We start from the raw sequence: 72,089 nt of genomic DNA, 5'->3' as shown, positions 1-72,089 counted from the left end.
TTACAATGTGGTAAAAACATTAACAACAAAATAAATCAGCTTTACGTCCAAGTATAGTGCAGAAATATCATGGTCCAAAACATCTTCTTACAATGATAAGTTCCTTTTTTTAATTGCGATTTACATTATTATAATTTAAATAAAGGTTTTTAAAACAAAAAAACAATTTTTAGAACGACAAACTTTCGCATTCCACCTAGATTTGAAGGGCATGAGGTTTGGCAATTGTTTTATGTAATAGTAAACATGCTCTGAATTACCAAAATAACATACTCTTTACTTGCCCTTCAACATGTGTTTATCGGAGTGTGGCCAAAATATTGGCCTGCCCATAAAAGTGGCAGATGGTGAACTGCTCTGGAGCTGCAACCCTTTTCAGAGTAGGGTGCTGGCCGGTGACACCTGTTCACTAAAATCACAAGGCTCCTGAAAAATCTTAGTGTTGATACCAGTGATTAAGCAAATTTGAAAAACCCCTTCTACAACAGATTATGGGGTTAGGCCTCATATCCATTTTTGTATTAAAACAAGGCCCAGTGGTGCATTGCTGCTGATCAGTTTTATATGTAGCATGAACACTGCCCAAGGGCATTGGAACACTTTACCTGAGCACCAGATTACATTACATAATGTCAGATTTTTTGTATTATAAATACAGAAGATCAAGTGATTTGCTGAGAGCCCACACTAGGACTCAAACCTGGTTCCCCAGATCCACAGTCGGTAGCTCTTCTCATTATGCCACCTCCATATTTCTCAATTTATGTGTGAAAGTCATATTCAAGTGGGATGATTGTGCATGATCACATATAGTGAAATTGCTTTGTGAAGACAAAAAAGAGCATCAAAAATACCGGAAGGTTCACCTGGAGTCTTGCTTGGGAATACTTGCAAGGGTTTGTTTTAAAACTGGGATTTAGGGACATATTTCAGCACCTTTGCTGGAACAATTTTCAGAGTAGAGGTGGCGACATCAAATTATATCACTGAAGTCATAGGGATTATGAAAAATCCTAGCTTAACACAAAGTGCAATGAATGTATTTAGTAGGAGATTGGTAAAGGTATAATGTGTAGCTGGTGGTACATTTTGGAGCAAACTGTAGCAAATTTATGATTGAATTACTGTGCGTTCTAAATGGCCACTAAATATGCGCAGACATACAGTTTTACTGATAAAACTATATAGCACACAAATGATAATGTGTGGAAATTGGGTTTCAGTGAATATTTATAATTTGCTTTGATCCAATTAAAATCTTTGTTTCCTTTTCACTTCAGAATTACAAAACAATGAGCTTCATTTTTGCTCTCCTAAGTGCTGATGTATTCTGAAAGATGTGTACTGTTCATATACAGGGATTTAAATTGTGTTGTGTGTTACACAAAGTGATATCCTACTGCCTTTCCTTTCACACTCCATAATTGTCACATAGTTTACTTTAAAAATCTCTCAAACTTTGCAGTCAGAGAAAGAAAGAGAACACCAGCCTACATGTTATAGTTAGCAGCAATTTGTCAGAAGACATTGCATGTGTAAGGTTACTGGGGGCCTTGGGTCTCAGTAGGTAGGTGTACCCTTCCGACTCAGTTACCATGCTGTCTGTATTTGCTTCAGGCACCTTCCAATTGTGTGTCCTTGTGCTTTCCCAGTGTGTGACCATATCCTTCCTATGGCCATTGCAGCCTTGAGTCACTGTGTCTGGAGTGCTGCCCGCATTTGGATTCGTTTGTGTCTCTGTTTCCATGATGTCCCTTTTCAGGTAGAACTGGCTGTTTCCTTTAGGGACTACATGTCCCAGGTTTCTTTGCACTTTGAATGCTGATTGGCCATCTTGGATGGGACACCTCCATAAACACAAATCTCATCCAAAGAATGGTGCATGTAATTCTGGAGATTTCGAGAGATCAGGTTTCTTGGCACACACTCCCTTGACTATGAACCTGGATGAGAAACCAAGGACATTCCAGGTTGCACAGTGGGGCCAGTCGTGTCCCTAGCTAAAGGAGCAAAGGTTCGCTCATTCATGTTTGTTTTAGGATACATTGAACTTTGTTCAGGACATTGCAAATTGAAGAACCATTGACTGGTTCTTATATTCTTCCTGGAAATTACAAATGGTCATGTCTAAGTTGTTTTCTGCAAATTCACAAAAAAAGGTAATCCTTAAAGGAACAATGAATATTAATGTTGAAGCAAGAGACTCTATGGGTAATTTCTAAAAGGACATCCTTGGAATGGTTAAAAATTCGAAGATCATGGCAAGGAAACATAAGGCTATTCAAGTAAACCAAGACAATCTAAAAACTAGCCTTACAAAGACTTGAGTTGTGGTATGTTGTCTTTCTAAATCTTGTTTTATGTGAACTGAATAATATTGTCGCTGTAAAGAAAGGGAGGACCTAGGAGATAATTATCAGGTCCAGTACTCATGTTCTGCATGGATTTGGTGTTATGTTGTGTTTCCACATGTGATCACTTGCCTGTTCTTTTGTTTTATTTGTGCACACTTTACCGAGGGCAACTATGTGCCCTCAGCATGTTTTTAACTCAAGTTGAGACATACTATATGTATTAAAGGATGTGTCAACCTATCCTGCCAGTGGTGACACCCTTGATGAGCTGCTTTTTCTCTTCCGGCCGGTTGTCTGATGTCCTGTACCGTAGCAGGTATAGTTGACAATAGATATTGATTGGGCACAGTTATTTAATACACACCTTCATTCCCAATCAGGTGTAGGGTAGGCGTAATATATTTTAGTCCTGATGAATTGCCTAAGATCCAGCTGGTCCTCAATGGCAAGAAACATAATCACCCTACTTCACATATTTTAAGCTGTCAGTGGTCATTAGTCTCTAGGACAGCATTTATTTGCTTTTGTTGGTCAAAGGGGCCCCCTTATTAAACTGTCTTCAGTACCCCTTAAACATTTCTACCCACTCACTAAACTAAAGTCCTTCATTATCCTGTCCGCTGACGCCCACGGCAGTTTCCCTTGAGCGGCTGGACTTCTGCACGCTGTGGGGGTGCCCTGGGGAGGAGTGAGGCAGAGTAAGTGCCTGAAATCGGCTAAAACGGCTCCTTGCCCGTCGACCCCATCAGCCGAAATCACGTGAGGCCGGGGATGAGGCCTACACCAGCCTGAGATCTGTGCGGGTCTCTGAGGCTACGATTGCCTACCCGCTTGCCCCGTGACCCCGAAAGCTGCCGAGGAGACTCCCTCTGTCATCGGGGGCCTCCTGACGTCTATTGACCCGGCCCTCGCTGTTGGGCCTTAAAGAGTATGACAATCCCTGAGGGGGCCTCACGAGGCATCTGGGGTTGGCCTGGAGTGCGTCTGGGGCTGGGCTTGGCATCTAATATTCCGGAGCCTGACACTCGCTGAGGATGCCGCCCGCTGTCGCTGCTGGGCTCCCTATGTGAACTGTGAGCCTGCACCACCCTGGCCGGCCCTGGAGTGAGCTGTAGATCGTGGCCAGGAGGTGTCGGGTGGTCGCGTTCTCCCCCTGACATGCTAGGGAGTGTATGGAGCCGAGAGGTCGTGATCGGCCTTTCTGGACTGGTGTGCATGCATTCCTGAGGTACGGCACAACGGGCTGCCTTACCCCCCTCGGTGGGTTCATCCTGGATCCCCCTGCTGGTACCTAGAGGCCCTCTGGTTATTGGGGTCCCCAGTGGATAAATCATTAATGCCTTACTGTGGCTCTGCTAGGCGGTGGCTTCTTCGACGTTGGATACCTAATCCAGCCCTGTGTGGAGAGACGCCCGTCCTGGTCATTCTCTTTTCTGCCTGGCATGTCCGGAGGTGGGGGGGTGCCCAACCCCCCTTGGAACCCCTCAGAAAGACTGTCTGCCTGGAGACGGCTATGGGGGCGATTCTGGTGTTCGGAAGCACTGTGGGGCCCTCACAGGCAGATGAGAGGTCATGATACACCGCACTGGTGACAATTCTGAGGTGAGCAGCCCTGGGATCTCTGCTGGACCACCTGCTAGGCTCTGCCTGGGGCGGACGGACTTGGGTTCCCCAGATTCGCTGGGTGGGGATGTGGGCCCTCTCGCACTGGATCTGACCCCCCACGTTCCTGGTGACACCTGCGGGAGAGATGTAGGTCTGCTGTTGATAGCACTATAAAGGGAAAGTGGGCTTGGTGGTTGCAACACTTGTGGACACCTGTGTGTTTCACTGAAGCCTGCATCATGGGCAGGGACAGGCTTCCCTGCGCCTCCAACCCCAGCACCATCGCACAGTATACTGTACAACGCCTATCCAAGCAAATAATCACTTGTCAGATGGGCCAGGATGGACAGGGTGATGCCTCCTATGAGCCGTCTCAAGCTGAGCTCCTAGAGGCGCTACACACCGCCCTGGAAAAACAAATTGTGACAGTCTCCATCAATGTAAATTTACTACGGGCAGATCTGCGGGAGGTGACGGATAAGGTCTCCATGGCGGAGGGAGACATCGTCCAGCTCCAGGGAGAAGTGGCCTCCCTGAAGCAACAGGTCTCTCTGCTCCTCAATACCACCGGAGCGCTAGAGCTTCGAGCAGAGGAAGAGAAAGTGCAGGCCCACCAAAACAACATCAGGGTCCTGGGCATTCCGGAGCACTCGGAACAGGGCAATGCAGGGCGATTCCTGGAGAACTGGATACCTACTAAGCTATGCTCCACGGGTCTGTCCGAGGTCTTTGTGGTGGAGAGGACCCACAGGGCGCTGGTCCCTCCGCCTTCTCCGGGGGCTTCTCCCTGGGCCCTCATTGCCAAAATCCTGAACTATTGGGACAGAGACTGTATTCTGAAAGCAGCAAGAGAAGTGACAGGCCTCACTTTCGCAAACGCCAAGGTTTCAATTTACCTGGACTTTACCTGCCAGGTGCAGGAACAAAGGAAATCTTTTCTCAGCATCAAGCAGAAGCTGCTTGAACATCACCTACAGTACATGTTACTGTACCATGCGAAACTCAAGATGCTAACACATGGAAAGGTCCAATTCTTCGATTCTCCAAAAGAGGTATAGGAAAGGCTTGAGATCAGGGGAGAGGCCCTCCCCCAGCACAACCAGAGGGGATCCCGGAGTACCTGGGGGACCACACCTCCTCGGAATCGCAGGAGCAGACGCAGGAGTAAAGTCGTCGGCGACGCCCAAGCGGAGAGACAGCGGATCACAGTGGGGGACTACGGCTCTACGTGTGGAGTCATCGGACTCCGATGACCCTCCCCCACAGACTGTGACAGAGACTCCTGAGGAAAGCCTGGTACTAGAGACTCTCCTGTCAGCCACCCATGTGGTTCCAGAAATGGTCATGGACCCACATACGCCCACTACAGTACCGTCCTGAAGATTATATCCTTTTTTCTCTTTTCCTACTGCTGGAGTGGAGGGGGCCGGACCTTAGAGGCCTAGTGATTATTGCCTCACAGGGACTTGGGAGAATTACTTGTCGAAATAGTGCTGATGTCATAAGGCTTTTGTGGGATTTGGCATTCAGTCCGGCATGTGTGTTTCACGTGTACATATTTGGGCAGTCCGGGACATTGAACTATGCCATGAGGCGGCTGGTCTGAGTCGGGAGTTGGACCTGGGGGAGGGGGGTTTTCTCATTCTTTTGTAGAGTAGTTCTGGCCCCGGTTGGGCTAATGGGACAGCTGTGCACGTCCTGGCACCAGCATGGGAAGGGCATTTCTGCATGTTTTGTTGCCATTAAATTGCTCGTGGGAGGGTGCTCTTAGGGGGTGTTTTTTTTTTCAGGCATTGTATGGACCGCATTTAGGGCACAGGGCCTAGGTAGCTACACGGGACACGGAACACACAAGGATTGGTTACTTTACCATACATGGGGTTTACATTTTTAAGCTGGAATGTGAGGGGGTGGGTACATGTACCAAGAGATACAGGGTCCTGTCCTTTCTCCGCCGACATCAGGTCTCGATAGCATGCCTCCAAGAAACTCACCTTACGGACAAAGGGGCTCAGAAATGGTTGAGACAGGTTTTCCACTCCTCATTCTCTACCTATGCCAGGGGAGTCCTTGTGTGGGTGGCCCGGGGTCCCATTTGCTATCCAATATGTAGAAGCTGACATCCATGGGAGACATCTGCTCCTTAGATCTAAGCTAGATGGTAGAGATGTTGCCATAATGAACACCTATGCCCCAAACACAGATTACCCTGATTTTTTTCAATCCCTGCAGGAGGCCCTGGGATTTTAATTGTGTCCTAGACCCCGTTCTTGACAGGTTTCCACCCCGCACTGTCACAAAACCAAGGATGACGACAAAACTCTGAGCGGTCATGGGGAATATAGGAGCCCGGGATGTATGGTGCCAGAGACACTCAACCCAGAAAGTGTACACCTGTTTTTCATCCACTCATAATACACACAGTCTCTTGGATAGGGTCTTACTTACAAATCCAGATGCAGCTATGTCCTTTAAGTTGACCCATCAAGCGCGATTTCTTTCTGATCACTCCCCTGTGGAGTGTGTGGTTAACTGGGGGGGACCGATATGTCGCCCTCGGACTTGGAGGTTGCCAGCAGAGATTCTCGAGGACCATGTAGGCAAGCATCACCTAGAAACTGCCGTAACTGACTATATTGACCTAAACTGGGGCGGGTCGGACTTATCACAGGCCACGAAGTGGGAAGCCCTGAAATCGGTAGTGAGAGGGGCATGCATAAGCCTTACATGCGGGGTTCGGAAGCAGCTCCAACGAGAGCTGCAGGAGGAGGAAAGCTACCTCTTGGAAGTACAAACCTGTGAAGCCCCTGACACAACGGGGAGGGATGAGGAACATGGCATCCCGGAATGCATCCATGGCGTTTGGGACAGGCTTGACAAATACACCCTCATACAATACAGACAACACCTTCATAGGGAAGGATATAATTCGGGCCGTCTTCCGGCCTGGATTCTCCAGCGGGAACATGCCCCTGATGCGATTGTGGCTTTACCAAAGTCCACGGGAAGCCTGGTACACTCCGAAGTGGGACTGCTGCTGGTCCTCAAATCCCTTTCCAGTTGGTGTATACCGCAGACCCCCAATCTGTGAGGCGGCCTATCTCCCTTACCTTTATGGCCTGACCTTACAGTCTATCCCTAAATCGGCACAAAAGGAACTCAACGAACCCCTAACACTGGGGGAGATACAATCCACCCTGCAGCGCCTACCACAAGCCAAATCCCCGGGTAGTGACGGGTTCCCTCCTGAGTTCTATCAAGCATTCACAGGTACACTTTCCTGCCTCCTGTTGCAGGTTTACTTCAAGGCATTTGAACTCAGAGTTCTCCCACCGAGCATGACACAGGGGGAAACATGCATGATTCTAAAACCGGAAGGGGATGCCCATGAGCCCTCATCGTATCGACCAATCACGATGATCAACACAGATGTTAAAATCTTATGCAAGCTCTTGACCTCTCGATTAGCGCCATACATGACTCACTTGGTCCATGAGGACCAGTATGGGTTCATACCAGGACGAAACACGGCTATGAATCTGTGACGGCTAAATCATATTTTGCATGAGGTGCGTGATCGGGAGGAACAGATGGTATTGGTCTCCATTGACCTCGCCAAGGCATTCGGCACAGTGGACTGGGAATACCTTCTCGAGGTTTTACGCGCTGTGGGATTAGGCCCCAAATTTTGTCGCTGGGTTCGTATTTTGATACGGCTCCTGCACCAGGGTAAAACTTGGGGGTGCGAGGTCAGAAGAGTGGCAACTGGGAAGGGGTACACGACAGGGGTGCCCCCTTTTCACCTACATTGTTCGCCCTGGCCATAGAGCCCTTCGCGGTCCTGGTCAGGACTGACATGGAACAGTGGGGAATTAGAGTGGGTGACACAACTCATATTATTTCCCTATATGCTGACGACTCCCTGTTTTATTTGGCTTCTCTCCAGGACGCACTGCTGCTATTACTGCACCAGGTAGACAGGTTTGGAGAGGTCTCTGGATTGCGACTTAACCGCAGTAAGTCCCTGATCTTTCCATTGGCAGGACTGGCCTCAGTGCCCCTGGGGGATCTACCAGACCTCGGGGTGCGCTGGGAACAGACGGGGTTCAGTTACCTTGGGATACAGGTGGCCCGACAGATGCACAGGCGCTTGCCCGGAACGTAGACCACATAATCATGTCTCTACAGCAGTCTGTGACATTTTGGAACACTCTCCCACTCTCATTTATGGGCAGGCTCGCCATCTCTAAGATGGTGATGCTACCTAGGACACTATGGGCCTGATTCACAGAACTAACTTAAGATAAAATCCTAAACTTACTACCATTTACTCATTTTGGTATCCACAGAAGACACATACTCATCAATGAGTAAGTGCCTTCTGTGAATACCAAAATAAGTAAGTGCCTTCTGTGAATACCAAAATGAGTAAGTGCCTGTAGTGACCGGGTTTTTGGTTCTATTTCTGAGTGATGGTGACTTTAGCTTGCTACCATCCTATATCCCTATTCTTAGCTTGTTTTGGTCCTTTTCAGGCCTCTTTTCAGACCTAGAAGCATAAACTAGAGGATAGCCGCTTTATATGATGATAGATCCCTTATTTCTGACTCTAATCCATCTATTGCCTGTTGGCTTTGACATAATTATGTGTCCTTTCATCATTCTCAGGCCTGAAGACCTATAGTAGAGGGTGGATCTTGTAGTTCTGACTTTATATTACCTATTGGTAGGGTTTGTGAATGTATTTTGATTGAGCTATGTGTCTATTTCATTCTTTTCGGGCCTACAAGGCCCAGAACCAGAGAGACTCCATTTTGCTTTCTGCCTCTGCAGACTGAGATGCATGTAGGTCAAGTGTGATGTTTTAGTTATGAGGTGTTGTTCGCTCTTTGCAAACTAGAGAGAACCAGCTGGAGCTGAACCTTATCAAGAAATGTCCCTGGGCTCAAGTCTCTAGACGAAACAAGCATTTGATCACTGTGAGGGCGTCTGGAGCAGGGAGCCTGGTACATGGATTTGGTGGGAGGAGGCTACTGGCTGGAACTTTCCATTAGGGGAGAGCATTCCATATTAGCGAAGTGCAGAGAGGCAGAGTGGTCAGATGGTTTTTGGAGTTGAAGAGAGCGGTCAGATGGATCTTGGAGCAGTCAGATGAATCTTGGAATGGTAGAAGGCAGGTGGTTTTTGGAGCTGAAGAAAGCAGTCAGAAGCAGTTACTTGTCAGAAGGAGTTGTGATCAGTTGGAGCAGGCAGTTAACAGCTGGAGTTTGGAGTGATACCTTTTGGAAGAGACTGAAGTTATATTGTGGATTAGTCTGTGGGAGCAGCTGGAGTGAGTTGGACATTGGAGCTGGAACAATCAGACAAAGTGAAGAAGCTAGTGAAGCAGACGGTTATCAGAGCGGCAGAAACTATATCATTAGACTGAAGTTTGAAGGTGAAGACAGTTCGTGGGAGAGAGGAATCCAGTGCAGAGTGATCGGCGCAAAAGTGTGTCCAAGAGTGCAGGGGAGAATCTGAGATGAGCCAAGGCACAGACGAGGGAGGGACCCAGATGACAGCTAGAACAAGACTTCATAATAATAAGGTGATATCTGTCCTGTTATATTAGTGCCCATATATATATATATATACATTAATCTTTTCCTTTATTTCCTAGGCTATATTCCCTACTGTATTGTTGCATTGATTAATCCCTTTTCTTTCAGCGGTGTGCAGTCCTGTTAAAATTCAGCTATTTGCAGTTCCTGTTAGCTATATGTGGATGTGTTAGTAATAAAGCTTTATTCCTTAGATGTGTCAATTTCCCTTTACTTTTCAGGCTATGTCCAGAGTGCTAGTTATTGTGATGTTATAATTTGCTATTGTGTAATAAAGGGACCCCAGTTCTTAGTGAACCATAGTGTAACTGTTGTTTTTATGATAAAGTTAACCTTTCTTCTAGTCAGATGCTGTTATGTGGACGGATGCGTTTCCCGTCCGGGTAAGTGGTGACTGAGCAAGGGAGCAGGGAGCACTTATATCAGAGAATAACCTTTGCATATTGTAATTTGGCCATTTCTGTGTGAGAGGATTGAACTGTCCATCTATCACATAACCTATAATATTGTATATGAGATATTCCCAGTGGTATATAGTGAAACTTCCCCAGAGAGAGAGAGAGAGTTAAAGGTATCAATAGGACAGTGATCGCCGTTGTGTAGTGGCGTTAGTGAGAGCACCGGGAGGATACGGTTATTTTATTTATTTATTTATTTTATTTATGCAATTTTATATAGCGCGGACTTTACCCGAAGGCGTCAGAGCGCTTCACAATAGGAACGGAAATGATACAAACTGAGAACATTACACGAACAACAGATTGCAGAAGCATACGTTACGTTACATACGGTAAAGTGATAATTGTGAGCAAACAAGAATACATGAGGTAGTAAAAATTGTGAGAAACCAAAAATACATGAGGTAGACAAGGTAATAGTGACACTTGTGAGCAAACAAAATACATGAGTTAGTAAAAATGTGAGCTACCAAAAATACATGAGGTAGTAAAAAGTGCACAGGAGGAAAAAGTGACAAGTGTGCAGGCTACAAGAGAAAATAGAGTATAATTTGCGGTATAATACTGCAATATATGTTAGACACTCAAGCACAAGAACAAACGATTACGTAGGCAAAAGTGGCTCTTGTGCAAGTATCAAAGGTAAAAAACATGTGAGAGGAAGCAAACTGTGTGTTACAGGGGCAAAGTGGTGAGTGCAAGTTGCAAGAGGGTACCAAACACAAGTACATGGATAATACTGCAATAAAAGGCAAACACTCTAACCACAAGAACACACTGGGAAGGCACTTCCATGGACATGAGAAGTAGAAATTTTCAGTAGTGAGAGGTCTTGTGGCTTGAGAGAGAGAGAGAGGGCACCGGGAGGACACAGTGTATATACCCACAGGATTGTGGCTTGTGTGAGCACTGATTGAGGTCAGTGTGTAATGGTAAATGATCAGAACTGCCCCCCTTCACTATGAGGAGGAGGGTAGCAAAGTCTGGGCCTGAGTTGCGGCAAGATTATAAGGTATGAGTGTGGTGTGGAATATGGAATTCCTTAGTAAATAGTGAGTATTCCTAGTAATCCTATAGATTTAGTGGTGTTTTTGATGATATGAGCTTGTATATTGCTAATTCCCCATCCCCAGGAAGGTACCTAGGTACTGTGGTAAGTAGGCTCTGGGGAGGGAGGTGGTTACTTTTCGGCTGGATTGGTGGTGTCTTGGTGAGCTGGTCATATCTGGTCTGAAAATCCAGTCGTTACAGTGCCTTCTTTGAATACCAAAATGGTAGTAAGCTTAGGATTTTGTCGTAAGTTAGTTCTGTGAATCGGGCCCTACATGTACTCCAGAACACACTATGTCCATTGGCGCCACGAGTTTTCAAAACTCTCAATACGTTGCTCACATCCCTGCTCTGGGCGGGCCGGCGCAATAGGGTAGCTCTCAAGACTATTATTCTCAGCTATGAGGAGACCGGTCTGAAGCTCCACGCTTCGACCTATATTATTATGCAGCCCATCTACAACATGCGACTCGTTGGCTGACAGACACAGACAATTGGGAGAAACGCTTTCTCTCTGACAGGGGAGACACCCAGATGCTGCAGGAAGCTCTGATGCAGGGTAGGGGGTCAGACACATCTCTTCGCTATATGGCAGCGGTTTGTTGAGAAGGTCTTAAGAAGGGCACCCTTTCACAGGGAGCTCCCGATCTGGATACTGGCACCCTTCATAGACGTGGGACAATACATGTCCTTTCAACCTTGGAGGGAGGGTGGATGTGAAGTTCTTGCCGACCTATTTCCCAACGAGACATTCATCACTTATGATCAGGCAGAAGAAAACTTCGGCCATGGACAGGGCCAATTCCTACACTTTCAGGGAATTCAGGATGTGGTGAAAATCACCTGGCCTCAGTACCCGGACATTCCACCACCGACGCACACCCTAGATATCTTACTTTCATGCCGAACAGGTCGCAAATTGATTTCTTCCCTCTACAAAGCTATGAAACAGGGTTCCATACCCCCCCCCCCCCCCCGGTACCGCCATCTCGGGCTGCCTGGGAGAAGGATCTCGCTTCCCAGCTGGAAGAGAAACAAGGGGCACGCATAGGTTCCCTCACACGCACAGTTTCCTGAAACGCTAAGTTTATGTTGACGCATTTTAACTTTTTACATCGCACCTACCTAAACCCGGTGTCCCTAAACGCATCTCTAGTGACTGGGGAGATACATGCCCTAGATGTGCCGCAGAGAAAGAGGGCTTTTTACACTTGGCGTGGGATTGTCCAATAGTCAGGCAGTTTTGGGGTCGGGGGTGGTGGGAAGGATTGTTGCGGCCACAGGCCTTGAGATGACACTTGGACCCTTGAATTGTTTTACTTGCATTAGTCTGGAAGCCCAAGAACAAGAAACTCCCATATAAACTCCTACAATTGATGATAGTTCTCGCTAGGCGCAGGGTAGCCATAACTTGGATAGGACAAAGAGCCCCAGAAGTGCCCATCTGGCTTAAAGATGTCCCTGAATGGTCCCTGGCCGAAGAAGCCCACATGAAACTCACCCGGAGGGACGTGAAGCTGCAAGAAGACCTAATGGCTTGGCGGGAAATTTGTACCTCTGGGTTGGCAGAGGGTGAACCCTCCTCGCAGGATACAACTGAAAGCGAGGAGAGTAGGTTAGATATAGACAGTGGGTCTAATTCTGGTGGGGAGTGAGAGGGCCGACCCCGGTAACGTCCAGATTGGAACTCAGTGCCATGCTCGGGCTCCTTCCTCACTGTAATATGCTTGTAAATGATTTTCTTTCCCCATTGTACATTTCCCCCCTGATGCTGCCTTCTGTGCTACGTGCCATTAATAATGTCAATGATATGCTTACATATGCTGTTCTGCTGTTAATTTGTTTTTTTGTATTAGCAACATGTAAACTGAAAAATAAAGTTTTCACTAAAATTATGATTTGGTAGGGATTTAACACATCCAACCAAAAATTATCGGATGTGTTAAATACATCAACTGTTGTTAAATTTCAGCAGGTCAAACTTAAACTCGTAATCATGGCCTTAGTTATTTATTTAAGTACAATCAACCAGTAGGTCACCGAAACTGCCTGGCCTGAAGAAAAGAGTGCAGCTTTAATTTACCATGGCCTAAAGGGTGGGTTAGCACAGATAGACCCCCACCAAAAATCTTGTAGAGATCTGATCATCTAATATTACGCCTTGGTCAAAGACTGGCAGAGAGGAATGGGGGTAAAAGACGAGGGGACAAATCATTTCCCCATTTTGAGAAAAACTGATCTCTTAGTTCTGGAACTTACCCTTCTATTGAATTTACGAAAATGAGATTGTTAGGTCATCCCTCTTGAAAAGAAGAGAAAGACTTAAGGAGACAAAACAGTCAGTGTCTTTATATTGGGAAGAAAGAACACTTTATTAAAGAGTGCCTAACAAAACCCCAAAATAAGTCCTTTCTTGGGAATATCAAGAAGGTGGCAACTACAGCAGTGAAACCTTTGGAAAACTAATAAGCTCAGGTCTGTACTAAGGGGCAAATTTGTGCAGCTTGCAAGTCCCTTCTTTACTCTTGGAGCAAAAGGTGGAAATTCTTACCCATTGAATATTGACATGATTGTAGATGTAAGCATCATGCAACACCCTTTCATAGCGATGGTATGGTAGAGTGACTTAGAATTCAAAGACTTAAGAAATTCATACCTGAATCCATATCGGCAGTAGATAGTAAACTTTTACCTTCTGGACCTAGCACCGAACACAGCATACATTTGTAACTGGAATGCGCATTAAATCTGGAAAACTTGTAGAAGACATCCAATTTAACATTATAGATGCACTTCAGTATGGTTTCGTATTGGGAATGCCCTGGCTAACCCGCACAACCTGCAAATAGATTGAGGAGGTAAATCCGCTCAGTTCTTATTTCCGGTTTGTCAAGAAACCTGTTTCCAACAGGATCACAGATCTGAGAAAGCCTTAACCATCTTTTTTTACAAAAGGTCATGTCTGCGTTGTTTTCTGCATATTTATTTATTTATTTATTTATTTATACCCGAAAAAAGGTGATCCTTAAAGAAATAATGAACATTGATGTTGAAGTAAGATACTCTATGGGGTAATTTCTAAAAGAACATCCTGTTGCAGGGTTGAAAACACAAAGATCACAGCAAGGAATTGTGAGACTAATCGAGTAAAACAATACAATCTAAACTTTAGCCTTACAAAGACTTGAGTTGTGGTATATTGTCTTTGTAAATACTGTTGTATATGAACTGGTTATCATTGCTCCTGTTCATAAAAGATATTTCATGAATACTTTATCTTGCAGCGGCATAACCCAAGAACTACTCTTGGGCACAATTTAGAAGGAGAAGTAGAGAGTCAGAAGAGATTGATATTCTCTTGCAGGTGATTAGTTAAGACACTATTAGATGTGGCTTAAGATTACAAAAAGGTTTAGGATGCTAACAGTTTGTCTTGTGAAATGGTAGGTCTCCTTCCCTTCGGTTCTCTCCCCAACACCCTTCTCCTCACCTGGTGACATCAAACTTCTGTGCAAAGACGGCAAGCCGAATTGGTGGTGCCTGTAGGTGGATCATTATAGCATTGCGCTTATCCCGTGGAGCAAGGGCCTGACAGCCTGACATTTGACCTATGTCTTTGAATGCAGAGCAAATGTGAACAGATAAATACAAAATGAAAAGACATCTGTAGTGCTCTTTCATGATCCACCAGAAATGGGCTGGCGAATCATCAGTGGCTCACTACCCACTATTTGGGAAATGCTGAAATGTGTACATAACTTAATTAAACGTTATAATTCGTTTAAACATGCATATTAACAATAAATTGTAAATTGCAATATATATTATGCACTTGAAAATAATTCTTAAAATCGGCAATTCTAATTTATATTAATGAATAAAACACCACTTAAACATATAATTATTACTAACTTAAAAAATATACTAAACATCTTAAATGTACTGAATCATTATGAATGATATTCAGAAATGTGCATGAAAATATTTCTCAAATATTGAATAGAAATATAATAAATAATTTAAAATAAACCATTAGATAATTAAGTAGAAAACGAAATGTTTTTCCTAAACATAACTTTTAAAATTAAATATGCTTAAAATATCATACAGAAATTCCAGAATAATGTAATATGCAATAATATAACTCTAGGCCAAAATTATTCAAACCAAAAACCAAACAGATAAAAACCAATTCAAATACACAATTCTAACTGAAATCCTATAATAATTAGGGAGAATACCTATTTTGGGGTTCACAATTAATATTAAAAATTCACTGTAACTACGATTAGGGAAATTACATAAACTGGGAGGGTCCGATTTACTATTCTAACTGCAGTCTGACAAATATTGGGGACAATACATATATATTTAGGGGGCAGGTTTATTATTCTAAATATAGTCTACAAAACACTATTGAATAAAGTAAAAACAAAATAAGTATATTTATCTTCGTTTTTTTGTCCAGATTATTTTTGTAATCATGATATTTTGACCACCATATTCTGGACAAATTATATTTTTGAGTCGATATTTAGAGTGAATGTGGAAGGCAAAGGAGGTCTCACAATTACATCATTTATATCAAGACGTGAAGTAAGTGCCTGGGTGGGAGGTCATCAGCCATTCATGATGGTGTAGCAGCGAGGACCTCAGCATCAGCAAAGAATCTGCATCCTGAGTGACCAAGGCCAAATTGTCCTCTAAATCCTCCACTGCCATTCATTTAAGCCAATTCAGAGGATGCCCTCATATATGGTTTGTGACTTGGAATCTAGTCTGATCTCTACTCCTTTCTAATTATGTTACTCAAAGGTCTGGCACACCAGAGTAAAGCCTGTGATGTAGTTTCTACCAACAAGGCTACAACACTGGTCTAAGCTGGGTAAAGTCTAGGGCCTGACTTCATGTGGAACCCTATCCACTGGTTCCCTCAGCTACTGCATGTCCATTGCGACCCAACTAAGCATGACACAATAGAAGACATTCAATGCCTGTGCCAGATGGAGGGCAGAGAGAGACTGCAGCTTGGTGTGGAAGGTGCCTCAAGAAAAGTAAAGCAAGGAGGGAACAAGCAACGAGAATGGAGAAATAAAACATAGCCCCATGCATTATTTTGAAATAAATGAGAAGAAAAGTAGAACATAGAAATAGTTAAAGCAATAATGTAGCAAAGCTGCTGGTGTCTGTGTCGATACTGCAGTTGGCAGAGGGCAGCCCCACTACATCTATCGCACTACATCCAGATACCCATATGTAATCAACTTCTTACCCCACGTCTGTGAAAATATGGCGTCTGTGCCTATTGTCCTATAGCATTCTGTTCACCTTACAGTGCAACAAGCACAGCGGAAGCAGCTAATGCGCTATACGCCTTCAGTGGTGCTCTTAGAAATCGAGCCCCAGCGACCACCGGTGAGCCGGCCTTTACAATCAAGGTTTGATCAGTCAGGTTCTTCTGAGCAAGAGGAAGTTCTAATAGGCATAATACCAAGAAATTAGCAAGTATTTCTTCAAGTAAGATCAGTGTGCTATTGCAGTAACCAGCCAGAATTACCTAAGAAAGGGAAGTTAACTTCATGGTTGAAAAGAAAATTGTTTGGAATACTACTTTTGTGGAAGTGTTTAACCTTATCGATTTAGAACAGGTCCATGACTAGATGGGAATGGGTCTGTTCGAAGGTGGCTAAGACATTCTCAAAATGGTTTGGGGGATTTGCAGTTTTAACAATGGTTTGTTTGGAGAATGCTCAAAAAGTGGGCCATAGACCTCGGTCATATTTTTTGAAGTTCAGTGGTGCTCAGAGCTGTGCTAACTTAAAAAAAAATGCCAGGGCCAAAATATTTTTCATGTGGCCACTTCAGCTTCCACCACCCACTGCTCCTACCAGCACTGACAAATGTGAGTATAAACACTACCTGCTAATTATCATACTCCTAAAAATGTGACAGTTCGGACTACTCCATGTAGCCCAAAGAGGTATGCATGGTCTAGAACGCCCTGGAATTATTGGGGCATATTACCAAGCAATAGCGATAATTATCGCTATTGCTTGGTTAGAGACAAAAATTTACCGCAGAGCTGCAGCGATTTTTATCGCAAATAAACCTTGGTATTACCAAGGTTTATCGCAAATGCGATAAAAATCGGCCGCAATGCATGAATATCGCTGAAAAGTCAGCGATATTCATGCATTACCGAGCTAATGCTCTTTGCCATGTTATCCACCTCCCATTGGATAACATGGCTAAGAACTGCTCAGGGCAGGTGTTAGCTTTTCCAGTCGCTAACATCTTGGCACGCCCACTTTGCATGTCATTAGTGATAAATATCACTGACATGCAAAGTGGGGCCCAAGATGGTCGCTATCTCCTACTAGCTGTCGCTAGCTGTTGCTAACTGGTGTTAGCGACAGCTAGGTAATAGGGAGATAATTTTATCTCCGCTTTCTTGGATTTTAAAGCCAAAAAAGCGGAGATAAACCCCCTTGATAATATGCCCCATTATTTTTTAAAGGTATATTGCTAAATTAAACAATCTTCTTATTTTCCAGCTCAAAAATAGGCAGTGCCGATGTTAGGGAAACGTCCTTTAGGACAAAGCCGGAATAACGCTGTGGCTTCAATGCGCCGGCAATAGAACGAAGCGCTCATTCGTTCAGCACGAAAGTCGTTACAATGACTTGTTTTAGGGGGCAGCAATGGTGGAATGGTGTTTGATTTAAAGTCAAACATCTTCCCTGCTGGACAGACTGGAGTTGGAATAGTACATGAAACTATTCCAAAATCCAGCTCCCCCCAAAGCAAGTTGTTATAACGACTTGCGTGCTGAACGAAAGCGTGCTAAAGATGCGTTCATTCTAATGATGACATTCGGAAGGCGTGCGTACTAAAAGTATGCAGAATACCGTCATACATTCATTAAGAATTTGGTGTCATGCATCAGCAAACACCTATGCAAATTAAACACTGGCTCAGAAAGATTATGGTGGTGTTGCGGTATTATTATATGACAATGAATTTCACATGGTAAAGGAATACAGGTCAGAAATGCAATTGAATGAAGGAGTGAGACACGCCTCGGCTCAGCTCCCGGCCCGCTGCTTAAATCCGGCGATCATTTATACCCCAAACCGAATAAAAACCTGCAAAACGGCAACCGGAAGCATTGCGGATGCATTGACCGCGGCTTCGCCGGTTATTCTGCCGATCTGAGCCCGAAAACTGCCCAAGAAGGAACGGAGGCTGGAGCGGCGCTGCGGAGGCAAGATGGCGCCTGTGGGGAATCGGCTAGCCCGGCCCTGATCGGAGCTACGCCGCGGCACGTCGGCCCGAGAGCTAGCCGGCGGGCGGAGTCGAGAGACGGGGAGGTCCAGAGAGGCGAGAGACGGGCGCCCGCTCGGCGCTTCCGCACCCGGTGAGTGCCTGCCTGCCTGAGTAGTGTGGAGGAACGGCCCGTCGGAGGCCTCTACCTCGGAGCGGAGGGGCCCGGATCTGGGCCCGGTGGTGACACTGAGAAGACCGCGTGGGAGCGGCGCTTCTCTGGGCCCCTCTTCCCCCCCTCCCAGTGATTGCAGTCGGTGTGGGGTGGCCAGGAGTGCGACAGAGGACCCGTCGTGGAGGGGGTGTGGAAGGCTTGCTCGTGCGGAGGCCCCCACCGGAGTGGAACTGCCTTAGACCCCGGGGCGCCACGGACGACATCTGGATACCGGAGCAGGCTTGATCAGCCGGGGGCCCACCGCGCTATCTCGTGGATGCTAGCAGATAAGCACATATTGAGTGAGGATCCGACCCCTGATTTCCCCTGTGCGCTGCCCGGTGGTGCCCCGATTTTTTCGAACATTGTGTGCGGGACGGACACGCTCGGAGGGAGTCTTGGGGACTGCCCCCCCCACCACCACCTGCTGTGTACTACATCCTTCTGAACATTTGTGTTTGGCACGTGGGGAGCTATGGGGAAAAGGGATCCGCCTGCGCGTGCGGCCCGGCAAGAATCCATTGAGAACTATACAATGGCGAAAGCGCAGAAAGAGCCACCCCAGAATCCCCCGGAAAAGCCCGCTGATAGGGCCGCACTCCTAGAGGCGGTTCAGGCCTCTAGAATTGATATCAAAGACTCCAGAACAGAGCTGGAAACCAAAATAGGCGAAGTGGGATCCGAAGTGCTACTGCTGCGCCAGGACTTTCGCAACCTCACTGAGAGGGTAACTACAGCGGAATGCAGGAATCAGTGAAATGGAGGACTCCGTCGCCACCCTCCGCAAAGAAATGGCGGAGGTGCAGGCGTCACACCGACAGTTGCTGTGGAGGGTGAATGACGCCGAAAATAGGGCACAACGGAATAACCTCCGCTTCGTAGGCTTTAGGGAGGGCATTGAACGGACTGACACGGCAGCCTTCCTCCAAGACTGGCTGCGTACCACCTTCCCGCATGCCCAGTTCTCTAACTGCTTCATTATCGAGAGAGCACACCGGGCACTGTTGGCGAGACCGCCGGAGGGGGCGAGGCCGCGGCCGATCATTGCGCGCTTTCTGAACTACGCAGACAGAGACCTCATTCTCCGTGAAGCCAGGAATGCGGGTGAGCTGAACTTCAAAAACTCCCACATCATGATTTTCCCGGACTATAGTCAGGATGTCCAGAAGCTGAGAAGGTCGTATGATTCGGTCAAGGCGAAACTCCGAGACCTACATATCTCGTATATGCTGCTCTTCCCGGCTAAGCTAAAGGTGATGTTCAAAGGCAAATCGCATTTCTTCAGCCGCCCGGAGGAGGCCTGGCAATGGCTGGAAGAGAGACCCCTGCTTCGAGAAGCTGTGGAAGAGGGCCGCAGGATCCGAACGGAGCTCGCGGCAGCTAACTTTCGGAGAAGCTCACCGAAACCACCGAGATCCCAAATCCTGCGAATGCGGCAAGGCTCACAGCCGTCTCCCTATATGAACCCACGTTTGAATGGCAGAGGAATAATAGACTGCGATGCCTCCTCCGCGGCCACGGGAAATCGAGAGGCCGGAACCAGAGGTCAACCTCCTCTGTGCTCAACGGACGAGGGAGAACTGGACAATGGGACATTATCAGAGGTGGATGAGGCGACGGACCGCTCACAACATCCGCTGGAGGTGCTGATCCGGGAGATGGAGCAGGGGGCGACTGGTGGAACAGAGGAGCAAGACGTTGATACACAAGACTCGCACTCGTGAAGAGGTTTGGGACCTACATGCTTGTCGGCAGCGGGCCGCTGCTGATACCATGCAAGTTGTACATACTTTTTCTTCTTTTCTTTCCATAAACTCAGTTAGGTACTTGAGGGGTGCTGCTGTGGGACATGTGGTCTGGTTTGCTCCAGATACGATAGGACTCGGAGCACAATGCACTCACGGAGTTGGCAGCCCTTGCGGGACTCACGTTTGAACCCTGGGGCTAGTTTGATATACGATCTAGCGTGTGGGCGACAGACCTTTACTGCCTGACAGTCCTAGTTGTACATGGTTTCATGGATGGGCTGGATGGGGGGAAAAGGTGGGGAGGGGGATGGAAGGGGGGGAACAGTTGATACAGTTTTTTGCAGGGAGGGGTCTTGGTTGGGGGGTAGGGGGGTTGAGTTGGTTATCTGCAGTCAAGCGGCCTGGTATTATGTGCAGTACTTTCACACCGGAGGTCCCCTGACCTCAACGCCCGGATGGCAAATACACTGTTAGCACCAGATAGGGAGACTGGAAAAATACAGGTCCTGACATGGAACGTAAATGGTCTGGGTAACAAAATAAAACGGGGTCTGGTGAGGAACTATCTAAAGAGAATAGGCCCAGACATCGTTTTCTTACAAGAGACCCACCTTAAGGGCATGGCCTGTGCATTCATAGCGAGGGGTAGATATAAAGTGCTGGGACACGCGGGATACACAACTGGCTCCAGGGGGGTAGCGATCATTGTTAAGAATACCTTCCCATTTCGTATCACCCGTACATGGGGTGACCCACTAGGAACATGTATAGGAGTACAGGGGACTTGGCGTAGACGCACCTACACTCTTGTCTCAGTGTATGCGCCTCCGAAGTTACAGGCAGCAACGTTGAAGAAACTAGCGACCATACTCCTAGACACCTCAGACTCTATTCAGTTGGTGGGTGGAGATTTTAACAATGTAATGGATAAGGATTTGGATAGTACAGGGGACTTGGCGTAGACGCACCTACACTCTTGTCTCAGTGTATGCGCCTCCGAAGTTACAGGCAGCGACGTTGAAGAAACTAGCGACCATACTCCTAGACACCTCAGACTCTATTCAGTTGGTGGGTGGAGATTTTAACAATGTAATGGATAAGGCTTTGGATAGATCAGGGACGCCCAACGCTCGTGGCCTGCGGACCCCCCTCGCTCAAACAATGTCTGAAATAGGCTTGACAGATGTCTGGCGACTGCTACACCCAGACGCTATTGCATACTCCTTCTACTCACCTGCACACAAGGTATTCTCTAGGCTGGATTATGTATTCATACACAGACAGGAACTAACCATGGATGACACAGCGGAATACCTGGCAAGGGGTCTCTCTGACCACTCGCCACTCCTAGTGTCGATGGGCCGCTCTGGGTATAGAGGAGAGACCTCATGGCGCCTTGCCGCCTGGGACCTCACGAATAAGACGGTACTTAAAGGCATTAGAGCTGACGCCCGGGTTTACTTGGCTGACAATGACGGATCGGTGGATTCAGCCGTGACCTTATGGGAAGCGCTGAAGCCAGTAATGAGGGACAGAATAAACGGAAGATTAGGGGAGGAGAAGAGGAAACAGCAGGAGGAGGTGGGGAATGTTGAGCGAGATATAGTGGAGCTGGAGAGAGAACACCTTCGTACTAAAAGCACCACAGCACTGCGTAAACTTCTAGACACCCAGAGGCGATATCGGGAATTAGTCTCAGAGGAGGCAAGAATGCAAACCCTGGCAACACTCCACCGACTGTACGACGTAGGGGATAAGTCGGGCAAACTCCTGGCGTGGCTTAGCCGTAAAGAGAGAGCGGCGAGATGGGTGGATGGAGTCATGGACGGCAGGGGAAGGATGGTGTGCTCAGACCCTCATATTGCAGACACGTACGCAACTTATTATGAACGCTTTTATGAAGCCAGACCATTGGGCACGTGCGAAGACGCCCTTCTCTACCTAACACAGGTTGATCTACCTGTGGTGGATGCTGAGGCCCTTCCGGCACTGGAGGCCGACATCTCCCTGGAGGAGGTGAAAGCCGCCATCTCGGGGCTGAAGTAAGGTTCCGGGGCCGAATGGTTTTCCCCCGGAATTCTTTAAGGGCACGGCTGATATACTAGCCCCACACCTGAAGAATCTCTTTACTGAGGCCTGCCGGGAAGGAGGCCTACGGACTGACCTTGCCATGGCGATCATCATCCCTATACATAAGGAGGGCAAACCACGCGAGGATTGCGCCTCGTACCGACCCATTTCCCTGCTATATACAGAAGTGAAGATCCTCGCCACGGTTTTGGCGCGACGGCTAAGGACGGTAATACCTGACCTGATACACCTAGACCAAACTGGCTTCTTGCCGGACCGGGCCACGAAATTCAACCTCAGACGCATGCATAACTGGCTGCAGGAGGTGAGAGATAGGGAACCGCCACACTGGTTCCTTTCCTTAGATGCCGAGAAGGCCTTTGACTCGGTGCATTGGCCGTTCCTAGAGGCCGTGCTGCAAAAAATTCGGCCTCGGTCCAAAATTCCGTACGTGGATACGACTTCTATACACCAACCCACGTGCCAGGGTAAGGGTCAATGGTAGGCTCTCTCGCGAAATTAATATCCAAAGAGGCACCCGACAGGGTTGCCCTCTACCGCCTCTTCTATTCACATTAACAATTGAAGTGCTGGCGGCCAGGATTAGGCAAAACCACAATATCTCAGGCTTCCGGGTCGCTGACATGGACGACGCGCAGGAAAAACTATCCCTGTAAGCAGACGATGTCCTTTTGTAGATCACTGACCCGAAGACCACAGTGTCCGAATTATTCAGAGAGCTAGAGCGCTATGGCAGCTACTCCGGTTATGCCATCAACTGGCACAAATCTGTCCTCTTGGACCCCAGAGGAGTTGCACGCGGGGAGGCGCTTCCGGATAGACTGGTAGTCTCTGAGGAAGGCTTTCAATACATCACACTTGACAGGCAACTGTCGCGCCGCAAAAATGTAGAGAGAATACTCGTGAACTCCGCATCGGATATGGACCGCTGGCGACAGCTCCCCTTGACACTTCTGGGCAGAGCAGCGATGTATAAAATGATAGTACTACCCAAATACCTTTACGCCCTTCAGAATGAATATTATCTGCTCCCAGACAGTGTACTACGTAAAGTCCATGCAGACCTTCGAGCTTTTATATGGTTGGACAGACAGCCGAGAGTAGCTTTGACTACCCTCCAGCGCCATCAGTATAGTGGTGGAATCTCGCTCCCCAATCTTGAAGCCTACTACTGGGCGGAACCTGTATCCCCCATTAACAACTGGCTCCATGCCCCTGCGGACCACCCCACGTATGCATTGGAACTGGCCAAACTATCCCCGCATGCTTTGCTAACATACTTGTATGGTAGATCAGCGACGAAGTTGCTGCTCCCGGCTACGAACATCACACTCCGAGCCTGGAGAATGGCCACAAGACGCACAGGATGGGATAAACGGCCTACCAGGCAGACCCCGGTCTGGCACTGCAAGTGGCTCCCGGAGCTGTATAAACTTACCGGATTTAAGAGATGGGATGATATCGGGATATCCACGATAGGAGACGTAATCGCTAAAGGTGAATTGAAACCCTTCGCGACCTTACAGGCAGAATATGGTCTACATCGAACACAGTTTTATAAATACACCCAATTGCGACATGCGTTGAGGGCACAGGCCCTGACTTTAGAAGGCATTCCCGAGTATGCCCCGCTGGAAGGTAGACTACTACATGAACGGATACCGAATAAGGCCGTATCGCTCACCTACAAAACACTTACCAACAACATGCTGGGGGACCTAGCGAATCTTAGGAGAAACTGGGAGAAAGATGTGGGCACACTTGAGGATATCGATTGGGACACAGTTTTAATGCACCCCAGAGAGGTGGCTATTAAATCCCGACTCCATCTAATTCAATACAATGTGCTACACAGAACATACTTAGATAGGGTGAGATTGTTTAAAATGGGGAGAACCTTGGATGCCAAATGTCTAAGATGTCAGTGTGAGGGAGGGGATTTCTTTCATATACTGTGGACATGTGATAGAATACAATCCTACTGAACCCTCATATTTACTGAACTTAAAGATGACTTATCTGTGCCACTTGAACAGGAGCCCAGGCTGGCCGTCCTGGGAATGACTAATGATGTTGATCTCTCACGTCCTTTGCTGGTGTTCTTGACCTTGGCGCTGGTAGTGGCAAAACGGGATATTGCAAAGTATTGGGGGGCGGGGAATGTCCCTACTGTGGAAGAGTGGAGGAGAGGGCTGGATCTATACATGGCAGCGGAGCGGGTGACATATAAAGCGAGAGGTTGTCTGAATAAGTTTAAAAAGGTTTGGTCGAAATGGAGACACTATCACGGGTTGGATGGAGGACTGGGAGTAGGGGGCCCATAATCATGACTGATGCTGTGAGGGGGGACGAGAGGGGGCCGAGGTGAACGTCCTGAGTTGAACCTGATGCAACAGAAATGCATTGATAGATGAGCATTCTTATACTAAATGTCTACCGGGCGGGATTGAGGTTGGGGACTGAAGGAACTATACGGTGCCACTGCTACGACTGCGCAGTTAAGTTCTGAACAAGAGTTGTTAAGACGATTTTTCATGCATAATATGATGTTTGTTTTAGGGGAGGGGGGGGAAGATAACAGAAAATGCAGTTGCTTAAATGGTTTGCATGAGTACCTCCTCTATTAAGTTGTTGATATGTGGAGAGAACACCACTGACGTTGTCGGATTGATTTTATTGTACGTCCTGGAGAGGATCGGAGGGCTCCTTGAGTTTATTTTGAAGTGTACCAATGCTTACTTGAAACATGTATGTTAATGTGGACCTACTTCCATCTGAGCATCTGCAATAAAAATATTTAAAAAAAAAAAGAAAATCAATTGAATCACACTGAAATGATAACTGGTTAATGCATGGAACCCCAAAGTCAGGGCAGCTAGAACCTTCCATCCTTTTCAAATCCTTATTACATTTGAGTTCTCGCTGCCCAGCGTAGATCTAAATATTTCAGATAACTAAGATGCCTTTACATCAACCAAGAGAAGTGGTGCCTGTACTTTTGCCAAGGAGGCTGTTGGGGGGGGGTCACACATGCACACATAGGGCCCGATTCACAGAATGAACTTAAGTTGTGGAGAAGTGTGGCTCACTGGTTAGAGCAGGCAGACCAGGAAGCAGAGGTCAGCCCGGGACCAGGGTTCAATTCCCAGCTCGGCGGGGTCTTGAGTCCAACAAATGTCAATGGACTTGACAATTCTTGCTCCGGTGCCTACTCGATTCACGGGTTCACACTCTGCGACTCTGGGCAATAGCTTGCTTAATCTCCACAACGGCCCCTCGTGGCGGGATGCCTGGCTTTCACCTTGCGGATACCCTGCTGGGGCTATCTCACAGGGGAATACCAGGACGGGTTCCTTAAGCAAGCACTTAGAAACCGCTCGGTGATTTGCGCTATATAAATTCCTGTACATTTAAGACTCAATCCTAAACTTACTACTATTTTGGTATTCACAGAATGCACTTACTACTTTTGGCATTCACAGGATGAACTTACTACTTTTGGTATTCACAGAAGTTAGGATTTTGTCTTAAGTCTGTCTTAAGTTTGTCTTAAGTTTGTCTTAAGACAAACTTAAGACAAAATCCTAACTTCTGTGAATACCAAAAGTAGTAAATTCCTTCTGTGAATGCCAAAAGTAGTAAGTGCATTCTGTGAATACCAAAATAGTAGTAAGTTTAGGATTGAGTCTTAAGTTCATTCTGTGAATCAGGGCCATACACACTCACTCACACTCATGCCTTTACACATGCACGCACACACATCCAGTCACACCACTCACTCCAAAATATTCATGCATGCACTTACCTAACATTACAAATAAAATTATACTTACTTCCGCAGATCACAAGAGGGTTGGGACTGATGCCTTCCCTCGTTGGCTGACGTAAGATCAGCCAATAAGGGAACGCAGCAGTCCCTCACTCGTCACAGAGTGGGATGGGATCAGTGAGACTTCTATCAATCAATCAATCAATCTAAACACTTGTATAGCGCGCTACTCACCCGGAAGGGTCTCAAGGTGCTTGGGGGAAGGGGTCCGCTTCTGCTCGAACAGCCAGGTCTTGAGTTGTTTCCTGAAGGCGAGGTGGTCCTGGGTCAGCCGAAGGTGGATGGGGAGGGAGTTCCATGTCTTGGCCGCCAGGTAGGAGAAGGATCTGCCTCCTGCGGTGGCTCTTCGGATGCGTGGTACGGCGGCGAGGGCGAGGCTAGCAGACCGTAGCTGGCGGGTGGGCGTGTGGAAGGTCAGGCGGTCTTGAGGTACTTAGGGCCCAGGTCGTGGAGAGACTTGTGTGCGTGGGTGAGGAGCCTGAACGTGATCCTCTTGTTGACGGGGAGCCAGTGTAGGTCCCTCAGGTGGCCGGAGATGTGGCTGCGTCGGGGGATGTCCAGGATGAGTCGGGCGGAGGCGTTCTGGATGCGTTGGAGTCTTTTTTGTAGCTTGGCTGTGGTTCAGGCATAGAGGGTGTTTCCGTAGTCCAGTCGGCTGGTGACGAGGGCCTGGGTGACCGTCTTCCTGGTTTCGGTCAGGATCCATCGGAAGATCTTGCGGAGCATGCGGAGGGTGTGAAAGCATGAAGAGGAGACGGCGTTGACTTGTCTGGTCATCGAGAGGGAGGAGTCCAAGATGAAGCCCAGGTTGCGTGCGTGCGTGGTCTGTTGGCTTGGGGGCGGTGCCCAGGGCTGGGGGCCACCAGGAGTTGTCCCAGGCGGAGGGTGATGGTCCCAGGATGAGGACTTCCGTCTTGTCTGAGTTCAGTTTCAGGCGGCTGTTCTTCATTCACTCGGCGACGTCTTTCATCCCTTCGTGGAGGCTGGTTCTGGCGGTGTCGGGGTCTCTGGTGAGGGAGAGGATCAGCTGGGTGTCGTCGGCGTAGGAGATGATGTTGAGGTTGTGTTGGCGTGCGATGGTGGCGAGAGGTCTCATGTAGACGTTGAAGAGGGTGGGGCTGAGTGATGATCCTTGCGGGACGCCGCAGATGACTTCGGTGGCCTCGGATCGAAACGGGGGGATGCGGACTCTCTGTGTTCTTCTGGCGAGGAACAAGATGATCCACTTCAGTGCCTTCTCTTGGATGCCGATGTTGCTGAGGCGTTGGACTAGGGTGCGGTGGCAGACAGTGTCGAAAGCTGCGGAGAGGTCCAGGAGGATGAGTGCCGCTGTTTCCCCATTGTCGAGAAGGACTCAGATGTCGTCGGTGGCTGCGATGAGGGCGGTCTCGGTGCTGTGGTTGGCTCTGAAACCGGACTGCGAGGGGTCGAGGGATCCATTCGTCTCGAGGAAGGCAGCAAGTTGTCTGTTGGCGATCTTCTCGATGACTTTGGCAGGAAAAGGGAGGTCGGTGGGGTCCGCTGTTGGTTTCTTCAGCAGGGCGCTGAGCTCGGCATGCTTCCAGCTCTCCGGGAAGGTGGCGGTGTCGAAGGAGGTGTTGATGACGTTTTGGAGTTGGGGTGCGATGGTGGAGTCGGCCTTGTTGAAGACGTGGTGGGGGCAGGGGTCAGTCGGAGATCCGGAGTGGATGGTGTTCATTGTGCGGGCTGTGTCTTCGGTGGTCACCGTGGTCCAGGTGCAGAAGGGTGGCGGTGGGGTGCGTTGGTTCTGCGGTTAGGTGCGTGGATGGTGCGCCAAAGCTGTTGTGGATGTCGGCAATCTTGCGGTGGAAGAATGAGGCGAGGGAGTCGCAGAGATCTTGTGAGGGGGTGATGTCGTTGTTGCCGGTGCTGGGGTTGGAGAACTCCTTGACGATGCTGAAGAGTTCCTTGCTGTCGTGGGCATTGTTGTCCAGTCGATCCTTCAGTGATTTCTTCTTGGTGGTGCGGATGAGCTGGTGGTGCTTGCGGGTGGCGTGTTTGAGGGCGGTCATGTTGTCAGTGGTCTGGTCGAGGAGCCAGGCTTTCTCGAGGGTGCGGCAGGTCTTCTTGGAGTCCTTGAGTTCGTCGGTGAACCAGGGGGCCTTCTTGCTTCTGGGGTTGCTGGAAGGGTTCTTCAGTGGTGCGAGGTCGTCGGCGCAGGCGGTCAGCCACTGCGTGAAATTGCGGGCTGCTTTGTTGGGGTCCGGTGTGCTGGCAGGTGGGTTCTGGCTGAGGGAGGTGGTGAGCTGGTCGGCGGTGATCTTGCTCCAGTTTCTGTGAGGAACCTGTTGTGGGTGGTGGTGGGTAGTGGTTTTTCTGAAGCTGAAGTGGACGCAGCTGTGGTCGGTCCAGTGAAGTCCGATGGAGTGGCTGAAGAAGATGTGCTTGCTGCATGAGAAGATGGGATCAAGCGTGTGGCCGGCGTAGTGGGTGGGGGTGTTGACCAGTTGCTTGAGTCCGAGGTTGGCGAGGTTGTCCAGCAGGGTGACGGTGTTGCGGTCCTTGTTGTTCTCCAGGTGGAAGTTGAGGTATCCGAGGAGGATGTAGTCGGCGGAGGGGAGGGTGTGTGGGCTGATGAAGTCCGTGATGTCTTCGCTGAATTGGGTGCGTGGTCCCGGGGGTCTGTAGATGAGGGTGCCTCTGAGGGTCGTCTTTGGGTTGGTGTGAATCTGGAAGTGTAGGTGTTCGGCGGCGGCGTAGGTGTCGTCGGCGTCGGTCGTGATGCGGATGGTGTGGTAAATAAAATTACCGTGCAATTTTTCCGTATAATTAATGACAAGTAAAAGAATAGCTCAATCAAATGAGAGGCAGAGTCCGTGGTATCTGAGTCATACGGGCTTTAATTAAAATGGCTCGAGCCAATGGAGATCAGATCCATCACCACAAGGGTTCAGGAGGGGATATGCAATGATGTCAATGATGTCTTAACAGTACACAATATATATAGTAAAACTGTACAATGGTGATGGATACAGTAGGCGTGACAAGGGAAAAAGAATAAGATAAGAACACATGTGCGTAGCAAGAAGGCGTGTACAAGGGCGTACACGGGGGTGTGTGCCGGAAACGTCACAGAAAGTGTCATAGGTGGGTGGATGCATGGAGAATTTCTGCAGGGTCAGCAGAAACCTTTAACATGGGTGCGCGCGCAATTAGTATGACGTGTGATTGACGTGGAACTAGGGAGAGCTGGGGGCTTGACATTTAGCACTAGTAGAGGAGACAGAAGTCTGGCATGTCAGATCGACCTGTTCCTATAACGTATCTGATATCTTGTGTTTGGAGGATGTTTTATCTGAAGTAAAAGGTCTCTCGGGCAGAGGCTATTCTATACTGAATGCATATGTGTCTAAGTGTAATGCGCGGGGCCATGGGCCTACCATGGTAACGGGAGCAATGAATTACGTGAAGGAACAGGAAGGCTTGGCCCTTTGCTCTGCAGCCGGAAATATGTTTACCTATATCACTAGACAGGAATGTATTTTCGAGGAGGCTGAACAGATAACTTGAAGGCAAAATACTGTCTTGGCAGGCAGGCCAGGTTGAGCCAGGCACCACTTCGCTTGACAGGAAGTAAGGCAGAGGTCAGGGATACGTGTCCATGCTGCAGCTTTCAGAGGCAGAAAGTAGAAAGGGCTCGGAGACAGAAATCAGGGCCTAGCTCGGCAGAGCCAGGAAATCGTAAAAGTGTACCATGTAAAGACGTTGGCATGGCATGGTTAGGAACCGAATTATCGATCCATTCATGGTGGATCTGAAAGAGGACATGTTAACGTTGGACGCAAATGTATTTGCGTCTTCATATTCGGTCATGGAGGGAAATAACATGTACTTGAAGCACGTACATGGAGACGTTGGGGTACACGTTAGGGGACATACTTGACCATAAAAATTTCAATTACCTCATTCCCTCCTTGTCCCCTACGTTCCCTTCAGGATATATCAATCTTCATGAGTCCATCTATCTGTTCATATAACATCATTTGCTCATCTTTGTTCATTCGGGCACGAGAACGTGGACTTGGATGGGGAATACATGATGTGGCGCACAAGCCGCAAATCGCTGGCCCACATTGTAGACATAGACAACAACTGAATACTATGAGCAGTGCGATTCCTAGGAATGACAGTACTTTCCATTCCCAGGCCGATATCATACTCCAGAGCCAACCGGACCAAGTCCAGGTGCCTGGGTTCTGGTGTAGCTGATGAGCTATTTCATGAAGCCTGGTGATAGCCTTGTATACTGATGGTGCGTTATTAGGAATAAACACACAACAACTGGATCCGATGACTCTACAAGCTCCGCCCCTATCGGCCAAGATGACGTCAAGGACGAGACGATTTTGAAGAACGACAAGTCTCATAGCAGACTGCTCTTCTGTCAAGTTACCTAGGGCAAAAGTAGTTTCATTTACTACTGCTTCAAGGGTTCTGGTCAATTTACGTATCAGTTTACTATTTGAAACAGTTCCTAAATAAGGAAAGAATCCTTTATTGAAATCTGTGTATTGTTCCCATGTGGTTTCAGTCTGGTTGACAATCGGGAGATCTCTCTTGGGTCTAACATGAATGAGAGGAGAATTTCTATGGTAGTCAGGTGGGGCTAGAAAAACGGGTGGCAGTAGGAATGCAATGTAACAAGTACCATCCCAGTCTAGAGGTAAACGTATATAAGCTGTATGGCCACAAATGAAATAGGAATGTCGGGAAGCTTTGAATGTAGACTTGCCTTTATCACTGAAGTCAATAACTGTATTACAATTGCTGTGTCCTAGATGTACTGAACCAGTCTTTCTAACGCATAGGTCACCTTTCACTGGTAAAACTGAAATTGAGGGTAAGTTCGAACTAGTTTCTGACTGGACGTTCATAATCATGATGTTAAGTGTAAAATTACCTAATCCATATACTTCGTTTTCTAGATCGGTACCTGTCATTTGGGGAAGACCCTCCTTGTCTGGGAAACATGCCTTATTCATAACTGTATTCAGGTCTCCCCATATCCAATTACCTTGGGAAACTTTGGACTTACTGTCCAACGAGGATATTAATGTAAACCAAGCACCACATGAACCATTATGTGTAAACGGGTAAGGAAAAAGAGGCAAGGCTCCCGTCATTTTCTGGTAGGGAGGGAGTCGGCCACATACCCAGCAATTGGTGGCATTGCTGGTCTGGTGAGAATGTTGTAACATACGGATGAAAGAATTGTTACGCAGTGCAAGTCAATAAGAAAGTTCGTGCGGGGGCAGATCACTAAAGGTGTGGTCTGCAGTGTCATTGAAAGAAGAATGTGCTTGTAGAGGAAAATATATGTGTAACATATAGCTTAGGCATATAATCGTAAGACTCAGAAAAAACATGACAAGTAAAGTTACAATACAACGGCTTCGGAGATTCTTGCAATATTTCTGTTTTTTGATCTCCTGTCTATCTCTTTCACTATGTGGGTCTATCTTGTACATGTCAGGAACCTGTCTAACCGCTTCACCCGAGGGGGACTTAAACAATTAAACTGTCTGACGTACTAGACCTCAACTTTAATCTGTACTCCTGGGACGGAGTTTTCTCTACCAGGGGGAGTTTAGTATCAGGGATTGGAATGCGGCAGTCCTGGGAAACAGTTTTTGGCGGAAGTCCATAACACCTTTTGACGTGGCTCGAATGGAGCCAGCCTTTTCTGCCTTCAATCTTCACTGCAGTCCTCGTGGTCATTAAAACGATCTTAGGTTCCTTCCAACGGGGCTCCAGAGGGCTCGACCGGTCAAAGTTGCGGACGTAGACGTAGTCACCAGGGACGATCTTGTGTGGCTTCACCTCGGTGTTGTCTGGAAAGGCTGCAGCGACCTGTGAACGACATGATTGTAGTGCAGACATCAAGGAAGCAAGGTAATCTGTCAGCATAGTACTGTCAATATCGGTTAATTTACGGGGCAGAGGCGTCCCCCACATATTCGGTGGCCTGCCAAAAACCACCTCATACGGGGATAGCCCTGTCCTAGAATGGGCTACCATTCGCATATAGAAGAGAGCAACTGGAAGGGCTACTATCCAGTCTACACCTTTATCTGCACAGACCTTGGCAAGATGAATTTTCAGAGTCTGATTGTGTCTCTCTACTAATCCAGCTGCTTCGGGATGCCAAACACAGTGGAACTTCCATTGGTAACCTAACAAAAGGGAAACCTGCTTCATGAGCTCGGACGAGAATGGCTGTCCGTTATCTGAATATACGACACGAGGCAAACCAAACCTCGGGAAAAATTCGCGAACCAACTGCTTGGCAGTGGTCACGGCAGTGTAATCTGGGACTGGATATGCTTCTGTCCATCGGGAAAGTGCACATACAACTACGAGGACATACTTGAATCCTCGACAACGTTCCATCTGGATATAATCCATCTGGAGGACTTCAAAAGGGTGATCAGGAGGATGAAATCCACCTTGCTCTACGGGAATGCCTTTACCTGGGTTGAACTGACAACAGATCATGCAAGTACGCACTTTCTGTTTTGCTGCTGCTCGTAAATGCTTATTGAACCAAAGTTTTTGAATACTGTCTAACATGGCTTTTTCTCCTAAATGTGCAGGACTATGTGCTGTGTTAATGATAACTTGAACCATAGAGTCGGGGAGAAACCATGTGGCTTTTCCCTTCGTCATCCATCCCTGTTCTGTCTGGGTCCCTCCTAGTTCTGTCCATTTCTTGATTTCGTCTGGAGTAGCATGTGTCTGTATGTCAATTACATCTAGTGCAGGATCCCTAACTGTCATGCAATATGTCGGAACTACTGTCTTTGGCATATCAGTCGTATGAGTATGAGTCTGAACTGTATGCTTGGCTGTTCGGTCTGCCAGGTCGTTACCCTGGGAAATGGTATCTGTGACTTTCGCATGTGCTTTACACTTCATGATGGCTATAGCTGTAGGTAAATGTATTGCTTCTAACAGAGCTTGAATGAGGGGACCATGCTGGATCTTGGCTCCATGAGAAGTCAAGAAACCTCTCTCTTGCCAGAGAACACCGAAGTTGTGTACGACTCCAAATGCATAACGTGAATCTGTGTATATGTTTACTTTAAGGTTCTTGGCTCGTATGCAGGCTTGGGTCAGAGCAATGAGTTCTGCTGCTTGAGCTGACAGGGTGTCAATGCGATGTGTTTCTATGACTTCAGTTTCAGTGGTCACCGCATATGCGGCCACTAACTCTCCTGTACTTGTTCTCATACATGAACCATCCACATAAAGTGTCAGGTCTGGATCTGGTAATGCGATGTCTGTCAAGTCTTGTCTGGGCTTCGTCATAGTGGTAATGACTTCCACACAGTCATGTGGAGTAGGGTCTGTTGTGTTTGACGGTAAAAGTGTAGCAGGGTTTAGTGTATTGCAGCGTCTGATTTCTATGTGTGGCTGGAATAACGTCAATTCGTAACCTGTCAGTCGTGCTATAGTCAAGTGCTGAGTCTGTGTTCGATTTAAAAGAACTTCCACGGAATGTGGAACCTGTACTGTCAATTGGTGTCCTAATACTATGGAATCACTTTGTCTTATTGCTAGAGCTGTTGCTGCAACTGATTTTAAGCACGTAGGCAAAGCCTGGGCTACTGGATCTAACGTACTGGAAAAATAAGCACATGGTTTGTGTGAACCTGCTTGATCTTGGGTGAGTACTGACAATGCAGCACCTTCGCGTTCTGTGACAAAAAGTGTAAAAGGTTTTCTGTAACATGGTGTCGCTAAAACAGGTGCTTGACATAGGGCTTTCTTCAAGTCGTCAAAAGCTTGTGTATGTTCCTGAGTCCAAGGGAGGACAGTCGATGACGCTGCCTCCTGGGTTGTCAACTGTATAAGGGGCTTAGCTAGATATGCATATTGAGGGATCCATTGTCTGCAGTAAGAAGTGAGTCCAATAAAGGCTCGCACTTCCTTTTGTGTCTTGGGCTGTGGAAGATGTGCAATTAACTGGATACGATCAGGTGTTAGCTGCCTACCCCACTTGGACAGCAAGTGCCCAAGGTATACCACTTGCTGGGCACAGAATTGCAGCTTCGAAGGAGACACCTTGTGTCCCTTGTCTGCCAGGAAATATAAGACTGTCAGTGATGCACGTTCACACTCTCGTTCGGTCCGTGCTGTGATCAGTAGATCATCAACATATTGCAGTAGGGCAGTGTCAGTAGGCATGTGAATACTGTCAAGTTGTCGTTTCAGTGCTTGGCTATAGATGCTAGGGCTTTCTGTGAATCCTTGAGGGGCGCGTGCAAATTTGAAGCTTCGGCCATTTAAACAGAGTCCGAAAAGGTACTGGCTTTCCGGGTGAATGGGGACACTAAAGAAGGCGTTCTTGAGATCAATTACAGTAAAGAACGCTGCTTCTGAATCAATAGCTGTCAACAATGACGAAATGTCTGGGACCACTGGGTATTGTGGTATGATACATTTGTTTAGTTCTCGAAGATCGATCACCAATCAATAGACTGGTGGTGCATTCGGATCAGTTTGTTTAAGAATCGGAATGATAGGGGAATTACAAACATTTGAGTCGGTTTCTACAACCACTCCTTGAGCAATAAGCTCGTCAATGATTTTCAATAAGGCTGCTACAGCCTCAGGTGGCAATTTGTATTGTCGGATTCTGGGCAGAACAACACCATCTCTAAGAGTAACACGATATGGTGTAATATGCATACAACCTACATCAGTCGGACCTTGTGCCCATAAATGCTGTGGTACATTCTGTAATCGGGGATCAAAATCTCTCAACACATAGTGACCCTTGAAGTCACGTAGAAACAATCTTACTCCTTCTGGAGAACAACATATTACAGCTCCTAGAGCTTTCAGCGTTTTAATACCAAGCAGGTTTTCTGGACATGATTTCGTAAGCAATAAATCTGTAGTACGGGACAATGGACCAACTGCAAGGGGAACTGGTTTCGATACTTCATTAACAATAGGTTTTCCTGAAAATCCAAGGGAAACATTCTGTGAGCCTGAGAGGGGTGCCCCTGGAACCTCGTCATGACTAATGGTAGTTCTGCTTGCCCCTGTGTCAATCAAAAACTTTCTGTCCTAAGACCTGACTATGTACATAAGGACCCTCTTGATCTACAGGAACCTCGATAAGGGACAAGCCAACCTCCCTCTCTAGGCTGTTTCATGAGTACTGTTGATAATCGGGGTAATCTGACTGTGCATACTGGTACATCTGCTGTGTGACATGTTGTGTTGCGGCAATGGGTTGGGGCTGTGGTACCGCTACGGTCTGTTGCTGTACATTCTGTAGAGGTTGTGGATTCTGTGGAATATTCTGTTGAACTTGTTCTGTTCTAGGCGGACGTGGTCTTTCTTTCGTTTTGCCTGTAGCAATATTGTGTCTGAGAACAGCACAATCACTTATAAAATGACCTGGCTGCTTGCAATAATTGCAATTCCCTTTAACAGGACCTGTAGGATGACTAGTCTGTGTGTTCTGCATGTTACCCCTCTTCTGACCATCTGCTGGAACAGACTGGGCAACTAGTACTTTCATTTTCGTGTCTTTCATACGTCTCTGTTCATGATCATGTTCCTCTCTAATTCTGTTCTGGTGGTACTGTAACATTTGTAACATTTGGGAAGGCGTATTTGCTTGCCATGTACTTTCAACTTTCAATACTCGGTTCTTAACCTGGGGTAAGGAATTCTCGACTAATTTGGTCACAAATAGATGTGGATATGACTCGCTACTTGTTTTCAGGCCACTATTAATAATAAAACATTTCTCAAATCTAGAATAAAAATCACTAGTGTCCTCGTCTTGTTTCTGCTTACAGGCTGAGATTGCATCCCAATCCTCTTTCTTAATTGTCAGTAATCTAGGCAAAACTTGTACTAATAATCCTGGTAATGCTTTAGTTTTGTCCCCAAGACCTAAGCCTGGGGTACGTCCCTTTTCTTCGTCCTCTAATTCAGTCCAGTTAATCTTCTTATCTCCCACCTCCCATTCTTTCTCTTTCAGTTTCTCGTAAATCCCAGCTGGTAACGATACTTTTAACATTTTCATAATATCGGGATATGTGTAGTCTCCCATCAGTAACATGTCTTTTAATTCACGGTGGAACCCTGCAGGGTCTTTATCGTGACTAGGTACTAGTTTCTTCATTTCCAATAATTCCATTTTAGTCAAAGGAGTGTACACGAATACGCGTGTTATCTGGCTTCTGAGTTGGATGTACTTCTCGTAAGGGATTCTGTCTGTCTAGGTGATATGGCTGTCTTACTGGGGGTGGAACTGGAACAGAATGTGGAGTTAGGAAAGTTCTGAATTTGTGGCGTTGTTCTAGAATCGTATTAATCAAATCGGTACCCAAGCCTCTCCATCTTTTCAGAAGTAAGTTGTCTAATAAATCATATAAGGGACCTGGATCGGAATGCTGGTTTTCATACTGTGTAATGAGATGTTGGATCATATACATGCCAACTAATCGCTGTTCGTCTGGGGAAAGACTTAAAAATGTTTGCGCTACTGCGTCATCATTATATACGTGGCTATCACCAGCCCACTGTACTGCGGACCATGCCAGTTTCTGTTCATGCATTGTATGAAGTTCGTAGTAACCTAATCTTTCTTTCAGTATTTTATCTGTATGTTGAAATACATGTTCAAGAGAACATTGTTCTGGAATGGGGGAAAGGAAACGTCTCTTGTTTTCTAGACGAATAGGTCTGTCAAAAGGACTACTTAAAGGGTACTGTTTAGGAGGTTTCGCTCTACCTACATACGCTATCGTATCTTGCTGCACTTCCGGACTCTCTAATTCTTCCTCCTCTGAGGACTCGTTTTTATCTGACTCAGCTGCCCTTTCGGCATTCTGTCGGGTATGTATGGCTATTATTTCTTTACGGATTTTTCTAGACATGGCATCGATACAATTCTGTTTGTCATGCTTACAATCTGCAATATTCTGACTCCATTTAGTCAATACTTCCATCTCTTCTTGAACAAAACCCGGTCGATCTCGTTCTCTTATCAAACAATTAATCAAGAATCGTAATATTAACCCTTGTGACTCAGCTTTCTGATATGCCATGGCCTCACGAATACATTCTGGTCTCTCCCCTGTTCTAATAAAATGATATATTTTGTCTAGATGGTCTGGCATTTCTGGTAATGTCATCAAATAATCTGTAACACATCGTAGACGTAACGAGGCTAACATCATGTCTCCAGTCATGCCTGGTACGGGGTCATATCTACAATCTGTAAGGTATTGTTTAAGCTTTTCAGAAGGGGTCGCTTTCGGGGTACGCTGCGTTGCTAATTCCCTGATTGTCATTCGTTGTACTTGTGGCGGGGTGTGGGGGTGGCCTCCTGTGGCACCTCCTGAAGCGGAAGCGAGGGCATAACCTGACTGAGTTGTAGCTGTTGAGGTCATGGCAGGTAGAAGAGGTACATGCAACGGAGTTGGACTCTGGGTTGCAGTTGTCCCAAACGGATTATGCGGACCAATAACAGGCGGACCTGTGGCAGGGGAAGTGACAACATGCACTGGAAGTGGGTGACGTGGAGGGGTCGTGACCTGGACTTGAACATGCTGTGGTGCAGGATGTTGTGCATTGTTAACGGGTGGTACGGTTACATTTGTATATGCTGGAGCTACACCATCTAAATAGGAAGAAAGGAAAATATCTGCTGCGGTCTGATGGAGTTTAGTCGGAACCAAAGGTGGCGGTAAATTACTTGGCATTTCCGGGTTGGCCTTAGATAGGCCCTCGGTCAGAAGAGGATACATGCCATTAACAAGTGTATTTCGTTGTCTGTCTAATTGTTCTGCTTTAACTCGTTCAACTTCTTCTATTAATTCCTTTTCTCGATCTTTTTCTGAATCTTCCCTATGTTTCTCTGCTTTTCTGAATTCTTTCTCTGTCCTTCTATGCGATTCTTTATGCCACAATTCTATGGCATCCTTCTGGGACTGTCTGGCTTTCTTTTTCCATAATGCTTCTTCTACTCTCATGATGCATTCAGCATCCCATGTTCCTGAAACAGGCCATCTATATTTCTCGTCCAAGTGCTTGGTGTAATCGATCCACAAGTCTAAGTACAGTATGGCATCTAAGCCATGCTTGTGGTACATAAAGTGCCCTGGAGTGTCCCTAGGCGGAACAGGCACTGCTTCTTCGAGTATCCCTTTCCTAGTTCCTATCTGACGTAACTTCGGAAACAGTGGCATTATTACTTTGACTCGAACACAATGAACACAGTAATGAAAAGCAAACAGTCATTCATACGACGACATATAACACATTAAAACATTTCGAACAGATACTGTCTAGTACAAAAAATACAATACTTGGAATCACGTGAGAGAATGCTAGAAGACTCGAACACTGAATCACTGAATTACTGAATCACTAGATGCACTGCTAAACAGTACAGACCGGTCCCATAAAGAGACACGTCATACCGCGCTCACCTAAGTGAACACGTACGGACCAGGACTGTGTACCCAGACCTGTCTTGACCGGACACAAACTAATGCACCCGTCTAGATGCGTCCCTAGCAACGGTACTCACCGGGAAGCAAGAACGGAAGGCCTCGGAAACTGGACTAGACTGGACTGGACTGCTACGACGTCTGGTTACTGCTACGCACTACTCATGCGCCTCGATGCCTCGGAAACAGGTGGGCCTCTGGACACCTCGGACCTTGCTCTCTCGGCTGGGCTCTGGTCGGGATCCTCCGCACTCCTCACCGCCTCGTCTGGATGCTGAACGCAGTCTCCGTCTCCTCCGTGGGCCTGAGGGAGATACAGGAAAACCTGCAGATGCGCATAGGAGTCCGTCACGGCTGTAGAGGGGTCAAGGCCTGCGACGCATCGCCGGCGCGTGGGGTGGGGGAGGGGTTCCTATTCGGGCGCCAAATTATGTGGTAAATAAAATTACCGTGCAATTTTTCCGTATAATTAATGACAAGTAAAAGAATAGCTCAATCAAATGAGAGGCAGAGTCCGTGGTATCTGAGTCATACGGGCTTTAATTAAAATGGCTCGAGCCAATGGAGATCAGATCCATCACCAAAAGGGTTCAGGAGGGGATATGCAATGATGTCAATGATGTCTTAACAGTACACAATATATATAGTAAAACTGTACAATGGTGATGGATACAGTAGGCGTGACAAGTGAAAAAGAATAAGATAAGAACACATGTGCGTAGCAAGAAGGCGTGTACAAGGGCGTACACGGGGGTGTGTGCCGGAAACGTCACAGAAAGTGTCATAGGTGGGTGGATGCATGGAGAATTTCTGCAGGGTCAGCAGAAACCTTTAACATGGGTGCGCGCGCAATTAGTATGACGTGTGATTGACGTGGAACTAGGGAGAGCTGGGGGCTTGACATTTAGCACTAGTAGAGGAGACAGAAGTCTGGCATGTCAGATCGACCTGTTCCTATAACGTATCTGATATCTTGTGTTTGGAGGATGTTTTATCTGAAGTAAAAGGTCTCTTGGGCAGAGGCTATTCTATACTGAATGCATATGTGTCTACGTGTAATACGCGGGGCCATGGGCCTACCATGGTAACGGGAGCAATGAATTACGTGAAGGAACAGGAAGGCTTGGCCCTTTGCTCTGCAGCCGGGAATATGTTTACCTATATCACTAGACAGGAATGTATTTTCGAGGAGGCTGAACAGATAACTTGAAGGCAAAATACTGTCTTGGCAGGCAGGCCAGATTGAGCCAGGCACCGCTTCGCTTGACAGGAAGTAAGGCAGAGGTCAGGGATACGTGTCCATGCTGCAGCTTTCAGAGGCAGAAAGTAGAAAGGGCTCGGAGACAGAAATCAGGGCCTAGCTTGGCAGAGCCAGGAAAACATAAAAGTGTACCATGTAAAGACGTTGGCATGGCATGGTTAGGAACCGAATTATCGATCCATTCATGGTGGATCTGAAAGAGGACATGTTAACGTTGGACGCAAATGTATTTGCGTCTTCATATTCGGTCATGGAGGGAAATAACATGTACTTGAAGCACGTACATGGAGACGTTGGGGTACACGTTAGGGGACATACTTGACCATAAAAATTTCAATTACCTCAATGGTGTTCTTGTGGACGATGGCGATGCCTCCTCCGGTTTGGTTGACGCGGTCCCTCCTGATGATCTTGTATCCATCCGGGATGGCGATGGCGATGTCGGGGGCTGAGGAGGCGTTCATCCATGTTTCAGTGAGGAAGGCGATGTCTGGTGAGGTTGTGTCGAGGAGGTTCCAGAGTTCGACGGCGTGTCTGTGGACGGAGCGGGTGTTGAGCAGGATGCACATGAGGTCGCTGCTGGAGTTTGGCTTGGCGGGCGCGGTGCATGTTTGGAGGCAGGTGAACTTGCAGATTGTGCAGGTGAAGTGTCTCTGGAAGCGTTTCGGGGCAGCCCGGCAGCAGGTGGGCTTCCGGCCGGTGTTGAGTTCGTTGAGGGCCGTGGCGTCGTAGGTTTGTCGGGTCGTCTTGCGTCGGTGGGGGCGAGGGGTCCTGGCACTGGGCGCGGTCCAGGCGCGGATGGGTGCAGACGGGCTTGCCTTCGGCGCACAATCAGCCGGCCCGCTGCGCGAGCCCGCTGCGCGTACGCGCGGTCGCCATTTATGGCTAAGTGGGAGGGAGGAGCAGCTGGGAGGCGGGAGCGGGGAGGACACAAAACGAAAAGGGGGCGTGGCCGCGTGAACGGCGGCGGGAAGTGGAGAGCGGGCGGGCAGGGCACAGGGGGACTGCAGAAAGAAATTACACCTCACTCTGTGACGAGGTGTCCGTGATTGACACTCAGCCCTGGGCACTACAGGGCTCAGAACTGAAGCGCCCAGGTCCGAGGCAATCAGTGACTCTATCCCTCATCGCGAGGGGGGAAGGGACTTGTGGTGCTTTGCCAGGCTTAAGATCCCCCGCCCACAGGAGATGTGACTTCTCCAGCCCTGCAAAGTTTATATCAGGCAGACAGAAGTCTACGCATTTAATGCATGTCTAGGTCTTGGCTGCCTGACCTGAAAATAAAGGGGCATATTTACATGTTCTGACGCATCTCTGCAAATCAGCAGGGATGCCCCAGAACAGATGCGTCATGCAATGCCCTCCTTCCGCCACCACAGATGCGCCGCATTTACAATGCGGCGCACCATGGTGCAAGTAAGGGAAGATGCGTGACGCATTTTGGGGCGTATGGGCGGCGCATTGCTGGAGTCGCGTCGCAAGCTCGACGCAACTCCTGCAATGCACAGGGGCCACCCATACTCAACGTGGTGCGTCACTCCTTACGCCTGCTTCAAGCAGGCGTAAGGATTTGACGCAGCATCATTGTAAAACTGACTCAGATAAATCTTGTAGATTTCACTGCGTCAGTTTTACGAGGCTTTCCTGCGAGGGAATGCCCACCCTGCGACAGAACGCCCACATGAAACCTGACGCAGGTTTCATGTGGTGCAACGTGACACATCTGCCTAGATGAGTCGCAATGTGGCACATTGTTTACACCGCCGCTGCGTCACAAAAGTGACGCAACGGTGGCGTAAAAGTGTCGCAAGGGGCTTGTAAATCTGCCCCAAAGAGTATCTGTCAGGCTGACCTTTGCTAAGCCTGACAGACATTCCTTATAGTGGCCAAAATGTGTTGGCGCGTGGCACTTCAGCCCATTAGGACGGGCCACAGCTAACGAAGAGGGAAAGGAGTAGTGGCATGGTATCAGGGAGGAGGGCAGGGCAGCCTGTTTCTACTTATCCACATTTTGTAAGTTCCCAACCACTGTGAAGTTTGAGGATGTGGTTTCTTGCCTCACTTGTATCTTACTGAAGCAACTGTAACATTTTCGTTTTATGGTTTTAGAGATAGTTTTAATTTCTTGCCACATGTTGTAAGGGTAGTACTGTCCCTAAGAACCAGTTTTCACTTTTGGCAAACTGCGATGGGAAGAATTGCATTTTGCTAGAACATCATTGGTTGAATTTATTTGTTCTTCCTATGCAGTATTGTAAACAAAAAGGAACATGGACAGTTCAGGCTCATCTATAATCTCCCCCCCCCCACTCCTCTGACCCAACAGATTGTCTGCAAATTATACCATTAACTCAATAGACTGCACTGTGATTTACGCATCTCTTGGTTTTATGGTTTAAATCTTTTTATTGAATTGAGACAGAAAAGGAACAAGACCTTGGCTGGACTTTGTTGGAAAAGACCAATATTCAATCTGCTTTTTGGTGCATTTAGGTGATTCAGGATTGTTTCCCCAGTTGAGACATGCTTTCTTTTTCAACAGGTGCCTGCTTCTAAGAAATGCACTTTTTTTCTTTCTGTTTCAAGAGATCCAGCTTGTTCAAACTGTGGGTGGTTAAGAAGGCTGGTGGTTCTACTCAGACCATGCATTCACTTGATTTTTTGCTGTTCCACCAGGCAGCTGAGACAGAGATTCTGCCAAACACCTGGATATGTCTCTAACAACCAAGAAAAGATGTAGGTCTCCAGCTGACTGAATTTTAGACTATGCACTCCACTATGGGCTTACTTAAAGAGGGAAATATTTTCCAATGGAGCTATTTCCCCTGCCATTGGCCCCACCAGGAATTGTGAGGTCTGTCAAATTACTGTTTCCCCTGGTGATTTCCAGTACTGAAAGTGGGTGGGGGAGGGAGGCAAATGAGCAAGTACCAGGGTAATTTTACTGGTAATTACAGGTTTTCCCACTAATTCTTCATTAGTCAGGAGATTTTGGTTTCCCCACTAATTCTTCACTTAATAGGGATTTTTCAGGTTATAACTGGGTTCCCTGTTAATTATGTGTGCATGGAGTAATATAGGACTCTAATCTTTAACACTTGGGGTACGGAATTAACACACCTGCATTTGAGGACCTTGTAATGAGGGCCTAGAAGGTTAACACTATTCAAGATTTAGTTGAATTCTGAATAAGGCCATTACCTTTATTGACTGATAGATTTGTGGATTTTCATGCTGGCTCTCTCGCGGTTTCCTTGGTAAAAGAGTGGTGGTAAATTTGCTACAGATTCTAGTTCCTCAATTAGAATTTGCATTACTTACTATTTCAATGGAGCAACACTTATCATTGTCCAGTTCCAGTGCCGTCTTAGGTCGGAGAGCTGGATATCAGAAGTTTTACTTGACTTCATAGAGCATCTCAAAGGCACTATCATCAGCTGGGGGGCTGCAGTGAGACAAGTCATATCTCAAACCAGACAGTCAGTACACATCCATAAACATATTGCTGATACTGAGAAAAGGACCCGATGCAAGCCACCTCTCTTGTGACAGAGAATATACCATTCTCTGGCTGTATTGATTACAACGCATTAACACGACAATTATTTTCACTTACAAAAAGTACAGAATAGCATTGTGATTATCACATGGACATACCTAGTACCTGAACTTTTCTAGCAAATACTTCATACATAATACATGAAATTTCCTAGCAAATACTACAAAGGAGGCATGGTTGATCACCCCTCAGGCCATTGTGGCATCAACTGATTCAATTCACTTGGAACCAGCACAAAACCCATCTGGTCCTCCATAAGTTGTCCTTTACAAGGCAAACTCACCTGCCCAAAAGGCAGAGGGAGGTTGGGCCAGCACAACAGCTAGTCCCCCAAACAACCATGCCAAAACCAACCCAATACAGGGAGGCTCCCCCATGGCACCCATTGAGAGATGGGCCTTGGCAACCAGGTTATTACTTGGTCCCCTGGCACAGCCACCATACTCCAGTAGCCCCAGGGCTGTATAATGGAGTACCCTGTGGCTATGGACAATCACTGTAGCCGACGTTCTCAGGCTTCCAGTAGAGACCTCCGTACTCTTGCCCAAGCTTAAGCTAAAGGCTTAAAAAACTGATTTCATCTTGAATTTCCCTCACATATTCTTGATGCCAAAGTTTACCTGTTTCGTAGCCAAACAAGACTCCTCCCCACCACAAAAGGTGATCAAATAGGAATGGAATGGAATGGAATGAAAATTTGTAAAGCGCGATGGCTACCCAAAGGCGTCCCAGCGCTGTAGACAAACTGGAGGGTTGAACTGTAGGGCGGGGGTGGGGGGAGCAGAGGGTGGGTTAAGTGTGAGATTTATTAAAAAGCCAAGTTTTTAGGAGTTTTCGAAATGTGAGAAGGTTGGATTCTGACCTGATTGTGAGTGGTAGAGTGTTCCAGATCCTGGCCAAGTTGTAGGAAAGCGAGCGCCTCCGCATCTGGCTCTTTTTATACGTGGTACGGAGGTTAGGTAGGAGGTCGCGGATCTGAGGGCTCGAGGAGGATGGTATGCTTCAACCAAATGTTGATTTATGGCGGGGCCTGTTCCCCAGTAGGAGCGGTGCGCGACGCACATGCTCTTGAATTCTATTCTAGCTTTCAAGGGTAGCCAGTGAAGGTCCTTCAATCTGGCTTTTACTGAGGATCGGCGAGGGAGGTTCAAGAGGATTCTTGCTGCGCAGTTTTGGACAACTTGCAGTTTGGACATTGTGGACTGTGGGGCGCCTAGGTATAGGGCGTTACCGCAGTCGAGGCGTGACAGGATTAGTCCTTGGACCATGATTCGTCTGGAGTGAAACGGGAGAAGGGGGAGAATCTTGCGGAGCAATCTCATCAGCCCAAAGCAGATGGCGGCTAGTTTGGTGGCTTGGTAGTTGAAGGTGAGATTGCGGTCGAGCCAGATCCCAAGGCTCTTAATTTGATCCTTAGGTTGGGGGGGGCTACCTAAACAGAGGGGCCAGATGGTATTGATGGATTTGGAGATGTTGTTTCCAAGGAGCATTACCTCTGTCTTGTCCCCGTTAAGTTTTAGATGGGAGACTGACATCCAGGACGCAACAGCTTCCAGGCAGTTGTGTAGGCTGTGGTTTGAGTTGAGAGGGGGGTCCAGTGCTACCACCAGCTGAGTGTCGTCCGCGTAGGTGACAATTTTCACCCCAAAAGGGCGGACGACATCAGCTAGGGGACGGAGGTAAACATTAAAAAGGGTGGGACTCAGGGAGGAGCCCTGAGGCACTCCACAGTTAAGAGGTTTACTAGAGGAGGTAAACTCCTTTTCGAATACCTGGAAGGATCTGTCTGTGAGGAATGATTCCAGCCAGGTGAGCGCCATTCCTGACACTCCAATCCTACTGAGGCGATGGATTAGGATGCTGTGATTTACAGTGTCGAAGGCGGCACTCAGGTCAAGTAGGACGATGGCCGTGGAGCCATGAGTCCATGAATTTAATACAGGGACGGGTGATTGGGGCAAAGAAGAACTCCGGTGCTGAAAGGGTAAGGGTGGGTAGGGGCGCATTGGCAGCCCTCGAGGCAACCAGGCAGCAAAGTGGGGATCAGGTAGACTTTCCCATTGTTTAACCTGGCTTGCCATCCCTGGCACTTGACTAAACTACACAGCCAATCTTGTGACAACCAGTGCGGTAGACCGCAAAATTCAAAACGCATCCTTCGTTGGCCATTGCCCCCTGACCAGTTCAATTTGTGCCTTTGATCTTGTGTGTTGGCCCCTTGTCCAGTGGATTTCCTCACCACCCTATAATAGCAAACCAGGTCTGTATACAAATGCCACTGGAAGTGTGGGTAATGGAGGTATCATTGGTATTTAAATGTACACTTAGGGGTGGCATACTGGATAATTTAGCACTAGTCTTAGTAAGAACGTAGCATACATTGAACTGTTCTAAATTGTAGGTACTAATTTGGGCAGTTCAGTTTGAGGGTCAGTCAGTCATTTTACGTTAGGGGAGAATGAATAAGGCTGTTGCCCTAAATAATTAAATGCCATGCTTAAATGCCATGCTTTAAGATCGTACTGCTGCCCCTAAAGAGACATCTTTACTTGTCTTCCTGCTATGTAAGAAAACACAGTTGACTTTTTTGTCTTATTCTGAGATCTATGTCTTCAGTTACTTCATCCTGGTGACATGAAAAGATGAACAAGTTCCCAGTGGAGTAATTTAGTCTTATCTGAACTAATAATTGTACATTTGGAGGGGGGATTGATGACAAGGTTAGCCTTCTTTGAAAAGATGTCGCCTGACTGAATTGCCTTTGTTGACCAATTTGTTCCCCAAAAGGTGCTAGAACAAAGGGTTAGGGTAAGAAACTGGAATTGTTAGTTCCTAAGTTGAATATAGAAATGCCAAATTTGCCTGGCCCCTGTGTCAAATGGCACATGAAAATTGCCCCATACTACTTGGCGATCAATATAGGGTGGAATACTCGTTGTTCAGTCGCCCTGTGCTGTTAAGTTCCTCATTTCAGCATTTGTGGTTTACCTGGTATGTTTTCATGTACAGGAGACCTGTCTCAAAAGTGACCTAGCAAGAGCTCTAGATTTTGATAGCTTGCTTCTCATCAGGATATTATCATCATTTCTGAAGACTGGTGGGCATATTACCAAGCAATAGCGATAATTATCTTATCGCTATTGCTTGGTTAGAAACAAAAATTTATCGCCGACCTGCGGCGATTTTTATTGCAGATAAACCTTGGTATTACCAAGGTTTATCGCAAATGTGATAAAAATTGTCTGCAATGCATGAATATCGCTGGAAAGTCAGCGATATTCATGCATTACCGAGCTAATGCTCTTAGCCATATTATCAACCTCCCATTGGATAACATGGCACAAACTGCTCAGGGCACGTGTTAGCTTTTGGAGATATTCGCGCTTAGCGCGAATATCTCCAAAAGTTGGTAATAGGAGATAGCGATGTTAGCGACTCTTTCCAGTCGCTAACATCTTGGCACGCCCACTTAGCATGTCATTAGTGATAAATTTCTCTGACATGCAAAGTGGGGCCCAAGATGGTCGCTATCTCCAACTAGCTGTCGCTAACTGGTGTTAGCGACAGCTAGGTAATAGGGAGATCATTTTATCTCCGCTTTCTTTGCTTTTAAAGCCAAAAAAGCGGAGATAAACCCCCTTGATAATATGCCCCTTGATTTGATAAAAAGTACATCATATTTCAACATAAGAGACAATAGTCAAAGTCAAAGTCAGAAGGTCTTGTATAGCGCAAATATGTCACCGTTAGGTCTCAAGGCACTTGCATACAATGGTGGTGGACAAAGATGGTGAAGACGGTCTCTGTTTTAAGGTCATGACTTAATGAACAGTTGTTGAAACTGATTGATAGGTGGGGAGATAGGCCTTTTTATCACCTTTATTGGATGGAGAGCTTGTCTGCTGGCCATGCCAGCTATAATTGGAATAGTGTGTCATGACTGGGGCACTTCCTTCACTCTTGTTGAGAGAGGAATATCTATGGAATGGTGCATGCACATGAGTGATCGGGCTCCCCAGCTGGTGGATCCCCATGTATGTATGAAGGGTCAGACTGATTTGCATATAGCCATGTCTGAACTGGGGTAGCAGAGTGGGCTAAAGAACGGTGATGGATTAAACCCAGATCTTTTGACTGGGTGTGAGTGTTTGATTGATTCAGATGCTCCGTCCATCACCACCCCCTTTTGTACTGCTTTTGGCCACCATAAGTGTGGCAGGGAATGCTCAGACGTGAGTCCCTTGCTCACTTTGCCACTGGATTCAAGCAAGCCGGGCTGAAGATGGCTGGAATGCCAGAAACCGGTCCTCTGAAGCTTGTTTCCGGTCCAGGGAAGACATGGCTTGGCAGTTCGGGCTGGACTGTTCCCATGAGGCACAGGGTCAGACTGATTTGCATATAGCCATGTCTGAACTGGGGTGGCAGAGTGGGCTAAAGAACGGTGATGGATTAAACCCAGATCTTTTGACTGGGTGTGAGTGTTTGATTGATTCAGATGCTCTGTCCATCACCACCCCCTTTTGTACCGCTTTTGGCTGCCATAAGTGTGGCAGGGTATGCTCAGACGTGAGTCCCTTGCTCACTTTGCCACTGGATTCAAGCAAGCCGGGTTAAAGACGGCTGGAATGCCAGAAACCGGTCCTCGGAAGCTTGTTTCCGGTCCAGGGAAGACATGGCTTGGCAGTTCGGGCTGGACTGTTCCCATGAGGCACAGGGTCAGACTGATTTGCATATAGCCATCTCTGAACTGGGGTGGCAGAGTGGGCTAAAGAACGGTGATGGATTAAACCCAGATCTTTTGACTGGGTGTGAGTGTTTGATTGATTCAGATGCTCCGTCCATCACCACCCCCTTTTGTACCGCTTTTGGCCGCCGTAAGTGTGGCAGGGTATGCTCAGACGTGAGTCCCTTGCTCACTTTGCCACTAGATTCAAGCAAGCCGGGCTGAAGACGGCTGGAATGCCAGAAACCGGTCCTCGGAAGCTTGTTTCCGGTCCAGGGAAGACATGGCTTGGCAGTTCGGGCTGGACTGTTCCCATGAGGCACAGGGTCAGACTGATTTGCATATAGCCATGTCTGAACTGGGGTGGCAGAGTGGGCTAAAGAACGGTGATGGATTAAACCCAGATATTTTGACTGGGTGTGAGTGTTTGATTGATTCAGATGCTCCATCCATCACCACCCCCTTTTGTACCGCGTAAGAACTGCTCAGGGCAGGTGTTAGCTTTTGGAGATATTCGCGCTTAGCGCGAATATCTCCAAAAGTTGGTAATAGGAGATAGCGATGTTAGCGACTGTTTCCAGTCGCTGACATCTTGGCACGCCCACTTTGCATGTCATTAGTGATAAATTTCTCTGACATGCAAAGTAGGGCCCAAGATGGTCGCTATCTCCTACTAGCTGTCGCTAACTGGTGTTAGCGACAGCTAGGTAATATGGAGATAATTTTATCTCCGCTTTCTTGGCTTTTAAAGCCAAAAAAGCAGAGATAAACCCCCTTGATAATATGCCCCTCTATTTGATAAAAAGTACATCATATTTCAACATAAGAGACAATAGTCAAAGTCAAAGTCAGAAGGTCTTGTATAGCGCAAACCTGTCACTGTTAGGTCTCAAGGCACTTGCATACAATGGTGGTGGACAATGATGGTGAAGACGGTCTCTGTTTTAAGGTCATGACTTAATGAACAGTTGTTGAAACTGATTGATAGTTGGGGAGAAAGGCCTTTTTATAACCTTTATTGGATGGAGAGCTTGCCTGCTGGCCATGCCAGCTATAATTGGAATAGTGTTTCATGACTGGGGCCCTTCCTTCACTCTTGTTGAGAGAGGAATATCTATGGAATGGTGCATGCACATGAGTGATCGGGCTCCCCAGCTGGCGGATCCCCATGTATGTATGAAGCTGAAGAACCGGGCCTTTGGGCCTGGCGGCGCAGGGCACGCCTGAAATCTTCGAGTTCAACTGCCTTGTCGCACAGAGACACAGAATACTCTGTTGGTGTAGAAAGACCAAGTTTATTAGCTGCAGCTAAGCACAGTTGTCCAAGAAGTACACCAAGTACGTTCTCAGGAGACTGCCACTTTACTCCGTGGCTCACAAACGTTTAGATCCAAAATACATCTGTACAAACATACACCCAATGCACAAAGTTTTAGCCAATCAGAAGAGTTTGAAAACAAGGTGTTGTGCAACCAGAATGTTTTCTGCTTACATGTTTATGTGTTATCCAGCCTCCAGAGTTAATCAATACTGGTACCCATGGTTCAGTGTTGCAATGGCAGGACATGTCTGTATGCTTCAAAAGAAAGGTTGTAAAATAGGAAAACACAAGGAGAGAATGGCGAATGCCAAAAGATAAGATACGGCAAGAGAAGAATACTAAAGGCTAACAGATAGTTGATATAGAGATTAGGTAGTCCAGACAAGGATTAGTTAGCCCGGCTGGTGTCTGAGATGGGTTTCAAGACGAGGACGGAGGGGTTTTTTGACACGTTGCAGTCCAAGGGGGAGAGACACTTCGTGAATCGAGCAGCCTGTGTAAAGGCAACACAAAATGGCGGCAAATGTAAAATGGAGTCGAAATTAAAGAACCTCAGACCCTCCTTTTGCCATTATGCAGGCAATACACAAAGACTCACGCTAATCTGAATCAATGTCGATGGTCATGAGGTCGTCAAGCTGTTGCTGCAACATCATCTTCATATTCTCTGCTTTCTGTGACATGGGACTTGGGACACACATAGTAGCACAAAGACCACAAATTGCGGGCCACATTGCAAACAAAGACAACACGAAAAGATGATGGCCAAAACTACTCCAACAAAGGTCAATACCCTCCATCCCCATGTGGACAGTAATCCCCAAAACGATCCCATCAAAGACCAATTTCCATCGTCCTGGTGGATGGACTCAGCAATGTGGTGTAATTTAGAGATGGCCTGGTATACTGTAGGGGCGTTGTCAGGTATGTAAATGCAACAACTGGATCCGATCAATTTACAGACTCTACCACGATCCGCAAGAATGATTGTAGTGTAGTTCCTATAGTCCCAATAGGCTCTGCGCATTGGAATAACATAAACAGCAGTGTAGACGTAGGACTGAGGTCATCTAGGTCTCTACTGACTATGTTAGACTTAATTAGTTTTGCCAGCCAGCTCAGAGGTCACTAGAAGCTTTCTCGAATGTTCAGAAAAGGGTTAACCGTCCTGATTTAGACAAGAAGGGATTAGTTTCTGACAACCACATAAACATGACAACTTTGCTCCCTCAGAATAAAGAGTGTATCTCTAGAGTCGTGTGAAAACAATAGGCAGCTATTTCACTCAGTCAATCGTGAATGCTTAGTTTCACCAGAGTGCAGAGAAATAGAGAGACAGGAGTTTTCAATAAAAGGTGTTATTTTATTGAGCAGTCTTCTTTCTCATGCAAGAGAAATGAATTGCCACAATTGCAATACTTATCATAAAGTAAAGTGCGTACAGTAAAAGTAGTATTATGAAATAATACTGTAAAAGCATTGATATGGTTTGTTAGCCATATGATACTTTAAAATATATAAAATATGTACATACATAAAAACATTGACTTACGAACTCAACTGGTGCTTCTAAGATACGCCTACCCCAGTGTACCTGACCTAAGACTAATACGTGGGAAGGAGTAAGTAAGTTGCAGTTTTAAGTTAAGTGGGGGTTTTTGCCAAGTATCGGAATTAAGAATTCTCTCTAAGGTTTTAATCAGCTCCGTACCTTGGTTATAGAATGAAGAAGGTCTTGTATCTCGCTTCTCAGGACTCAATCTCCCAGCAACCGGCGAGGGTGACTTGGGAACACCGGAGCTGGATTTCTCGGCGTGAGAAAAGGCAGCTTCTCCAGCGCGTCAAAGGGGAGGGGCGGCTTCCTTCGACTCTCGCATCAGCTGGGCTTCGGATAAGTAGATAGCCGCTCTGCTCCGCACCATCGTGTGTTTGCTTAAGGCAACGTTGGTATATTTATACCTGAAAGATGCCGGGTTTGACGTAAGGTTGGACATAAGACGTCACTAAGAACTAACAGTTCTTTCTGGACTCCAGGAGTTCTTGTGCAAATCAAAACAAAAGCAGGGGGGGAATTCCCGGGCAGCTGGAGGCTTGGTTTGTGTAAAGAACGCATTGTGCTTTCTAGGAGTTCATGGGAGTAGCCTTGCCGTGTTTTGGACTGCATGGGCTATTACTAAATATGGATATGATTCTTATGCCTTTATAAGGATACTATTTATTATACCCACATAAGGGCATGAATCGGGAATGTCGAATTAGGGTCCTAGATAGAAATACAACATGATGTCTAACACCATTCTGTTTTGTAATGTCATAAGGCGATCTGCCTGAAGCTCAGCAGTGATATTACCCAGTGCTCCGACAGCTTCATTTATTGTTGCTTCAACAACACAAATGAGATGTCTGATATTTCTACTATTGGCCATAGGGCCCCAAAATGGGAAGAATCCTTCAAGGAAGTCGCCTCCTTCTTGTCCTACTGTGTCTTCCAAAGGAATAACCCCTCTACTGTACCTTGTCTTGTGATGTCCCGAAGGAGCTGTATATGTTGGAGGGAGGAGAAAAGCCATATAACAAGTTCCTGCGAAATAGGCTAGTAGCCATGTATAGGCTCTGTCATGGCAAACAAAATATGTTCCTTGAGACGCTACCAGTGGTGGAGACGTTCTGGATGTATAGATATATGTGATGTTACAAGTGCTCTTTCCCAATTGAGCCTTAGGACTTTGACCATTTGCTTGGAGACATAGGTGACCTTGGTGGGGCACAGTATATATAGGTGGGGATCTTTTCCTTTTGGCTCTGTCTGTAAGGCTAGTGACTTAATGTGTCACATTCCAGTCAATGTATGCTTGTCGTTCGTCAGTGGAGAATTCATTAAATTTCTTGTAATGTTTTGACATAGCCACTATTCCTTTTATCAATGCGTCATGACTAATGTCAATTCCATCTCTATACGGACCAACAGGATGTCGATGTTGGTTCTCATAGGCATTGGCAAACATAGAGGTGTAAGCTCTAGCAGATCCTTTTAGGGAGAAGGGTAGAACTAAATATGGCATTCCTCTATCTGTATTATGGGGTAAAAGTCCACAAACCCAGCAATCAGTGGTATTGATCACCAATTGATGCTGGTGTAACAATTGAATGAAGGAATTGTTGAAATACTCCATTCTCCTAATTTGCTCATGCTCTGGTGGTGTATGAAATTGGTGTTGGGAAACATTAGGGTGAAAAGGTATGGGCTGGGAGGTAAATATAGGTACAGATGTTGGCTGCAAAGTGTGAATAACCCAACCCACACAAGCTAATAAAACACATAGCAAAATTAAAACACATAGTACTACACCACATCGATTAAATAATAATTTACAATATTTAGCAGAATCCATCTTCTAGATGTTGCTCATGGCAGTCTTCCTTCTTCACTTAGCCGTGATTATTAGCCGTCCTATGACACTGCAAGTCCCGCAGACCTATTGCCATAATTCGGGTCACTAACTAAGATTCTTACCATGACCCTGCAACCTAATTAGATGGTCAACGTCGCAAAAAGCACACAACAACAAAAAAAAGTTTCCTAATTGTCCTTTGTTGCTCTAGATCTCAAAAATTGTATCTAATTCTGTGCGGTACAGTCTGATCCTGGAAAAGTGTCTCTGGATTAGTTGTGTTTAATCTCAGATGTGGTGGGATAGCTTCTTGCAAAACATCATCGTCTTCTTTCTCAGACTGAGTCCATTCTAGGTGTGCACCGCCAAAAGGTACAAACCGGGGGACCCTCTCTCCTTCACAATCACCTATACCTTCGCGGACCCACTGATCAAAAGGCAAAGGCAAGGGCACCTTTTTGCAGTGCACACCATGGATCCAGTTCTTCTTTCCAACCACTTTCACAGCTGTACGTGTCGTCAGTAGGACCTGTCTCGGCTCTCGCCAGCGAGGCTCCAAGTTCCTCGTGCTTTGGAAGTTTTTCAGGCACACCCAGTCCCCGGGTTGGATGGTGTGCCCGGGATCCGAGGAAGCCTGAGGCAAAGCGTCATGTACCTGCTGATGGAGAACACGCAATTTAGTGGTGAGGTCATGCAAATAGTCAACCAACATTGGGTATTCTATGTCAGTGTACTGTTTGGGCCTAGGGACTCCCCAGACATTCGCCGGGCGTCCAAACACTATCTCGTACGGGCTAAGTCCCACACGAGAGTGAACAGCTGTTCGAGTTGACAAGAGGGCCAAAGGTAAAGCATAGGGCCAGGCAAGACCTGTGCTGGCTTGTATCTTCGCAAGTTTAAGCTTGAGAGTGCCATTATAGCACTCTACCAAACCTGCTGACTGAGGATGGTTTGCCGCATGGAATTTCTGCTTAATACCAAGACCGGCACATACTTTCTGCATGATTTGACCCACGAATTCACTTCCGTTGTCACTCCAGACAATTCGAGGTAAACCAAACCTCGGGAAGTATTATTTCAGAAGGACCTTGGCTGTAGACAAGCAGTATTATCCTTTAGGGGGTAGGTCTCTATCCATCTAGAAAAGGCGCACACCACCACAAGGACATACTTCAAGTTATTGGATCTCTCCATGTGAATGTAGTCTATTTGCAATACCTCAAAAGGATACGCTGGGGGAGCAAAATGGCCTGCTGGGGTTGGTGTCCCTCTTCCTGGGTTTTGCATCAAACAAACAATGCAATGTTTAACAAGATTGTCTGCACATTTAGGAATCCCTGCATTCTGCCATACCGGAGCCAAAAGCTTGCATATTCCTTTCGCACTGATGTGGACTGGACCATGCGCCATAGTTACTACTGGAAGTACATAGGCGTCTGGTAACAGCCAACGTTGGTGTTCCGACAATTCTATCCAACACCCCGTCGCATCCAACATTCCCGTACCATCTCTTCACTTACTCAATTCTTTTTCTGTAGCCTCTTCCTGAATCATTTTCACACTTTCTATTGTGTCCTCACACATTCCTCCTTGACTGACCCATCTAGCAGGTCCAGCAACATACATATGACTCGTCACATCTCTCGCTGTCTCTTTCGCTATCTGATCCGCAAAAGCGTTTCCTTCACCCACCTCATCAGTGATCCTCTTATGCGCACTACACTTCACAATTGCTATCTGAGTGGGTAAAGCAAGTGATTCCAAAAGGGCATTCACTAACTGACCATGCTGTATTTTAGTACCATGTGAGGTAAAGAATCCTCTTTCCCTCCAAAGGCGGCCAAAACTGTGGGCCACCCCAAATGCATATTGGCTATCGGTGAACACATTCACTCTCTTCCCTTTAGCCAATACACAAGCTCTAGTCAGAGCTATCAATTCAGCTGCTTGGGCTGAATTCTGCCTAGAGAGTGCTGTCTCCACAATTGTATGCAAAGTGGTAACAGCATAGGCTGCAGTCGTTTCACCATTGGGGAGCTTAAAACACGAACCATCCACCCATAGGATCCCATCCGGTCCAGGAGCGGCGTGTCCTTAAAATCGATTCTACCTTTCATCTCTTCCTCTGTACAGAGAAAACAATCATGTTGCTCTTGGATGCCTTTCTCTACTGGGATCGGTAACAGTGTAGCTGGATTTAGGGTATTACATCGTTTGATGTGCTCGTGACCAGCCAAGAGCCTCAGCTCATACCCCGATAAGCGGGCACTCGTAAGGTGCTGAATTTTTGTCCTGTTTAGGAGAGTATCTACTGCATGTGGCACCATGACAATAAGAGTATTGTCTAGCACCAATCCAGCAGATTGGCGAATAGAAACTGCTGCTGCTGCTGTGGCTTTCAGACAACTAGGTAATGCTTTAGCCACGACATCTAATGTAGCCGAAAAATAAGCACATGGACGTTGCTTGTCCCCAAATTGCTGTGTCAAGACTGACAACGCGCAACCTTCTCTCTCTTTTACTGTAATCCAGAGTACCCAACACAGGAGTAGAACATAAGGAAGTGTGCAAATCAGTAAAACCTTTCTGGCATTCCTCTGTCCAAGGGAGAGGTTGGGGTGTATCTTTAAGGGTAAGTGCTAACAAAGGTTTTGCTAACAAAGAAAAATTCTCAATCCACTGTCTGCAATAAGAGGTAATACCCAAAAAGGCACGCACCTCTCTCTATGTGCATGGTACAGACATTTGTGCAATTGCTTGGATTCTTTCTGGGGTCAATCGCCATCCCTCCTTCGACAAGAGATGACCTAAGTAGGTAACCTCTTGGCGACAATATTGTAATTTAGAGGGCGAAACCTTATGATGAAGGTCAGACAAGTGATGCTACAGTGAAACAGTAACTTGTTTACAAACGTCCTCAGAATCAGCAGCAACCAACAGATCATCTACGTACTGAATAAGGGTGGCACCCGGAGGCAAAGTGAAAGCATCGAGCTGAGTTTTCAAAGCCTGAATGTAAATGATGGAGGGACTTTCACAATAGCCTTGAGGTGCGCGCTTGAACCGGAAACTTTGGCCTCCCAAAGAGAAACCAAAAATATCCCTACTTTCCTCAGTAATGGGAATGCTAAAGAAAGCATTCTTAAGGTCAATGGCCGAAAACCAGGCAGCCGAAGCAGGTATCATTGTCAATAAAGCAGTGATATCTGGGACGACAGGAAACTGGGGTACAACAATCTTGTTGACCTCCCGGAGATCGATCACAAAACGATAAACAGGTGGCTGGGAAAAGTCAGTACGTTTAAGGACAGGCAGAACAGGACTATTGTACACATTTCCTCTAGTCTCTTCAACCACACCTTTCTCAACCAGATCATAAATGATAGCCATCAGTGCTCTCTCACCATCACTCGAAATCCTGTACTGAGGAATGCGAGGTAGCCTAACATTGGACTTGAGGGTGACAACATAGGGTGGAATCTGCAAGAGACCAACATCATTGGGGCCCGGAGCCCAAAGAGTGGCAGGCAGGGAGCGTAATTCAGAAGGTAGTTGGTCTCTAGACAAATATGTCGGGGAAATCAAACTTTTACCTAAAGTAAGGTGTACACCAGAAGGAGAACAATGCAGTGTTGCATATAGTCTTTTCAACAAATCCAAACCCAACACATTTTCACCACAACCAGTCGTCAAAATAAGCAGAGCCTCTAAATCATAAGGACCTTTCTAAATGGGCAGAGGACAAGAAACTGGGTTACGAACTGGGGCGCCAGAAAATCCTACAGAAACATTGTTAAGCCAGACAAAGGTGCCCCGGGGAGTTTAGAGTGGATGATAGAACTCTTCGTTGCACCAGTATCCAAGAGAAATGGCTCTGACACACCAAGTGCAACGACTTCAACATAAGGCCCATTTTGGTCCACTGGCACTGATATGACTACCTCACTTTGTCTATGGCTGTCCTAGCTGGAGAAACCCTGATTCTCATCTTCCATATAATAATCGTCATTATAATAATGGCCAGACTGAGTATTTTGCTGATCAAAATAATTAATGGAATTTTTAGGCAGAAACGAACGTTGATCCTGGGGCATTGTACTCCGCCCCCTCCCCCTAGGTGTTGACTGGAAGCCACCTCGGCCTTGCGGCCCAGGCGTACGACCAGTACGCTGCAATAAAACCAGGTAATTATTCTTAAAGTGACCTTCCTCCTTGCAATAGGCGCATTGATTCGGACCCAGTGGAGGCCGTGGGACAAAGGGCTCAGGTTTCTGAAACAACTTCTGAAATTGGGGAGTCGGCTGAAGCTGACGCTGAGCAGGGCGTGGGGGAAAAGCCTGTTGCAAAAGAACTTTCGTCTTTAATTCTTTGGTCTTTTTATCAAGTTTATCCTTCTCCTCCTTATCCCTATTTTCATAATACTGAGCAGTAGCCAATATCTGGGCTGAAGAAGAAACAGCCCATGAACTTTCGGAATCTTTTAATTTATTAGAGAGTTCCGGAAGCAAATTAAATACAAATTTATCTATGAACAATTGCTGTCCCCCCTCTGTGCTCATATCCTGACCACTGTGATCAAGGAACGTTTCCTCAAAACGAGTAAAGAAGTCGGAGACACTCTCATCTTTCTTCTGCTTACAGGCAGCTAACTTATCCCAATTAACTCGCAGAGCGGGCAACATAGTTTTCATTAAGGTAATAATCCTACCAGGAAGTGTGCAAATAAATCATCAGGTTTAGCACCGCCCACCTGGAGTCTATCAGCAGCCAGTATAGCATTCCAAACACCTCCTAATTCTTGGACGTGGTCCTCTTTCCGAATCCTAGCCCACAATGGTTGTGGGACAACTTTCCCATCAACATATCTATGTCAGCCAAATTCATAACGCAAGCATCAACAGTCTGAGATAATTCTTTGTAGCAACCAGCAGGGTTTTTACGGGGGTCAGGTAAAGACTGTTTAAGGGCCAGCACCTCAGATCTCTTCCAAGGTACATGTACCCATGTACGTTGGAAGTGAGCTGGTATAGGCTGATTACCATCCTGGGCTGGAAACGCTTCTCTCCACACTGGGGGAACCTCTCGCATAGGGTAGTGTTTCAGTTTGCGCCTAACAGAAGGATCAGGTTCAGACAAAATCCGGGAAATAAACATCGATCTGAAGGTGACAAGTGTCTGTATAGCATCCTCAACCTCAAGACCCACAATAATTCCCTTATCAAAATCAGTCCTAATATCCAGCAAACCCTTGGGAGCTAAACCCAATCCCGCAGCCTCCCATTCCTGACCTAAAATGCCACACATGGTGTCAAAAACAAATCTTTGTATAGGGGCATCCCACTGATCAAAAGTATCCATAATATCTTGTACAGTATACTCGGGACTATTCATAATCCACTTGCGCGCAAGGAGATGTAACACATCTTGTTCTGGGGAATCTGGGAGTAAACTACGGGTCTGCCTACAGGGAAGAACAGGAGTCAGACTTACTGACCCAAAGAGAGGAGAAAAGGGACTAGAAACAGTCTCAACCATCCGCTGACAGACGGAAGGGGAAGTTGGCAGAAAAACAGGAGATAAGGTATGAGACGGAGCAGGAGAAGAGGCAACAGGTAGAACGGAGGTCGAGGGCAGAGAAGGCTGAGGCAAAGAAGTCGGAGGCAAGGGAGCCGAAGGCAGAGGAGCTGGAAGCAGAGAAGCAGGCGGTAGTGGTGTGCCACAAAGGGCTGAAGTGGAGGTGCTGGAGCTGGTGGGAGAATAACAGGTTGCTAGACGGGTAACAAAAGCGGGGGTGCATTAGCACCTTGTACATGGGGCGGGGGGGATCTTAACAAGTGGGACATTAAAGGATCCTTCTCAAGATCAGCATCAGTATTTGGGGGAGAAGTTGGCAGCAGCAGGTAACATTTATCGATTGCCATGCGATGTTGTCTATCTGAGACCTCAATTGCATGATCTATTTCATCATCCTTAAACTGCTGGGCAGCCTGTATAACAGTCATGCCTCTTTCGTTCCTATCTCTTTTTGCCTGTTTAATTTCTTTCTGTTTGGCTTCCTTGCGCCAAAGGCGAAAAGAGTCAAGCATAGCCGGCCGGGCTTTTCTTTTAAACAAAGTAGCTTCTAAATTATCTAGAATGTCAGGCTCAAAACTACCATTAAGTGGCCACTGTAAAACACCATCTTTCTTTGTATAGCAAACCCACACTTCATTAAAGGTGATGGGATCCACACCATGCTTAGAATAGAGCTCATAAGTAGGAGTTCCAGCCGGAGGAATTGGACAAGAGTCCTCCAGTCGGGAGTCCATATCGCAACCAAAACAACAATTTCCTAAACTTTCTGAAACCAGGCATCGTTTTTTAACTGGCTCCTGTACAAACAACAAGGGGCTAATCAAAACAGCACAAACGTACTCACCCCTTGGCTTCGGTTATTACAATAATTGAATCAAAGAACCCAAAAACAAAGAAGTGGGCGCTACCCACGAATATTTAACAAAATGTCTTCTCACACCAACAGAAGTCCGTCTAACGTCTCACAATACCAGTCATCACCAAAAGGGACCAAGGCAGGACGGCAGTCAGGGCAGCAGTCACCAGCAGCCGTTGGAAAGGAGAAGCCACACTTCAAAAGACCGTCGGTCCACTTTTCGACATACAGGGGTCGCTGGTGTGGGGGCGCCTCCTCTGGAATTTTCCTGCGGGCTCCTCACGATCCTTGTGCTCAACCGCTATCTCGGAAGCCGCCCCACGTTGGGCTGCCAATTGAAGAAGCGGGCCTTTGGGCCTGGCGGCGCAGGGCACGCCTGAAATCTTCGAGTTCACCTGCCTTGTTGCACAGAGACACGGAATACTCTGTTGGCGTAGAAAGACCAAGTTTATTAGCTGCAGCTAAGCACAGTTGTCCAAGAAGTACACCAAGTAGGTTCTCAGGAGACTGCCACTTTACTCCATGGCTCACAAACTTTTATATCCAAAATACATCTGTACAAACATACACCCAATGCACAAAGTTTTAGCCAATCAGAAGAGTTTGAAAAAAAGGTGTTGTGCAACCAGAATGCTCTCTGCTTACATGTTTATGTGTTATCCAGCCCCCAGAGTTAATCAATACTGGTACCCATGGTTCGGTGTTGCAATGGCAGGACATGTCTGTATGCTTCAAAAGAAAGGTTGTAAAATAGGAAAACACAAGGAGAGAATGGTGAAGGCCAAAATATAAGATACGGCAAGAGAAGAATACTAAAGGGTAACGGATAGTTGATATAGAGATTAGGTAGTCCAGACAAGGATTAGTTAGGCCGGCTAGTGTCTGAGATGGGTTTCAAGACCAGGACGGAGGGGATTTTTGACACGTTGCAGTCCAAGGGGCAGAGACACTTCGTGAATCGAGCAGCCTGTGTAAAGGCAACACAAAATGGTGGCAAATGTAAAATGGAGTCGAAATTAAAGAACCTCAAAGCCCCACCCTTTTGGGTTTACTGTTAGCAATATATGCCTTTAGGTAGATGTTTCATTATGCCTTGCATGTCCTTGTGCTCCTCGCTCCTCTCTATCATCCTTACAAGGCAAGTGTAGCCATGTTGTTGAGGGTATGGGTCAGACCACAAAATCTTAAATGGAACAGAAAAAGGTTTGTATTAATTACATTGGATCATGCCGGCTTGGGTAGGTTGGGCTGTTGACTTCAAAATGTAACACTTCAATTCAGACAGAACCACTGCTCTCAATTAAAAAAATGATGTGCAGCCTGCCCATCCCCCGCATTGTGTGGTCGTTCTTGCAAGGGAACCGGAGCCTTGTTCACTAAGGCCCACATTTACTAAGGACGTGCCTTGTCCTTGCGTGTTGCTAGTCGTCTCAAAGCAAAGCAGAGTTCTTACCTGGGATTAACAAAGCCACGCAAGGGAAGGTTTGTGCCGCCTTGTGTGGCTTTATAAAAAAAAAAGTAGCACATGGCATAGCGCTGCCTTGTGTTACCTTGCACCAGGGAGGCGTTCTCTAAGAGGAGTATGGGTGTTCCCATGCATCCACCCATGGATTTTGATGTATTTCCAAATTCACAAAGACTTATAAACCTGGGAATGCATCAGAATAGCTCGCCTCACAGGCATAAGAAGAAGAAATATATGTATTTCTCCTTGTTACTTCCTTTTGAGGTTTCGCTTGTGCTGTGCTTACAAAATCTCTTGTAAATTAAAAAAAAAATCTAAAACCGGGCTTCGAGTTTGCCCATTACTTACCTTTACTTACCATTGGTTGGCTCCGACGTCACTCTATTTTCCTTGCTTCTCATTGGACAGCACCTACATCTTCTCGTTTCTCTTCAGTTCTTCCGGTCTTCCTCTTCAGTTCTTCCACTCTTCGTTGAAGCTTGAACGCAGAATGGCTTCCTGACAGTGGCTTATGTTCTTCTACTAGCCACCCACTTACAGAGGTACCTTTTAAACATTTTAAACTAGCGTTCCATAAGAGTGCATGTGCTTTAGGACCCTCTCTATCCCTCCCCATCCTTCCCATCTGCCTCCTGATTTTTTTACATGCTCTATCCCTCCCACCCCTCCTGCTTCATTGTTGCATGCCGCTTCCAGCTTTGTCCTTGCACGCCCCCTCCCTTTCACCCCCTCCCGCTTTGTCCTAGCATGCCCCCTCCATCCCACTCCCTCTCACTTAGTTTGTGCATGCCCCCTCCCTGCTACCACCTCCTACTTCATCTTTACATGTCCCCTCCCTCCTATACCCTCCTGTTTCGTCCTTACAGGCACTCTCCCTCCCACCCCCTCCCACTTCATTCTTGCATTTCCCCCCCCCCCCCACCGCAAACCCACTTCTGCTTTGTCTGTACATTGCGAGTTTAGGCGAATGAGCAGAACATCAGACATGGCCGGACTGAAGAACAAAAAGCAAGCCTCATGTAAAACAAGCATTGGCAAAGCCAATAGATTTATCCTATACAAAATCTATTAGGTTTCTCAATGATATTTGCATGTTGAAGAGCAGTTCTTCTGCTGTCCAACATGGCTTAAAGTTAAAAACGCTATGATGTGATCGATATTGGCCACGTCAGAGCATACATTTTTACTGTGTCATATCGCTTTCCAAAAACAAATTAAGCCATGTTGCACAGCAGCACAACTGCTCTGCTAGGCAAAACCTATTGGCTTTGCCAATGTTTGTTCTCTTCACACATAGAAAAATTAAAACACCTTTCAGGATTGTTTTTGTGCAGTAAAGGACCTCAAGCTGCGCAAAAACAATCCTGCTTGTAACGGAGGCACCCCAGCACCATGATGAAAGGGTGTCTGCATTGGCACTAGGCAGCACACAGTGCACCAGAGCAAGGAGGCAGCAGAAATGTGACATATGTTCGTAAATATGGCGCTTTTCTACTATCTCCCTTTAAAGCAACACAACACAGCAAGTCCCTTTGCTGCATTGCGTAAAAGATGAGTAAATCTGGGTCACAGGGACTACCTTGGAAATGTGTACCTGGTAGCATTTCGGTATGCCTGCCAATAATGTGGAGTTATAGACTCTGTGGAAAATTACGGAACGTTTTTCCCATAGGAGTGCACTACACCAGATGAAAGATGCACTTGTAGTTAATTTACTCTGTACAAATACATCTTGAGTATTAGATATGGTCTAGCACAATTGCCACTCTTTGAGAATACTATTTCACCCTATGATTCATATTGCATATTTATGTTTAGACTTCAATTAAGTTATGTGATTAGATCAGGCTAAAGAATCTTGGCCAACATCCCTTTGATTCAGGACCAGAATCAGGATTAGGACAAAGTCCTGCTGTTACTCTGACCAGAAGGAGTATGTAATTTAACTGATTTATGTGCTGAGCCACCACCTCATTCTGGGCAAGAACCCTACGCCCATTCCTTAGACATGCTTCCATGAGGACAACTGGCTTGGAAGAAGAGCCTGGCTGAGACATGACTATGCTGCTGATGATGAGCCCAACAAATGGACCATTACCCAAGACTGGAATACTCTAGCCATTCTCTTCATGTCTCCCAGAGAAAACACCTTTCCACAAGATGTGTGAGGAAAGAGTACCCCCATGCTCGAGGACCACCACCGCATGTGCCCTCCAAGGCTGAGAACAGCTCTGTGATAGCTTCATCTCAGTCACATACTTCACAGCAACAGACACCCATCCTGCATCAGCTCTATCAAGTATGGTGAGAGTCCACAGGTCACAAGAGAAACACACTAGAGCCGCGTGTGCCCTTCTAAGCTGTAGCACTGGATAAACTCAAAACTAAGCAAAACCTTTGGGTTTGTTTAGGGAGAGCCGAGACAGGGCATATTCAACATTGTTAAATCCCGAAACAACACTTTCTGCTAGTGCTCTTAATTGCAGCTATGCAACCACAGAGGAGTAAGTACACTTGTTCTTATTTTTAGGTCTCGTAGAGAGACCTAATGCCGTCCATCCACAAAGCTGACTTTTTACGATCCGGATTTTCAACAGTTCACGAGAAGCGAATCACGTGACAAGCTCCTCGTGCACGAGCTTGCATTTCCCCACAGGCTTCCCCCTGCCAGCAGCATTTGCCACATCAAAGGCTTCAGCTGCCCCGCCCCCCGCTGTCACTTATTCACGGCCGGGCCTCGCATTTCCCCACAGTCTAACAGCTTCTTTCAGCGATGTCAGCAGCCTGTCCAGAAACCACTCGAGTCCCCCAGGGGGCTGACAGGCTATTCCAAAGACTCCATACACACTCACACTACGGGCAGCTTACTTATTTATTTATGTATGCGTTTTTATACAGCGTGAACTTTAATCAGAGGTGTCAGAGCGCTTTACTATAGAGTAAATTACATAAGGAATTAAATTAGCATGGAAGTTGCTGAAGCTATGTATAAGTACAACATTTACTTGTGGTGAGGTCTTGTTTCACAATGCCGCTCTCGGTTCTTTGTCTGAGTTTGCACTGTCCCTACCCTTTGCTTCTTCTTCTCTGTCCTCTTTCCCTTCCCCGATAGTCGCTTACCATATATTTTGCACGCTTCTCAGCGCTCCACTTCCTTTCATTGTATTCTTTGATTGTTCCTTCCCCACTTTGTTTCCTCTGTTACCCCTTGCTTTTCACTCGTCCCCAGTGATTCTGCACCCCCAACTCCTGGCCTCGGACTCTCCCCTTTCATAGCTCCGCTTGGGTGCACATCCTCCTCATTGCAGACGACTCACGTCTCGGAGGTTATAAATACCCTCCTCCCCCACCCCTTCTCCGTTGTTGTGCTCGGTGCAGGGCTGGCACAGTTACTGTCTCTGTCCCGCTGTACACCCACCGGGCCGTGACCACCCATAAAGCGGTGGCCAAGAGCCGAATTAAGTTTACTTAAAAGCACCAGTAGGGGAATAGTGCGTGTCAAGGCGGGAGTGCCCCTCTATCAGATCTAAACACTTGTGCAGGAAATCTGAAGGCTGCATAAACAGACCCCTCTGTGGTGCACGGAGTTCAGCGTGCAGAAGGCTCTCCGCTCACAGAGCTGCTCTCTTCAGTTGCAGTGCCCGTCTTTTTTTCTTCCATTAGTTTCCTGCTCCTGTCAGCACCCGTCACTGCTCACAATTTACTTAATCTACCCCCCACCCATTCCAGCCCATCGCTTCTTGTTGTGTTAGAGGTTATTGCCGTATTATTTGTAATGTGGATGTGTTTCTTGTGCAAGGAAAGCATGTCTCCTGTGCGAGACGAAATTGCACTACTGTTCCCTGTGTGAGGAAGGCTATTCCTAACGTTTCTGGTGCGCATGTATGTTTCTTGTGCAAGGGCAGGCCAGCATGTTTCGTGTGTCAGGGAAGCTTGCAGTACTATTCCTTGTGTGGGGGGTGCTTGCCCTAATATCTCCGACAAGCATGTGTTTCCTGTGCTAGGTCGGCACCCCCAGTGTATGTTGGAAATTTGCCCCACTGTGCCCAGTGTGAGCGACACTTGCCTTTATATTTCAATGGACGCACTTTTCCTATGTGAGTTAAGCTCACCCTTGCATTTATTGTGACATTCAACCCCTCTGTGTGAGAGGGTTTTGCCCTTGCTGTTATGTTGTAAGGGATGCTTCTCTTTTTATTTCCGATGGACATTCATTTTTTTCCTTTGTGTGGTAAGCTCACCATTGCATTTTCAGTGCTATTCACGTTCCTTGCGGCAGTGAAGCTTGTGTTACTGTTCCCAGTGTGAGGGAAGCTTGCCTTTATTTTTCTGGTGCGCATACATGTTTCCTATGTGAGGTAAGCGCACCCTTGTATTTTCTGTGGTATCCACGTCAGACACACCCTTTACGTGAGTGAAGCTTGCATTAATGTTCCCATCGTAAGGGACGCTCGCATTTATGTTTCCGGTGCAGTGCACATACGTTTCCCAAGTGGCATACGCACTTCCTTGAATTTTCCGCGCTTTTCACGCCGCCGTGTGATTGAAGCCTCCATTACTGTTCCCATTATAATGGACGCTTGCCTTTATATATCGGGTGCACATACATGTTTACCAAGCAGCAGACGCACTTTTTTCTGTGCTGCTCACGCCGCCGTGTGACTGAAGCCTCCATTACTGTTGCCTTTATAAGGGTCGCTTGCCTTTATGTTTCCGGTGCACGTACATGTATCCCAAGCCGCACGCGCGCTTCTTTGTATTTTCTGTGCTGTTCACACCGCCGCGTGACTGAAGCTTGCATTACTGTTACTGAGTAAGCGGTAAACTTAAAAAAAATAATTGCACGAGATACCAGCAGAAGACTGATGCGCACTAAAAGCGTGTTGCTGAGAGACATGTTTTCTCAATTGCGATGTGTGCCTTTGCCTAAAAAAAGCTACAGAAGGTACCAGCAAACCGCCTTTTACTCTGTCATGGAATGTCACAAACCTTCATGAAAAAAGCTGCGATTTTTCACACCCGTTTCCACCCATTGTGCTTTCTTTGTTCACATTCGTGTTCTTTCTTTATTCCCTTCTTCTTTTACCCATGCCCTCTTGAGGCCTTTTCTGTTCTTCCCATTGTGTCGGCGCTCCTCTTTTCCGGTTTCTACTCCTCGATTCCCCCATTTAACCATCTTTCTAGCCTCTCTGCTCGCCCTATTCTTTCCCATCTGCCTATCCCACCCTAACCACTGTTCCTCCTCCCTCTCCCCATAACTATTCTTCTTCCCCTTTACCCAAACTCTCTCCTCCCCCGTCTCGCTCTCACCCCTCGCTATCAATCACCCTAGGCCAAGGATCAACAATTCAAATTGGAAGAAAGGTTTGCCTGCCTGGTAGCCTTTGCGACGGCTTAACATTATTAGAGCAGATGCCATGCACCCACCGAGACAGATAATAATACAAATAAGTATTGATCTGACTACCACCTTCCGTTTCCCCTTCCAGTATATTTGACTCTTTCCATCCGTCTATCCCCCGTTGCTGGACCCCTCCCCTGCTTCTCCTCTGGGAGCAGGGACGTAGCTACCATTGGTGCAGCAGGTGCAGTGACACCGGGACCTATTGCACCTTGATAAATGTTGCATTTTACTGCCACATCAGCATAGGGAGCATGTTGCTTCCATGCACCAAGGCCAATGGCATCCTTCTACACCACCGCTTCGGAGAGAGGGATTTTACTCTCTGAGTCTATCCCGAGTCTTTCTTCTTGTGTCATTGTCCTACTCATGGGTCTCTCCATCTCTGGATTGCATGATCTCTTTTTAACCCTTACGGTTTTTCATTTAGTGGTATTTATTGCTATTCTAGACGAGATTGGTGTTTTATCACACAGCTGAATGGTGCAAAGTTTACCGACCTCACAAGGATGAGAGGCTGGGAGGGGCACTCGGGCTCGAACCTACGACCTTCAGACTGCACGTGCATGCCTGCCATTCATTTTGGTGCGTTGGTGTAAAGAGCTATCATTTGCGCCTTGTCTTGTCTCTCTTTTACCGCCTCTCGCTATTGCCCTTCGCCGCCGCTCTTTTCTCTTCATCGCTCCCGCTGTCGTCCTCTCTCTCCCTCTCTAGCTGTCTCTGTTGCATTGTGTTCTCACTGCCGAGATCAATCTCTCTCATGCCTTTTTGCCTCTCTCCTGATGTCTCTGTTTTTGCCCTCTCGCTCCCTCGGCCTGTTGAAAATCCTAGCAGTCCCATATTATCTATCTGTACTGTCTCTCCCTGTTCTGCTCTGTCTGCGTCGCTCTGTCACTCTCTGCTCAAGTCACTCGTTGGTATTCCTCTGCACCCTCTCGCCCTCTCTCTGTCCCACAGTCTCTCTTCCTCCCTTTATCTCGCTGTTGTCTCTAGTTCTCCGCTTCTCGCCCAAACCGTTATCGCCCGACTTTGTCCTGCTAACTTCCAGGGTAGCCCCCCCGCCTCTATTCTATTGCCCCTTCATTCCTAAATCTCTGCCTTCCTCTAATTCATTCTCCGTGTCTCGCAACCCTATCTCGCCCCCGTGCTTCTCAACCATTCTCTACTGTTCTTTACCCCTTTCTTGCTCTCCCTCTCTTCTCCAGCCCCCCCTCTCCCTCCCCCGCAGACTCTCTGTTCGGGCAGTCTCTAACTCTCTCTCATCACTTCATCATCCTCTGTTTTTTGCTGTTTCTAGCTCAACCCCTCAGCACTGCGGCCTGACTGGTATGTTATCAGATGTTTGGGTAGCACCCATTCCACCTTCAGGCTGTCAAGGCGCTGGAGCTCGCTTTTGGCACTCATGTATGGGAGTGAGATAACTACTTTTTTTTAGGGCTCGCCCTATTAATTCCACAAGGAATAATAGGTTCACATCCATCCCCCCACTCCATCCATCCATCCCTGCACCCCATACATCCATCCCCGCATTCCATCCATCCATCCATCCATCCATTGCCCCGACTCCATCCATCCCTCCCCGCCCCACACTCTATCCCTCCCCCGCCCCACACTCCATCCCACCCCCGCCCCACACTCCATCCCTCCCCACACTCCATCCCTCCCCCGCCTCACACTCCATCCCTCCCCCGCCCCACACTCCATCCCTCACCCGCCCCACACTCCATCCCTCCCTCGCCCCACACTCCATCCCTCGCCCACACTTCATCCCTCGCCCTCTTGCCCTGCCTCTATCTCTCACCCTGCCTCTTTCTCTCACCCTGCCTCTATCTATCTTTCGCCCTCCCTCTATCTATCTCCCTCACTATCCATCGCATCACCACAGCATCACTCAGGGGTACCACAACATCACTATGCGCTACCAGAGCATCACTGAACGCCAAGCATCACTCATCGCCGCCACAGCATCATTCAGAGCCACCACAGCATCAATCTGTGCAACCATTCAACAACAACTGATTCAAATATGTTCTCTCAATGTTTCAAACTTTATTACAAATGTCACAAAAAGATGTTAATATTTCACTTCTGTTCTTGTATTTTCATCACAATAAAATACACTAAACATAATCTTCCAAAAAGTTATTTGCAAAAGTTTAAGCTATTGCCATTATAAATTACAATAACTTTTATTTAAGTATTAAATATTGAAATAAATACAACCCATTGTTATTTTTAATATTAATACATCTAAGTCATGTAAATACAACACATATTGCATTACAAATGCTATAGGTGTCACGTTTGCAAAAGTTAGCACTATTGACATTGTAAATGACAAAGTTATTAATTTTGCTATTTTCAAAACAAAAACATAAATAAAAAATGTGTCATTTACAATACTAATACCTCTAACTTTACTAATGCGAGCCCTATTGCATAACAAAACATAGCAAAACAAAACATAGCAAAACAAAACAAACCATAGCATACATAACAAAACATAGCATAGCATAACAAAACACAACAAAGCATAGCATAGCATAACAAAACACAACATAGCATAGCATAACAAAACAAAGCTTAACATAGCATAACAAAACATAGCATAACAAAGCATAGCATAACAAAACATAGCATACCAAAACAAAGTATAGCATAACAAAGCATAGCATAACAAAACATCTCATAACAAAGCATAGCCTAGCAAAACACAACAAAACATAGCATGGCATAACAAAACACATCAAAACATAGCATGGCTTAACAAAACATAACAAAACATATAATAGTAAAGCAAAACACAGCAGAGCATACCAAACACAGCAAAACATAGCACAGCATAACAAAACATAGCATAGCAAAACAAAGCATAGCATAATAAAACACAACAAAACATAGCATAGCAAAACACAGCATAGCATACCAAACACAGCAAAACATAGCATAGCATAACAAAACATAGCATAGCATAACAAAGCATAGCCTAGCAAAACACAACAAAACATAGCATAGCATAACAAAACACAACAAAACATAGCATAGCGTAACAAAACAAAGCATAGGATAGCAAAACTGAACATAGCATAGCATAACAAAACAAAGCTTCGGATAGCAAAACAAAACATAGCATAGTATAACAAAACATAATAGCATAGCAAAAAACAGCATAGCATACCAACACAACAAAACATAGCATAGCATAACAAAACATAGCATAGCAAAACAAAGCATAGCATAATAAAACACAACAAAATAAAGCATAGCATAACAAAGCATAGCAGAGCAAAACATAGCATAGCATAACAAAGCATAGCATAGCATAACAAAACATAGCATAGCATAACATAGCATAGCATAGCAAAACATAGCATAGCATAGCATAACAAAACATAGCATAGCATAACAAAACAGCATAGCATAGCATAACAAAACAAAACATAGGATAGCAAAACAAAACATAGCATAGCATACAGCATCACTCAGCACCACCACAGCATCACTCTGTGGCACCATTCAACAACAACTGGTTCAAATATGTTCTCTCAATGTTTCAAGCTTTATTACAAATGTAACAAAAAGATGTTAATATTTGACATATGTTCTTGGATTTTCGTCACAATAAAATACACTGAACATAATCTTCACAAATGTTATTTACAAAAGTTTAAGCTATTGCCATTATAAATTACAATAACTTTTATTTAAGTATTAATTATTTTAAAAAAATTAAAAACCATTGTTATTTGTAATATCAATACATGTGAGTCACGTAAATACAACACATATTGCATTACAAATGCTATAGGTGTCACATTTGCGAAAGTTATAACTATTGGCATTGTAAATGACAAAGCTATTAATTTAGCTCACTGACCTGATCAACTGCTTTCTAGACGAGGACCTGCTTCTCTGCCCACGTCCCAAACCGCATTCCCTGGAGCTGTGGTCGGCTGGTGGGAGCGTTACTGCAGTCGGCAGTTCACCATCTCGCTCTCAGCGCGACCCGCCCAGGTAGTAGTGCATTGGTTGCTGTGCCCTGGAGAAGCCGACCGGGGGACTGCGAGGCCCAGAATCCACCGCTGTTTGCAGCCGGCGCCTCTTCCCCCGGCGGCCACGCCCATTGATTGAACGCCGCTATTTAACCTTTCGCGACACCCGCTGCGCGGGTGCCGCTCACTGACCTGATCAACTGCTTTCTAGACGAGGACCTGCTTCTCTGCCCACGTCCCAAACCGCATTCCCTGGAGCTGTGGTCGGCTGGTGGGAGCGTTACTGCAGTCGGCAGTTCACCATCTCGCTCTCAGCGCGACCCGCCCAGGTAGTAGTGCATTGGTTGCTGTGCCCTGGAGAAGCCGACCGGGGGACTGCGAGGCCCAGAATCCACCGCTGTTTGCAGCCGGCGCCTCTTCCCCCGGCGGCCACGCCCATTGATTGAACGCCGCTATTTAACCGCGGGTGCCGCTCACTGACCTGATCAACTGCTTTCTAGACGAGGACCTGCTTCTCTGCCCACGTCCCAAACCGCATTCCCTGGAGCTGTGGTCGGCTGGTGGGAGCGTTACTGCAGTCGGCAGTTCACCATCTCGCTCTCAGCGCGACCCGCCCAGGTAGTAGTGCATTGGTTGCTGTGCCCTGGAGAAGCCGACCGGGGGACTACGAGGCCCAGAATCCACCGCTGTTTGCAGCCGGCGCCTCTTCCCCCGGCGGCCACGCCCATTGATTGAACGCCGCTATTTAACCTTTCGCGACACCCGCTGCGCGGGTGCCGCTTACTGACCTGATCAACTGCTTTCTAGACGAGGACCTGCTTCTCTGCCCACGTCCCAAACCGCATTCCCTGGAGCTGTGGTCGGCTGGTGGGAGCGTTACTGCAGTCGGCAGTTCACCATCTCGCTCTCAGCGCGACCCGCCCAGGTAGTAGTGCATTGGTTGCTGTGCCCTGGAGAAGCCGACCGGGGGACTGCGAGGCCCAGAATCCACCGCTGTTTGCAGCCGGCGCCTCTTCCCCCGGCGGCCACGCCCATTGATTGAACGCCGCTATTTAACCTTTCGCGACACCCGCTGCGCGGGTGCCGCTCACTGACCTGATCAACTGCTTTCTAGACGAGGACCTGCTTCTCTGCCCACGTCCCAAACCGCATTCCCTGGAGCTGTGGTCGGCTGGTGGGAGCGTTACTGCAGTCGGCAGTTCACCATCTCGCTCTCAGCGCGACCCGCCCAGGTAGTAGTGCATTGGTTGCTGTGCCCTGGAGAAGCCGACCGGGGGACTGCGAGGCCCAGAATCCACCGCTGTTTGCAGCCGGCGCCTCTTCCCCCGGCGGCCACGCCCATTGATTGAACGCCGCTATTTAACCTTTCGCGACACCCGCTGCGCGGGTGCCGCTCACTGACCTGATCAACTGCTTTCTAGACGAGGACCTGCTTCTCTGCCCACGTCCCAAACCGCATTCCCTGGAGCTGTGGTCGGCTGGTGGGAGCGTTACTGCAGTCGGCAGTTCACCATCTCGCTCTCAGCGCGACCCGCCCAGGTAGTAGTGCATTGGTTGCTGTGCCCTGGAGAAGCCGACCGGGGGACTGCGAGGCCCAGAATCCACCGCTGTTTGCAGCCGGCGCCTCTTCCCCCGGCGGCCACGCCCATTGATTGAACGCCGCTATTTAACCTTTCGCGACACCCGCTGCGCGGGTGCCGCTCACTGACCTGATCAACTGCTTTCTAGACGAGGACCTGCTTCTCTGCCCACGTCCCAAACCGCATTCCCTGGAGCTGTGGTCGGCTGGTGGGAGCGTTACTGCAGTCGGCAGTTCACCATCTCGCTCTC

This window comes from Lissotriton vulgaris, unplaced genomic scaffold (assembly GCF_964263255.1).
Source record: "Lissotriton vulgaris unplaced genomic scaffold, aLisVul1.2 SCAFFOLD_236, whole genome shotgun sequence".
NCBI classification, from domain to species: domain Eukaryota; kingdom Metazoa; phylum Chordata; class Amphibia; order Caudata; family Salamandridae; genus Lissotriton; species Lissotriton vulgaris.
The sequence above is the reverse complement of the archived record's forward strand: the minus strand, read 5'-3'. Positions refer to the sequence as shown.